Genomic DNA, 72,089 nt, shown 5'->3' with positions numbered 1-72,089 from the left:
ATGGGCGGTTGCTCAAGAAATTTTACAAAGATTTCACCACAATAAAATTAAAGGCTAGAAATTTTATTTCCCATGTGGTGCTTCGTGCGAAATCATTCAAATATTCATTCAACGCGTATATTTAGGAATCTGCAATTATACATGTTTAATACAATGTCCTTCACATGCATATGGATTCCAATGTCAAAAACTATATATGTTCTTGACCATCTTACTTTATAACAGGTTACCCTGTCTTCAATGGTAAGTGGAATACATGTACTTGTTATGGTCAATTTTACCAAAAAAAATGGTTCAGAACAAAACGATCATTCTTTGAGGTAAATGCAAAAGGTTTTAGTATTGGCTAAATACCAATGTACATGTTTCCGATATATCAATGGACTACTTTTTTTTCCAAAATATATTTTTTTTTATTTCAAGACGTCCTTCTCAAAGTCGATTATTTTAAATTTACTATCAATTAACCTAGAGATCCTACAACAGAAAAAAAATATATGATTGTTCACTCTATTTTCGATTGAAATCTTTAGTAAAGAGAAATACAAGCATAGACTATCGACAATTAATAATAAAGATGTTTCAATGAATTATAAAGAGTTTCTTAAAAGAACGACAATAGAGAAACGGTTTTATCTATTGCTATCCTCTGTTTGTCTGCACTTATTGTTGTCGGATTCTCCATTTATTTAAAATGTAAAATACGTTAGTGGAGAAAGTTAAGAGAAAGGAGAGACACATACAAAAAATTTAATTGGCATAAATAAACTTGATACCTCTTTAACGGTTTTTGACCATGAAGATGAGGATGATATACATTTCAAAGTAAACATGTTGCTAAGATAAAGGATGGCAATTGAATAAAGAATTAATATTCGGCTAACTGCAAGGCATTCTGACCTATTAACCGATTTACCGAATCATAATACTCATTTGACGTACACTTATGACATCATATCAGCCGTCGATTTTAATCCAAATGACAGGTACACTATGCATGTAACAAAAAGACGATTTTTAAGTGTTATTGTTTGCATGTTTCTTTTCAATTTTTGAGTTAAATTACATCTTTAAATATTAATATCACGAAAATCTGTGTTCTAATAATTGACGTCATCTTGTCTACTTTGACGTCATAATTTGTTACTGATTTAGTCTTGTTAGAATATTCTGAATGCTTCCTTACCACCCCTACGTTACTTTTTCCTAAGTAACCCTATTCATGATATATACAAGAAAATGTGTTGCTTTCATCATCATATTGTGATAAATGCCTTTAATTCCAGTGCAAGTGCGATAACTCTTGTAGCCTTATTCCCGATGAAACAATTTCAATTTTCGTAAGACCATGAATGTTTTATTTACATTGAAAAAATCAAATCAAGCCCTCAGCGATACTGATTTAGAATATTCTAGAAAAAGAGCATGGAAGCAGCTGGACATGTTCGAAATATTTCACGCACCCACCCTTCCAGAAGTATAAGAACATTTACTGGCAAGTTTTTTATTTAATTAAGACCATAAACTGAGAATATACTTTAGTCAAAATTTCAAACTATTGTAACTTTGGAAATAATTTTGATATTTGACCAAACTTTTCACCATATTTTTAAATTGAAATATTATACAACATTGCAAATTTTTATGCACGTACGTTAAATAAAACTCAAGATATAAAATTTCAAAAAAATGACTTAAGTCTGTTCTCTGTTTATGCTCTTGGGGCCTGTTTTCTTTTCAGTAATGTTGGTGTTTATAGCAATGTTTATAAAGTATTTGTGTTGATGACAATGTGTAACACAGTTTGTGAAAATTATAGTTTGCAAATGCATAATTTTTCTTTAATTTTGGGGGATCAGGGTAAAGTTGGAATGGTAACAATCTGGGACGGGGGCGGCGGAGTTCGGGGATTACTACGAATGAAGATTTCTACCATGTCTGTCTCAAAAATATGGGTAATATATCCTAAGTACTGGGGATGATTTGGGGGTTACCTCAGCGGCACCTGAGGGACCGACTTGACCCTTGTGGGACCAAGGGCAGGCTTTGGGGGATCAACCCCTGGGGGTGTTATACCCAGGTTGTTTTGTACCAGAGGAGACAATATAGAATGAGGACATGGTTCAGAACTTCAAGTCCCTGTTCATATGTGGCAGTCACTCCTCGGGTTCCAAGAGAACTGTTCCCACCACAGTTATTTTCCAAGTGGGGCGCTATCGCGCCAGGTTAATAGAGAGGGCATCCCGGTAGGCAGGTAGCGATTCCCTGGATACCCCCGGTTTTTTCATATATAATGTAAAAATGACAAACGCGTGCCACGAAATGTTACATGTTATGCTGTTTTATTATCAATAAATTGAGTTAATTTGATATGTTTTTAATAGTTTGTGTCTGGAATTATTTAAGTCTAAATGTTAATCATTTTCATTCATATTTCATTCATGTTCATGTTGCACTGTCATCATATTTTCAAACTAGGTTTGAAATGCAAAATACTTAATTCGATAGAGAGATATATAATATAAAACTGCCAAAAACATACCAATTCGCAGTTCTCAACAAGGCTTTACATGTAATTATTATCATTTTTAATAGCAATACTGGTCATTCAGGGTATAATGACAAGGTCTGTTATACAATAATTAAAACATCAAACACATCAATTACCCCCCCCCCCCCATCTCAATCAAGAGAACCATAAGTACATCACAGTCAGCTTGGATATGTAAAAACGCCGAACAAACCAACCATTATGCAAAGAGTTCTTTTTCAAAAATGAATTTTAACCAAATCAGATTGAAATTTTTACATTTATTTCATTTTTTCCGACTACAGATTTTTTAAAACTGATTGCCATCGTTCCGAAGGAATAACAGGTTTACCGGTTACAAATCACCATCACTAATTAATATGTCATCAAAATAGTAAAGAGACACAAGCAATCCTGATATGCTAGTATTGAATACACAACACTCAGTGATATCTTTTCGATATTTTTACTCTGGTATAATTGATTCAGTTTTTATTGAATGCAGCGCTAGCTGTACTGCAAACAAAGATGCATAAATTATTTCGTCGCAAAGCAACACTAAATGTGCGATCTTCTCTAATACATGTAAGAGGAAAGAAATTGGCACACAGACTCTGAAATTACTTAAGTTAATTATAATCTTTTAAGCCTATGGACACACCTACCCCACTCCCTCCACCGCCTTCTTAAAAAATCACTTCTACAGAAACAGGGACTTAGACGGGATAAAACAGTAGGGTTTTCGTTCTAATTTATCGGATTTAAAGTCAACAAAATATGCATGTAAAATACATGACTAAAAACAGCATAATTTGTTCCTCACTGTCAGGGATGGGGTAATTGAATAAAGTAATTGTAATTGAGTGTAATTAATTACATTTTTCAAAGTAATTGGAAGTAATTTGTATTTGAGAGAGCCTTCAATTACAAGTAATTGAATGTATTTAAATACATTTCAAAAAAGGTCAGGTATTTTCAATTACTTTTCAATTACATTTCAATTACTTTTTTTTTTTCAAAATGAAAGTTTATATTTAAAAAGGTGTCTTATACTGATACATAGTTTTATACTGGTGGATTTATTACTTTTTCCCATGTTTTATAAATCTCAGTTCTCCCTATTCTCACTTGCAAATAACAATGATTGTTTAGATAGTTAATTTGTTTTACAGCAATTAGACTAACTACATCCCCTTTTAGATTTACCTGTATTCTATTCATTTTAAGATAGAAAATAATGAATGGAATTGTGATAGATATTATTTATTTCCTTCAAAAATATGGATTTGAGAAGGTAACAAAAAAGATTTTGCCATACACCTTACTGGTGTAGCATGGGCTTGTGTTTGTACAATAATTAATTGTCTCATAATGTTTAATTTGTTTATACAGTGTGTCACACTCATTATAAGGTAAAGGTCTAATTTTGACCAGGTGTGAACCCCTATCATACCCAAGAACAAAAACACTGAATGAAAATTTGAATTCGATCGCTATAAAAAACATCTTATTTAAAAAAAATCTATTTTTTTTTAATAAAAATAAAACTCGAAGTAATTGAAATGTATTTAATTACATTTGTCAAAGTAATTGAAAGTAATTAATTACATTTGAAAAAATCAATGTAATTGTAATTGCAAGTAATTGACAAAATTATCAATGTATTTGAAAGTAATTAATTACATTTCAAAGTAATTGACCCCAAGCCTGCTCACTGTGAATATGAACTATTGCATTTTACTGGCAATTCATTCAAAACTATCTTCCTACAGCGACTGTAACCTGCTGTATAGAATGCGGTTTGCACATAAATATCCCTGTTTCTCAATCACAACCATTGGTTTTTAAATAAATTTTTCATACTTCTGTCAACCACAATATTCGACAAATCATTTGCTGAACGTACAACATCGTATAAGGGATAAAAGATTATACAAATTGTTCGGAAGACCTTGACGTTATCATTTGTCTCAATGATAAATCGTTTTTTGCTGACAAGGTTATTGTATCGATCATGAAACTTATAAAATGATGACTTTACACGGCACTGCTGATATTATTGTCTCAGCAACTTGTTTGTCAATGATTTACCTCGTTACTTTTTTCTATAATACTATGAAATTATACTTTAATTTATGCTATAAAGTTTTGCATGATTGATTGGGTTGTCTAAATCCAAACTGTTTTTCATTTTTAAGAAAAATAATGCTCAAAGTATTTCTGCAGACAATGGTGAACATATCTTTCTAATATATTGCTTATGATAAGGAAGATTGAAATTGGGCGTTAATTGCTTATCAATTTTTTTTCGATCGGTATAAGCCTAATGCATGGCATTTTTAAGAAAATAAAAGTTAACAGAGCTTAGTAATCCCCCAAATACCCTAGATCTCCGTTATTATGAGATATTTTCTTTTTTATTATGTGAGAACTCATGAAAATAGTGAAATTTGTAAATGAATATTGTCCGTTATCCCCATATTCCATTATATTATAGTACACATTTTAAATCAATTGTTAATTGTTATCAATCTACTAATAGGCATTTCCAGCTTAGAGCGCCACTCGTATTTCGATATACACGGGGCCGTATAAACCTTTTTTTTAAAAGGGTTTTAGAGCTATATACGTAGTATGGCATATCTGAACTAAAAAGTAAAACACGAGATTAAACAAAGATTAAGATAATATTTGCTATCTAATTCAAAATAAAATTACTGATTTTGAACCAAAATATCATCCCCATATTTCTATACATGTAGGTTAAATTGACTTTAAACTGATGATATTTTTATCCCGAGTCGGAAATAAATCGATAATTGTTTTAAATCTCGCCTTTCTTTGAACGCGATTGATTTAAATTGTATTATTCACAGGAAAGTCCTATCTTGATATAAAGTAACAAAACAAATTAAAGAAAGAGATCATTTTTATTTTAGTTAGTCTGAACTTATGACAAATACACCATATTATGAATTTAAATCCTGCACACTACGACTTTAAATGCTACATACTATGTTGCTTTATCTAGGAAACAGTGTTTTTTTTTTGTAAATAAATCAAATTTTGACACGACCCCTAAAATTTTTTAATTAACTGTCAGAGTCAGTGCACGAGTACTGTCTCGAGATCGCAAAATCTGGAAATGTCTAATAGGAATTTCCCATTATACATTTTATAGATTTTGTCGCAAAAGTGCACAAGATCAAGGTTGTGACAACTTCCGTTTTTTTAAAAACCGGGAAATTAATTATGGGATTATCATTGCTATAATATATTTCGAATGAAAATGGAGTTTTATAACTACTTTCGAGTATTTCTGTTACTGACTTTTATCCTTATAAAAGCAAGGGAAAGCTGTATAATTAAAACTGGGTAAATATAAGTAATCAAATATATTCTTACAGGATTTTGCTTTTTCTTTGTATCATATGTAATATATAGAATGCAAGTAAAATTGAATTGAAAAAGCCAAATGTTCATTTTTATTACTTTTAAATTAAATTTGCCTATGTAAACTTTTTTAAATTAATGTTCATTATATTCATGTAACGTTTGGCTTTAAACCTTAATTTTTTGAATTATTTTTTTAGACCTTATAAAGACAAATGCTGTGAACATTTTATGCTAAATACAACTACCAATGAATGCATTCGTAAGTAAAACCAATGTTATTTTTTGTTTCTATTTATTCAAATGAGATTAAGTACATTTGTTTTGCAAATTTATACTAAATTGTGTTATTTATTCTATGTACAGCCTGCCCTGTCGGATACACAGGACACAACTGCTCCTCACCATGTCCGTCACCTTCATATGGATTCCAATGTGAAAAAATATGTTTCTGTCCGGCTTATTTATGTCATTTTATAACAGGCTGTCCTGTCTCCAATGGTAAGTCAAAATTTGTAAAAATAAACTTAAGGTTACTTTGAAATTAGTATCTCTAGATTCGTTTATTAGAGAAAAAGATAAATTATATTCTCTCAACAAGTATTATACAGCGGACATGTAATTATAATCATTCTACACAAAGCGTTATCTGATTACAGGGAATTCATTATAAAACCTCAAAATTTCCTGCCATTGGCGTGCATTTCAACACATGCAACCTCTTCAGATACTTCGTGCATTTTCCCGCAATAGTAATAGTTTGTCGTAAAAAACCTTTCGAGAGAAGAAGACGTCAAAATAACTTTCTCACAGGTTCAACATGACTAACCATCTACAATACGGCTGAAAAATTTTATTTTTTGTTTTCATTTGCCCCTTTGCCCTACACGTTGAGTTAATTATCATTGACCTGATTACATTATGTACATATAAAATACTTTTTATATTAACGTAATCACTGGCGCCTTTCTTAAAATACAATTTAATACCATTTTAACATGTTTAAGTCTTAAATATTTTTATGCTTACAGATTTAAGTAAAGGGTATGCAAAAATGTAACTTGTTACAAATTGTTTTTAATATGTAGAGGTTTCTGGTGACGGAGTGAGGATTTCGTTCAACAAAACTTAAACTGGCGTTATACACGCTTTATTTACACTTGTAATATACATGTAACCCTTTTTTTCTAAATATAACTTTACCTATGTTCAAGTTTATAACCATACACACCAAAACATTTCGAAGTTTTGCAGAAGATGTTGGTGGAGATACAGATAGAAGCAATTCAAATTGCATATTAATATAACTGCGTTATTTGGTTTAGTAAGAATTTGGTAAGTTTTCAAAATTAAACATTTAAAATTTCATCTTCTGCCGATCATTTAACCGTTGTATTTTCTTCAACATTGTGCTGCTATTTAGTGGAAAGTTTGATAAAAGATTTTTTTGTAAATGCATTATGTTCTTTTAGATAATTATTGATTTTTTCCTTCACTTTTTTAGATCTAAATAGTCGGTACAGCGCTTAAGGTTTTTAAATGGTATCACACAATATTAAAGTTTCTATACAAGGGAAAAATTCTCAAAAGAAAGAATAACAAAATAATCAATCTAAATGCATTTATTGACATCTATGGCCTCAGGCAGACGGGTTGGTCCGAGGGTCGACAATTCGCTTTTTACCCAAGAACATAGTCAATAAATGTTTGGTTATACCTTTCATTTTAAATTGTACTGTCTTCCGTGATGTAATCTCAAGTTCGTCACTTTTAAACACAAACGAATGAAAATGAGATTAAGCTTTACCCATCGATTTTGTCATGCCCGATCAGCAAAACATTAGAACATTAGACTTTTTTAATTAGATTTGCATATGAACAAAATTTTTTAAAGGTATGACAATATTTATCTTTATAAGTTTATTAAAAGTACGAAAACTGTTACTTAAAATATATAAATATACTGACAATATAAGACAACTTATAATTTACAAAAATTTACTATTTGTATTAATCATATAGTGCGCAACATGTTACTGTGAAATCACAAATTTTCGTGGGGTTTAATTTTCGTGGTTTTCGTGGTGTGAAGAGACCCACGAATTCATGTCCACCACGAAATGTAAAATGTGACATACATTACTACTTAACAATTCTACATCCACGAAATCAAATCCCTACGAACCAAACAATTTTCCTCAAACCACGAAAATTTGACACCACGAAAATATGTGATTTTACAGTACATGCAGTCTTGAGATCATGATATACCTCTTTGCTGTAAGTCCCTGAGGACATTTGCTGTGAAGGAAGGTAAATGAGGGTATTATTTTCTTTAAACTGATTTCAATGTCTTGTAAAACGATATCCAATACATTTAGTGTATATACGTATCTCACTCTAAAAAATATGACCATGGATAATTGCACTTCATGTATTTTTTTTTTTAGGAAATAATAGAATATATTACACGCATTTAGGAAATAATAGAATATATTACACACATTTGGTAATTGTTGATAAATTTAAGGAACGTCGAGATTTACATACATATGTATAAGTAATAAGTGGATTTTTATCAATGGATTTACATGTACATGTTATGTACTGAATAAAGGGACATTTTGGCTTCCCTTTTTTTTCCACCTTTCGCCCTACTCTCAGCTGGCGATTTTATACGGGACAAATTCAATGGTACATTTCTTTTAAAGAAATGTGACTGTGCATAATGAAAACTGGACAAAAATTTTGGTAAGATGAAAAGCGAAGATAGCCATACATATGCATACATATACAAAGATATATACAGTATTTAGCTTGCCATATATTCTCGTGTACTTCCTTGTCATCACAGAGGCTACAAACTAATTTTGTGTGCTTATGGTTCTTGATTTTACCACTTTAATAATTTCTAGATAAAGCTCTCTCTAGTATCATAACATATTTAATGTCATATTATTTTGTAATTAATTGCTTTAGTTTTTTTTATAAATAACACGGAAATTGATAGTCATTAGAGTCATCGATGATATATCCGTGCTATATTTCTCAGACCTGAAATGTACAGTAATTTGGCAACTAGTCAATTAATATCTTCATAAAATTAAGAAAATATATTAAATCATTCATTTACTCCATAGTAAGAGCAGTTTTACTTGCATTGAACGAACAGCACATAATAACGGGAGGCACTGTATACACTGAGCTCACTTAATGATTGACCCCGCTTCACATATGATAAAATGGCAGAGTCAATGTTATTCTCTGGAAAACCCGAAATGATAGGAGTCAAAACAAAAAGGAAAATATGAGATGCACAATGGCATTTATCAATAAAGAATCTGTGAAAGTATCATTAGGAGTCTATCATTGGTACAAGAGGAGTGTCGGATCAGAGATCTGTGCCCCAGTGTATAATAGACATACGGACATACAGATGGACGAAAGGCGGAGGACTGATAGGCGGAGGACTGCATTTATATATTAATATATAACCTTTCTCTTTTCAAGCAGGGGGTATAAAAAGGCTCCAGACTGGGTATATCCATCTTTTTATTTATCGTTTAACTTAAAATACTCTCTTGAATCCAGAATTGTATATATTGTCATCAGCAGACAAAATAATGATAAACAAGATGTGTTTGTGAAACACTATGCGCCCGGCGGCAACAAAAATCGAAAAAGCTATTTTTACCATACAAGCAAAGGTAACAGTCAAGATCACAAGGTCATTGACCTTGGTGTCATTTGAAAGAACTTGATGAGTGAATTATGCACACCAAATATGAAGTCTCTATCTTTTATGGTTCAATGGTTATGGTGAAAGGTACGAAAAAGCTATTTTTAGCATATAGTTCACAGTCAAGGTCACCAGGTAATTGAACTTGGTGTCATTTGAAAGAATTTTATTAGTGTAGTATGCATACTAAATATGAAGTCTCTATCTTTCATGGTTCAAAAGTTATGGCGAAGGCTAAAGTTTGCAGACAGAAAGCTATTTTTAGCATATAGGTCACATTAAAGGTCACAAGGTCATTAATATTGGTGTCATTTGAAATCACCTAATTATTGAAGTATTCATACCAAATATGAAGTTTCTACCTTTCATGTTTCAAAAGTTATGGCGAAGGTTAAAGTTTGGAGACAATCAAGCAAACAAACAAACAAACAAACATACAAACAAACAAACAGACAGACAGACAGACAGACAGGACAAAAACAATATACGCCTCGGATCTATCGATCCGGGCGCATAAAAATACCTTCATTATTGCATGATCTTTGCCTATAGCTTATACATCTGCTTCATCACATGCGCCATGTTTGGTTTAAAACTGTTCTTTACAACATTTCATATACTTATAAGATATTCATGTCTTACGATTGACGAAGTTTCTAAAGTTTGACACCACTCGTGAATACAATGGATTTTCTGTTCATTGTACACATAATACAAAACGTTTTGGTTGTATGTCTTTAAAATCTAAAATATGTTACCATGACCTGCAGGCATGCATAATTATGAAGCTATCGTAGTACTAATGTATATCATAAGACAAAAACGTTTCTTAATCGTTACTGAAGCTATCAAAGCTATTCTGCTACAATAATGACTTTATTCAGACAACACTCAGCAGAAAGATAACCATATAAGGATATAGTAAAAAGGCTGCAATAACAAAAATAAAATAAAATTAATGTCATCTATGGCTTTCCGTAGAAAAACTTTCACAAACAGGTGTTCTTAATAGTAAAGCAAGCAGATTAACAATTTACACAATAATAAAATTTCCTAAATTGTATGAATAGTTAAGCGTATTACTTTAAAAAGATTAAACTATGTATTTACTCAAAAATATAGATGACAATACACGATTCAAAAAACTGATGTACATAATGGCGCACCATACTCCGAGCACGTGGAATTCAAAGATTTACAAATTTAAGAAAATGAAAAAGTTAGCATCTTTTAACACACAAGTTATACTTAATGATAATCGTTTTGTTAGAAGCTTTATTTCATTGCTATTTAAATATTTCATCATTTGGTAACTGTATACTGTTTAAACCCCACGTGTAATGGTAGTGTCACTCGAAATATTTATTTTAAAAATATATAAATGATACATGTACTTCTTTGTATCTTCTCAGTGAATGAGAAAGATCATGAAAAACGAGAAAGAAAGAGTTAGTTTTAATAATAATAATAACGGGACAGCTTCCTGTTTTTTTTCTCGTTTTTCCACTTTTTTGTCAATGGCGACGACCAGCAGTGGACGTTTTTATGATCCAGTAATGCACCGATTTAGCTAGACAACAGCAACAAAAGTTTTAATTTGATGCAACTGGTACTTCTACTGACAACATTATCAATTTAATCTGTAAATTTAATACTAAAATCTGTGAATCTTTTACTTTAATGTTGTAAAATTTACTCTTTTTTCTGTACAATTAAAAATTTTATCTGAAAATTTTGTTGAATTGTAGTAATTGGTAATTATCAAAGATTCCAAAGATAACCAAAGGGCAAATAAACGAAAATGTTTACCAGATAGTAATAGTAGGCGTAATATGATAAAAGAATTGACTGTCATCAGATTCATGATATATCTTCTCAAGCTTTGCTGTCAATGGAAAACGTATTAAGAGTAATGTGGATCTCGCTCTTGCTTACACAATTGTTGGATCTATTTCAAAATTATCAAATCAGAGTCTATAAATAAGCAATTCATTTTGTATAGCATGTGATTCTTTTCTTTTAAAAAAAATAGACAACCACTTTCAGTAAAAAAATTGGTTAAATTTGGTGTGAAATTAATATAATACATACAATTATTTAATGTATACGTTTTTTTCTTATTTTATTATATTTTTTATATGGTGATTTTGTTATATATTCATAAATAACCGTTACATAAGAATGTTCAACATAAACTACTTGTTACTCTACACATGTAACATAAACATTTACATGATAATACTTTCTCCTAACAAAGAAGTGTATCATTCATTTCAACTGCCTTTGAATTACCTGCATTGATTGCTGATACAGTGCGCAATCAAAATTAAGACTAAGCTCTGTCCATTAGATTCATTAATACTGCATACATGGGCTGTAATATATACGAGGGCTGTCCAAAAAGTTCGTGGACAAAGAAGTTTTTGTGAAAATAAATGGTTGTATATAAATCATTTGCATATCAAAATATTTCTTATGAAAAAAAAGATCAGTATGATTTAATTTTTATTGATGGAAAGTGATATTTTTGTAAAAATCGTTGTCTTTAAAGGTCGCGGATAGTGCGCATGGACCCGTCTGACGTTAAGCGAATTTCATTATAACGTCAAACATTTGGATTTTGACTTATATGTTCATGGACACACACTTCATTTCTTTTTTATGGCGCAACGCACTTCCAAGTGCTAGCAATAATCTCTAAGAGTAGATTATAATTTCTTTAATTTTCAAAATTCAAAACATTGCACAAAAATTTACCTTAATAAACAGTTTGTATATACAACTGCACAGCCCAGTCCGACGCTGCGCTAGATTTATAACAACGTCATGAATAGAAATCTCCATTTTCAGTAAATTACATGTGATTTTAAATTCTTGTAGTGTCTTCGAATTTGTACACACCGTTGAAAAATCGTATATACCAATCTGAAATTTATACACTTAATATATTTCAATAATTTTAAGCTGTTTTAACAAATATTTTGTCTCTTAAGTCGTTTCAACAGTATAAAAAACTTAAGTTTTGATTGGACGCTGCCCCGTGCGGACGGCCGACGTCGCTTTTTTTGTCGAGGTTTGACACATATTTGTTAGGGCTTTTGTTTAGTATTTGTACTGTCTATATAGTAAGCGAAACTTAAGATATCATAACATGATTACAGCCTTATTTTTTATGTTTCTATAAATTTTTGACTTGTCTTCTATAGAAAATAATCATTTTAATCGGAACACTTTATATCAGGGTTTATGTCATTTTAACCTTGGTCCGTGCGCACTATCCTCGACCTTTAAAGACACCGATTTTTCAAAAAATATTACTTTCCATCAATAAATATTACATCATTCTGATTTGTTTTTTCATAAAAAAATATTTTGACACAAAGGATTTATAAAGAACCATTTATCTTCACAAAAACGTCATTGTCCACGAACTTTTTGGACAACCCTCGTATAAGGATGCTTTCTGGGACTGCTTTATGGAACCGTTGGGACTGTTGGGACTCATCTGAGATTGTGCTGTGAGTAGACAATATTTGCTGTAAAATTGACTAACAGAACTAAAGACATCTAATGTAAAACACTGATTTTTTTGTAACATGCAAATTACTCTAAAAACTGTTTTATTATTGATAATATTTTGTTATATGCATTTATATGTAAATTTCAAAAAAAAAACTGTAGAGAGTTATAGGACCTCCCATATTCCATGTGTTTCATTTGTTTCATCTATAAATGATATATTCAAAACACTACTCATTTTTGGTTCATTCAAATTGAAAAATGACAGAGATGCAGAAACGAAAACTTTATTTTAAATTTTCATAAATATTGTAACGTAACGGGACTGTCTGGAGATTAATCCCGTACTTATTCCGAGTTTAGAAAGATAAAATAATTATAAGAATTTCAGTGTTTAAAATATTAGATTCTATATTCTCTCGCAATATTTACAATTTGAAATAAACGTAAAAGATGTGAAACATTATCCTACAAAATTCAAGAATGCGATAATTACCATGATTATTAAATTTTAGCCCTAGTCCCCAAAATACGTCTGATCAATAATAATAAAAATAATAATATAATAATAATAATGTAAACCGCTTTGATTACACGAAGGAACATAATGATACATGTATAATAAAAGTAAATCCCGGCCGTAAATAGTAAATATAAAAGATCTGGAGGCGCCTAACCCGGACGGGTTATTAACAAAGTGGAATACATGTAACTTTTAACAACAACTAATGACAAATTAAATAAAGGAAAAAAGGAATAAAATATGGCACAATTAGATTAATACACTGTAAATACATACACACACAACTAAATACACATAAAACCGCCACAATATCATATTGAAGGTAAAAAGTTTTTCTGACATAGAAAGAGAAAAAGTTTTGCATGATTCTATATTTTAAACAGGTCTTATTAATGTGACCATCTCCGACCTAATTTTGAAATAAAACAGTTGTTGATATTTAGAACAATAACAATGAAGAAAATCAGTAAAAGATGTAACAATATTGTAAAGATACGTCTTTTTCTTTAGTATATCGTCGGCTAGTTTTTGCAATTATTTTTATTACAATTTTCTTCTGATCAACATCTCCCAAAGAAAAAGATCAATGCCTTGCGAAATAGATCCAATCCATACAGGATCCCTATGATATTCAGAAAAAGGAGCATTTAAATTCGCGTGAGTACAATCATGGTACCACCATCCAGATTTACACTGATCAGCGCACCCATTCCATGTGTCATTGTCGAATGTGTGAAAGGGATAGCCAATGATCCAATACGATCTAAATGCATCACCTAAAAGAAAGAAAACATTTAAAAATTTAATTGATTTAATGTTATTGACGTAAACTTTTTAAATTTGACGTTTTATAATATAATGAAAAGACATAAAGCCATTAATTTTATAGTACTTATTTTTTAAATGGGGTTTTTATATAACAATTATATTAAGTTCGTTATTAGTATGAAAAATTACAAGTAAACAACAATAACAGCATAAAAAACACGAAGAAAAAGATATATACCAACGGTTCCAATTTTTCCCCCTAAGGACAGTCTGTAGCCGCCAGTTTCATCGGAGATGGAAAAATCAGAATATTGAACTTCAAATGAAATATTTTGTGTATTTCTCAATCTGATATACAGTGAGGTGTTGTATTTTGAGGTCAATATATGAATGACGTCGTTTCCTAAATTAGATAAAAACTATCTTAGTTAACGAGGCTAGGGGGTGGCAGCCATTTTTAGACTATTTCAATCTCCTTTAAAAGGAGAGCTCCATATAAAGATATACAAAATGATCAAATTTTAAAACTAAAATATATTAATTTTTTCTTTGTCAAATGATAGTTAACAGCTAAAGATACCGTATCTAAAAAAATAAGTTAAATCTGGTGGTTAATTTGGGATTAAATTGTTGACCCACCAGCCTCCTTAACGTTTTGTCGTTATTTTTAACACAAAAGGATTTTCTAATTAAGTAATTTTGCTCTGTTAGCTAAACGATAAATAAATATATATAAGAAATATTAGGCTGAATATCACAAACATTTAAATTTGCAAATATCTTTCTTAGATGAACATATTGTAGGGAAAATATGTTCAATTCTGTGCGCATGTTTTAGGGGGGTCAAAGGTCATAGCGCGACCGAATCACAGAGCGAGGTGATAGTTTGTCTACATATTTCTTTCACGGTGCAACTTGTTTTGGAATGTTTCTAAGTAAATAACGATAAAAAATAAGATAATAAATAATATGGATATTTTTCACAACAAATCTTCTTTCGATGCGAATAAGGTTTTTAATACTCTAATATAACAGAAAACCGCAATTACCTTTTTAACCCGAAATTCCTTTGGAATTATATAAACTAAAACAGGCAATACCACCTCTTTCGGCTTCAAATGTTTAAGAAATTATTAAGTAGTAAGATTATTCTCAACAGCGATCATTGTCCTTTCACCTTAAACAAATATTTTCTAAATTGAATTGCTAAACATTAATGTAAACATTCAAATGTTGGAGAGAAGCAAACTTTCTAGACCAAACAACTTCTAGTTCATTGCGCGTAATAATAAAGCTACGGCGGCCAGTTCGTTTAAAAATGCAGTTTTTCCCGAAATTTATTCTTCTCAAATGTAAATATAAGTAGTAAACAATAATGTTATATAAATGGAACTGAACATTTATTTGGTACGTGATCAAATTTACCGAAAAGCCCCTCGGGCTTCACGAGACGTGATTACGTGACCAACTTAAAGTTCATTTCCCAGAAAACTTTTTGAACATTTTTATTTATTTCTTAATTGGAAAAAAAGACTCTTTACAAATATGTCCAAATATCAGGTCCTTATGAGAAATGGCTTATCAGAATTCACTTTCCATTTAATAACAGAATGTCAAATCACGTGTAGATGGCATAAACATATGGAAAGACTGTCTATCATAAACGACTCTTTAATTGTTTTTCTTTCTAATATCATTCATTATTAACATTACCGGGGTATATATTTTCTAATTAACCTATAAGAAAACATATAAAACATAATTCACGGGTATTTTCCTATTCTTTAAACCGTAAATTATCCATAAAATATGCATTTACAGCCGCGGCGTTCGGAAAGGCTATCGTCTTTGGCATTTAAACTTTTAATATGAATATAATTTTGTATCTATCCAAATTGTATCCTTTTCTTGCGTGTTTAAACAGACTTCTTGTTACAAATACCCAAGTTTCTCAAAATAATTCAGGGCACACTTTTTATAATGAATAATAAAGGAATTTATATGGAATTTATTTTTTCAGAATAAATTATTTCTACATGTTATAATTAGCTTACCCAGCCAATAATTCCCTCCCATTTTCCCAAAACCTCGTTTGTATTCATTCCAAGTTGTTTTGAAATTTACCCCTGTGTATCCCCGATTCCTGCGCTGAATGACCTAAAAAAAATATATGCCTTTTTGTAAATAAAAAAAAATATTGTGTCAAAATTTTTATAATGAAAAAAGTAAAATTAATTTTAAAAAAGAGGGTATCTATCAAAATAACGCAGACTTCATCACATTTTTAATATGTAAAGAAGAAAAATACTTAAGTTAAAAAAGTTAAGTTTAAAATGTAAAATAGAAATAAATTACAGTCCAGCCCCCTCCATATGTATCCATGTCACACAGAACTTGAATTGGATCCGATTCTTGGCTTTTGTTTGCAGGACATATATAATAAAGGCCTGTCTTGTTTTGTCCATTATTGTGGATCTCGTAACAATCAAAAGGTGAGGTGCAACCTATTTTTTTTTTAGATATATATTATTTTTATAAGCATTTATATACTTGAATTTTTTGACATATTTACTTTCAACAGTACCATAAAAATGTTACAAATATGTTTATAAGATATTATTTCCACTTTCCAGTCAAAAAATATATTTTTTTATTTATTAAAAAAGTAATAAATATATTACATGTATCCATTATAAACGAAATACCGGAACAGTTATGAGTGTTGCAGAATAAAGTGTCGGAAGACTGTCCATTGCAGGGCTGACCTCCCAATCTCGGTGTAGGATTATCACAAGTGCGTGTTCGTGATCTAGTCCCACCCCCGCATGTCACTGAACAACCTCCCCAAAGGTTCCACGCACTCCATCCTCCATTAACTAGAGAAACAATACTATATAATTTACTTATGATACGATTTAAAAAAATAGAAATTATGAATACTTATATTGTTGATGAACAGAAAAGAATTGAAACTTTAAAAAAGATGAAATGTATTGTAAATACATGTATTACTTTTAAATGAATAGAGGAAATAATAATAAAGATCAGAAAAACACTTGAGTTATATATCTTGGAAGAGTTGTATTTTCTTTTCATTTTAAATACCTGCTACTTCGATGCAGACATATTTGTCTAATTTTGTGCGAACACATTTTGATAAGTGATTGCATGAACCTTTTCCACATTTCTTATCCCTGTAATCAACCTGAAACAACAATATATTAATCTTCAAACTGTGTTTTAAAAATTAAAATAATCGAAAAATAAATAATATAATGAAATATTAAATGTTCATGGATTATCACAGAGCCCTGATTATATATTGGTAGAATTTCGCTTACTGCTGGTAATGGTCCATAAGGTTAAATCGATTAAATAATTTAATGTTACATTTTGAAATATGAATTGGATAAATTAGATCAAAAATTGTCTTGTAGAATGTTAATTTTAGATTAATGTGAAAGCAATATATTTTAATCTTCCCATGCCCCGATTCAAAGTAGCCGATAAAGTCTCAAATTTCACAAAAACTATACATTAATAATGCTCTAGGGATGCAGGTTTCATTACAGTTGAATAGGCATATGTACTGAACAAATCCGTGATAACTTTTAGATTGTCACATGCTTTGTGTTGCACAAATACAGTTTATACTACAATATATGCATATCCACTGCTCTCTCCCTCTATAAACATGTAGTCATCAACAGCATTCATAGGACTTGAGACGCAACTGCTTCTGCTACATTGTTTAAGTGCAATTGCTCTTTTACTCTCGTGTAGTATAAGCTACTACACATATATGGCGTGTTGAGAAGTATATATATGAAATGTTTCGGAAAAGGAATTAAGTTTCTAATAATATTTTTTGGGGAAAAAAATTTAGAACAATTTTAAATTTCTGATTTATATCTTAAAAAATTTAATTCTGGTCAATGTATTTAATTGTATAATAAAAACTTTTTAAAAATTGAAAGAGAACTGCCATATTTCTTTTTCTTTTTTTTTTTTTTTTTTGTCATATTTTTGTATATTTCTACAAAGAACGATAAAACTTCACACTTGGGTGATAAACATTTAAAAAAAAAAGTAAATTGCTTTAACTAGTATTTCTATTTGAAGAACGATTTCAGCTCTTAAAATAATATAAACACATAAAAAATCATAGAAAAGCATTCTGTAGTTATAATCATTATTAAAGCATTTTCTTTTTTATCATAAGGTTAAATTATTGATTTTTGTCAGAGGGTTCTAATTACGTTGATCGATGACGTCACATCTGCATAAAAACAAAAATTAAGAGCATATGGCGACGGCGCAGCTTGTATCCAGATAAATGTGTTTAAGAGGTATGATTTATTCATGTTATTAGAGATAAGATGCAATGATCAGGTATATTGATTTTATAGCCGTGTGTTTTTCTTTACTGAAGACAACTAGCCACATTTAAGCCATGATTTCCTCTGATATTCTTGACAACATCGAAGAATGCAAATATAAATATTAAACAACGATTATTCAGTGAACTAGGCATTATGAATAGCAATAGTTCTGCTGGCATATTTTCCATGATGCGCTAGTGCGCATCGTGGAATATGCCAGCGGAGCAATCGCTATTTAAAACGCCTTGTTCACTAATTAACGTTGTTTACTTCTTTAATATAAAACAAACAAACAAAAAATATCAGAGTGTATTGGATGTCTCGTGATTTATGATTAGACATGATTCAGTTTTAAATTTGAAATTTCAAGCAAAGGATGACTGCACTTAGAGCTGTGTTTTGAGTCTTTTTCTGTTCATTTAAATTTTAATCTAATTTAAATTTTGTATATTAACTACAGATATCTGTCAATTTGGCACCAAATAGCGCAGGTATATGTACTTATGAATATGTATGACTGATTACTTACAATATCTGGTATTTCCTTGTAAACAAAGTCGCATTCATTTACTAAAGATAAACTCGCATTTTTTCTCTGGCTATTCAATTCACATATTAACATCTTTTGGTTAAAATTAATTGACAAACACATGGCATAGGCTTCACATTCTCTAAAACACAACTGGAAACCGATTTTTTTAAGCACGGCAAAAGGAAAAACAGGTAATTTTTTCCCAATCTCTTTTTCATTGTTGGGTATTGTACGTATTTCAATTGCCAAAAGGCATTGAAATAAAAGAAATACCGCCAAAAATCTCTCCAATTTAGATTCAACAGTCATGATTTAATCGTGCAGATCTGTGCCGCTGGAAAACTTGTTATGTGTTACACTCTATCTGACAATTTGTTTTTGAAAAGTTATTGGTTGTTAATTGATTTTCACTGATAAATTTATAAAATATTCACCTCCTGTCTTGATTTAAAAATACAAGTTTAATAATTTTCAACGAATGCAGAAAAACCGATGTAATATGATGATAACGAACAGTTGTTAATATCAAATTTTCATCGAACAATCCCTTAAAAAAGGAGCAGAGCAAAAATTGACCTCACAAATACACATAAGTTAATTAATATTTAAAATTAAAATATATGCATTTTGGACAACAGTTTATGGAAAAATCAATAAGACGAAGCTGAAATCGAGACATTTTAACTTTTAATAAGTAAAACTATACTTTTTATGTAAATACGAGGGGTGTTAGAAAAGTTCGCGGACAAAGTCTATTGTGAGCGCGCTATTTCCAGGAAACCGGTCAAACTTTCCAAATAAAATCTTTACCTTTTTTCCAATAAATGTACAAGAATTTGGTGCTCTCCGGTGATTATTGAAAAATATACAGCATTTTTATTTTGATAAAACTTGCTTCACGGAGCATGCTACATTTTGGCACGTTTACATCACAAAGACTCTTTATTAAAATCAAAAGTTGCACAATTGTATTGCAAAGAGATTTATGATATTTTACCTGCCGCTAAAGTATGCAGGAAACGTTACTGGAAGAAATTTTGAACTAAATTGCATAGTATATGACTGTTTTATAGCCATTTATAAATGATCAACGCGTAAAAAGACAGCCAAAAAATCTGAACGTCATTGGGCGTCATGGAGCACTGCACTACGTAAAAATTATGTGTGCAGACAGGCAAATGTCTAGAAAAGCGATTTTAACTGTTCAAGATGCTGCCGGAAATTTCCTACTTAAACAAAGAACAAATTTTGAAATGGTGATAGCTTCATAAGAATGGAAGGAGGGACATTTTGAATGATTAACTCCATCGATACTTCAATACCCCCTTCTCGCATGGACATTGTGTTACGCACATAGTATATGGTATTTCATATTTTCCATACCTGATCGATTATATGCATAGACTTTTTTTATCTTTTAAGATCTCAATCATATACGAATCAGTACAAAAGACATTATAGTAGAAAAGTAACATGTCTTGATGTTCATTTTTAAAGTAGAAAATAGATAAGAAAAATCTAAGAAATGAAAAATTGATAAATATAACTGCGACAAAGCTTAACGGGTTGAAATCTGGCTGTCGCGTCAAGTGATTGCTGCGTGAATCCCATGACCCCATAGGAAAAATAGTTGTAAAATTTCAAGATTTTATTACATGTATATGGACCTGATTTTTTACATACCAATAAACAAAATGTAGGAATTCATTCAGACATAGGTCATACTTCAAAATACACAATAGATGTTCCGTAATTCAATGTGTCCGCGAACTTTTCTAACAACCCTCGTAAGTGTATAAAGTAAATAATTAAAGCATTATGTTGCACAGAATTTTATCTTACCTAAAATCATCTTTGACAAATAGTAAACACATACATTTTTCATGTTGTTGTCATGTAAACTATATGCGGTATATTGCATATATTTGCCCCCACAAAAGTCAAATTCTGAAAACTTCCTGAAATGTGCTGAATTCAATAAATTGTTTGAGAAATGTAAATTAACAGAAAATATTATAGTGTCAAAGCAGTTTATTCACAATATTTGTTTTTATGACGTCACAAACTAGTCCGGTTTTATATCCTTTTCAGATAGAGGGCAAAATGGACAAAATTTCAACAATTTTAGCTTTAAAATTTATAGAGCGCAAGTTTATTCAGGAACAATATTGACATATTTCATTGATATTATCATTCTACACATTATATCAAAATTTTGATCCTGAACACACATGCGCTCGGTGACTTTTACTCAAAATATCGACGAAATATGTACATTTTTCTGTAAAATTCATAAAAAGATGAAATTTACGTCATGTTTGTGACGTCATTACGTACATATGGCGTCATCACTTATGAAAATATTCAGTGCTTTCAAGTCAGCATATACTCCCCTGTTCAAGAACTTAATTAAATATATCTCCATCAAAGTTTAATTTTGGGGCCAAATATTGGTTACTACCGAATAAACTTCTTTAACGTGCCATGTAAGATCAATTAAAAAACCCTTTCTGTGTTTTCAAACTTTCGAAGTAAAACCTACATGTACTTTCAACAAATAAATGCAAATCACTTCAAAGCTACTAAAGAAAGCTAATTAATTTTAATTTATTTTATAATTTCTCACGGTATGTTTTTTATAAAATTTGAAATTTAACAAATCTCCTTTAAGTACAAAAAAAAAATTAATTTCCCATTCTTTCAAAGTATTGTTTCAAAACAGCTGTTAAGTCTACTAATTCCTTTGTAAATTGATCACCCAAACTGTCTTTTCTAAAAGAAACATAACCTTTTCATTCTAGTCATAAAAGTAATTTAGAGCATTATTTAACTTGTTATATGAATTATATATTACTCAAACTGACATAAAAAAGATATTTTTACCTGTGACATCACCACTTTTTATTATTATTATTATTTTTTTTTTTTTTATTTATATCAAAATACTGAAAGATCTTTTTTATTTTCATGTTTTGAATTTTAGTGTCTTTATTCCTGATATATGTACAGGTACAAAAGTATTTCCCTTTTATTTTTACACAAAATATTGATCTTTTATTGCCATCCAAAAGCATTTTCTTTTTTTTATCATGATTTTTTTTCTTTATACCTTTGTTTGTTAAACACAGGGAAATTAATTATGTGATTTGCAATGATTATGATGTATATTTGAAATGAAATTGATTTTTACAAGTATTCTCTCGTAGTTTTACCATTGTGTGTTATGTTAATAAAAGCTGAGGAAAATTGCATACAAACTTGGTAATTATGTCATAATTTATATTCTTATTTACAGTTTGTGTAAGCAAAACCCGCGAATGCACTGAGATTAGAGTCAACTTTTACATTAAAATCATAATTGCCTAGGTAATTATTTTAAAAAATGCTAATGATAATTTCCTTTAAGCCTTAATTTTGGAATTTCTCATTTCAAGACCTTATAAACAGGAATGCTGTAAAATGAAACGACCAATAAATGCATTTGTAAGTAAATCGATATCATTTTTGTTTCTTTTATTCAAAGGGGGTTTAGTACAGTTATTTTGCAAATTTATACTAAATTGTGTTATTTATTCTGCGTATAGTCTACCCTGTCGGATACAAAGATGAAAGAATTACTGTAGATTCCTTTTTTTCGCAAGTTCTTATTATCGCAAGTGGGCCCTTCGTTGTCAAATCGCGAGAAATATTAATTAGCAAATGGACGGTTGGTCAAGAGATTTAAAATAGATTTCAGCACCATACAATCAAAGGCTAGTAATTTCATTTCGCGTGTGGTGCTTCGTGCGAAATTACGCAATAATTAATTCCAGGCGTATATTTAGGAATCAACAATACGGTCATGTTAAATTCAATCTCCTTCGCATTCATATAGATTCCAATGTCAAAAACTAATATATTCTTGTCCATCTTACTTATACATGTACCACTTTATAACAGGCTACCCTGTCTCTAATGGTAAATGGAATGTTTATCATAGTCAATCTTACTATAAAATCATATAAACAAAACGATTATTTTTTGAGTTAAATGCAAGATGTTTTAGTATTGGCTAAATATCAAAGTACATTTTTCCGATATTTCAATGAACTACTTTTTTTCAAATGTCATTTCTTTATTTCACGACGTCCTACTCAAAGTCTACGTTTTATTTGAATTTTACAATCAATTAATCTAAAGATCCTACTATTAGAAAAATATATGTTTACTCAATAAAATTACTTCGAATAAATTCTTTAGTAAAAGAGAAATACAAGCATAGACTATCGACAATTGAAACAAAGATTTCAATAAATATAAAATATCTCAAAAGAACGACGCAAAGAGAAACCGTTTTTTTGTCTATTGCTATCCCTTGTTTGTCTGCACATATTGTTATAAGATTCACCAATTATTTTAAATGTTGTAAAATATGTTGGTGGAGAAAGGAGATACTCGTAGAAACAATTCAAGTGGCAAAAATAAACTTGATAACTCTTTTAACGGTTTTTGACCATGATGATTATGATACACATTTCAAAACAAACATGTCGCAAATATTAGGGATGACAATTGAATACAGAATTGCTAATCGGTTAACTACAAGACATTCAGACTGATTAACCAATTTACCGTATCATAATGCTCATTTTATTTAAATACATTCGCGGGAATGTAAAAAAAAGCATCTATATCGTTTCAAGGGAAATTAAGGCTTTTTTTTAACATGTTAAAGAAAATTAAGTTTAGTAATTTAACAAAGTCACAGATCATGATAAAAAGTAAACTATTATTAACTATTGCATGAAGAGTAAAGGGTTTCTATGGCAAAGACATGCAACGCCACCACGTCATCACGAGACTTCTATAACAAGGGAAATGTTCCTTTATAAAATGCTAACAGAACAAATTACGGTACCCCTGGGATTAATAACTTCTTTGAGTAAATAATATAATTGAAAACTATCTGTTTTGCATAAAAAGTGCTGCTAGAATACCACTGTCTGGTAAATAAAATAATTTTTCCACATAATTGCACGAAATCTCCCCCGATGTTCTGCATTTTTTACCTATGACCAGATATTTTTCATGAAACCATGCTTACCTCGGTATTGTAGCAGGATTCTCCAATTTTTTTAAAAGTCATTCGTTTGATCTGGAGAATCTTATTGTTTAGAAAAATCGATTAAAATAAAATCACCACACCTGCTTCATAAACCCGAACTCTGTATGAATTCTACGAAGTATTTTCGATATTTGCTTCTAAAAACCCTTTTTAAATGTACATGCCTCTGGAAATGTCATCTTAGCCAAATTCTCTTTACACAACGTGATCAAATCCCAAGTTGCTTGATGTGCACTTCTGACGTTTAATCCAAATGATAGATACAGCATTACAAAATTAAGACAAAATTTATAATTGTTAATGTTTACATGTTTTTATTAATTTTCTGAAGTTGAATTAAATTACATTACAGTAAAATCCACCTGTGACGTCATTCTTTTGTTTGAGCACTCCATTACTTTTAAGATATGGAGAGTTGCAAATTACATTGAAAACGGAATTTGTTTTGGACTTATCTCCTTTCTGCGCCTCTACCAAGGACAAACCTTAGAAAATTTTAGAGAAGAGGTTTAGAAAATTGGAAAGGTTAGTTTCACATTAGGAAAATTAGAGCACCCATGATGCGAATCGAACCCGATACCCTCTCCATAGCGATCCGATGCTTATTCCACTGAGCTAACGAGGCTGTTGAGAGACATGGGTTTAAATTAACTTCGAATTCAGTACACTTTTTTTAGTTTTTCTTTCTATATTATATATTAATAATACTACTAATATGTACAACATATTTACAATGTATCATATATATATTCTTTATTATGTATTAACAAACAATAACAGCAAGCATTCAGAAAGGTGGATTTTACGCAGGTTAATATACTCGTAGCGCTGCATTCCTTAAAAGTAATACATGTATGCCTCAGCTCCATTACTTTTAAGGAATGGAGCGCTACTCGTACATTAACCTTACTTACATTACCAATGTCTAATTACCAATATCACGAAAATCTATGTTCTAAAAGTAATCTGATGTTGTGTACTATGGTGTCAAAATGTATTACTGATTTAGTCATCATATTTTAAAACTAAGTTTGAAATGCAACTTTTTTTTAAAATCATTACTTAATTCAATAGATACATATAATTGCCAAAAAAAAAAAACAACAAAAAATTAATTCGCAATTCTGAACGGTGCTTTACATATAATAATCATTATTAAACCCAAGGGTAATGACCTAATCTTTTTGAACAATAATTAAAAATGCAAACACAAAATGATCAATTGCCCAAATTGATCTCAATCAAGGAAACCATATTTACATTAAAGTCAGCTCGGATATGTAAAAACGCCGAACAAATCAACATTTGTGCAAAAATTTCTTTTTCAAAGATGAATTTTAACATAATTAGATTCAAAATTTAACTTTAATTTATTTTCCGAGAGATTTTCTAACTGATTGCCATCGTTCAAACCAAGTAATTGGGTTTTTCGCCAAATCGGTCCCTAATTAATATTTCATCAAGAAAGTAAAGGGAGACAAACAATCTGGATATGCTAGTTTTGAATACACCACTTTTATGTTCAATGATATATTTGCAACATTTTCACTCTAGTATATTGATCGATTTTTTTATTGAATGCAGCTGTTCAGCAAACGAAAAATTATTTTCTTCGCAAAGCAACAATTAATGTGCGATCTTTTCTAATAAGAGGGAAAGAGATATGCACACAGACTCCAAAATTACTAAAGATAATTAAAATCTATAAAACCTAACGATATTCCGACCCCCCCCCTCCCCCACCCTTCTTAAAAACTCATTGCAAAAGAAACAGAGACCTGGACTAAATAAAATAGTAAGTGTTTCATTCTAAGTAATCGGGCTTAAAATCGACAAAGCATGCATGGAAAATACTTGACCAAAAATTGTATAACGATTCCCTCACTGCGAATATGAACGGTTGAATTTTGTTGCCAATTTAAAAATCCTTTCTAAAACGACTGTTACCTGCTGTACTGAATGCAATATGCGCATGAATATGCCTGTTTCAGCATAAATATCAATCACAACTTTGGTATTTAACTTAATTGTTCATAAATCTGGGAACCACGATTATGGACAAATTTTTTGCTGAAGTAGCAACATTGTATAAGAGATAATAGTTTATATACTGACATGCAAAAGAAACGCAACACCCTATTTTAGGGGGGAAATAATTATGAAAAGTAAAGAATTATGTATCTTAAAATTATGAATATCTCAATTTGGTGAACATCAGTAAATTAACGGTTGAACGATTTCCATACCATAACCGGAAGTCAAGTTTTAGTCTGCTTAACAGAAATCAAAATTGCATGTTTAACAAAACATTTGGCAATATTATGGAGTTTTAAGGGTTTTTTCTGTTAATCATAAGTAATGCGGCAATATTTCAAAAAATAAACTCTACTTTTGTTTCCCGAAACAATGCTAAGGCTACTTGAAAATGGCTTGTGTACGCATTTCCATTGCTCTAGCTGGAAAATTTCATTGTAAAAGTGATGGAGAGTTGCTGATGCGAAATTTTACTACATTTCGCCCCAACAGGGTCTTACGTATCATATGCATTAATACAGTCCTTGTACCGGAACTCCAAGGGTGACTACACGGCTCTAAGTTAGAGATAATTCGACCTAATTATATGAAAAACGGGCATTTAAAAATGTCAAAGAATAATTCCTTCCCTGAGATCTCGATATTAATGAACCTATTGTATCGTAGAAATTAAGCTGCAATTGTTGTTTAGGGCAGTCTTGCACGTTTTACTTAAATGGCTGGGAGGGGGGTGTTTTAACAGTCATATTTTAGTTAGTAAAGTAAACAGATCAACATTTAAAATTTTTATCAAATCTCTGATGTTCTGAAAAGTGAATTTAGCCTTACTTTATTCGCTTTTGAAAATCATAAGATAAAAATTCAAACATTTGTAAATTACTGCTTGTTGTGTTTCTTTTGCATGTCAGTATATAAAATCGTTCGGGAGACCTTGACATTAGCTATCACTTGTCTCAATGATAAATTGTATTTGCTGAAAAGGTCATTGTATCGATCATGGAACTTAAGAAGTTGTCTCAGCAACTTGTTTGTTAATGATTTACCTCGTAACCTTTTTCTATTATACGCTCGTACATGTACTTTGAAGTATATTATTATATTCGCATGAATTGAAATTGGGCAATAATTGTCAGTATTTTTTCTTGGGGCTGTAAATAAGCTTAATGCATGGCATTTTTAAGAAAATAAAAGTTTGCAAAACTGTTCTATCCCAGGAATCCCTAAATCTCCGTTATTATGATTTTTTTTATTTTGGGAGAACTCATGAAAATAATAAACATTGCAATGAATATTTTCCTTTATCCCCATATTTCATTATATAATAGCACATGGTTTAAATTAATTGTAAATTGTAATCAATCTACTAAATAAATAGGAATTTCCCATTATTTTCATTAATAATACATTTATCAGATTTTTGTCGCAAAAGTGCACAAGATCAAGGTTGTGACAACTTCCGTTTGTTTAAAAAGCGGGAAATTAATTGTGATTAGCAATTACTATAATATATTTCGAATGGAATGGAGTTTTATAAGTACCTTCGAGTATTTCTGTTACTGTCTTTTATGCTCATAAAAGCCAGGGAAAACTGTATAGAGACTGGGTAAATATAAGTAATCAAATATATTCTTAAAAGTTTGTGTTTGTTCTTATAAAATATATAAAAGTACAAAAAGTATATAGAGTATATACAATGCAAGAAAAATTGAATTGAAAAAGCCAAATGCTCATTTTTATTGATTTTGATTAAATTTACCAAGGTAGACTTTTTATTAATGTTCATTACAGATATGTAACATTTACTGTAGCTTTAAACCTTGATTTCGTGAAATCATTTTTTAGACCTAATAAAGAACAATGCTGTGAACATTTTATGCTAAATGAAACGACAGATGAATGCATTCGTAAGTAAAATTAATATTATTCACTGTTTCATTTTATTCAAATAAAGTTTGTAGTGTATTTGTTTTGCAGGTTAAACTGATTACTTTTTTGTAATTTATTCTTCGTACAGCTTGTCCCGTCGGATACACGGGAAATAGAACATGTTCAACGCCATGTCCGCCACCTTCATATGGATTTCAATGTCAAAAACTATGTTCCTGTTCGGCTCACTTATGTCACTTTATAACAGGCTGCCCTGTCTCCAATGGTAAGTCTAATATTTATCATTTTCAACCTTACTATAAAACGATTACATTTTGTGAAATGACACAGATTTTAGTACTGGCTTATTGTCAATATACATATTTCTCATTTAGCGTTGATCTACTTTTATCAAAAATGTAATTCTACTATATTACAAGAAGTCTTTCTCAAAGTCTAAATTCCATTTGAATTTTACTGTCAATTGATCTACAGATTCTACTACTGAAAAAGAAGATATGTTCACTCTGCAAGTATCAATGGCTTCTGTTCAAATACTCAGTAAAGAGAACTATAAGCATAGTCTATCAACAATTGATAATAAAGACATTTCAATTAATGTGACAAAGTATCCACAAGGAACAAAAGAGAAACGGTATTTATCTGTTGCTATCTTTTGTCTATCGGCACTTATTGTTGTCGGATTCTCCATTTATTTTAAATTTTGCCTGCCAAAAAGATTTCGGCGGTATTGCAAAAAATGTTGTTGGAGAAAGGACAGACATACAGAAACACTTCAATCGGCATAAAAGATAACTCTTGTAATGTTTTTTTCCCAATGATTTTCATGATATTCATAGCAATGGTAACGACAAAAATAAATAAATAAATTTGTTTTAAGAAAAAAGAACATTTGTCTTTATATATAATTATGTGAAATTAAAATTCGTTTAGTAAACACAGTCTGCCTGTTAAAAGCACTAGTGCAGAAAGGAAAAATGAAATCAGTGCCTTGCAATGGCAATGTGTAGGACACTTTGGATAAAACACGGTTAAGTGGTCGAACGGACCTTAAAAAACAGGCTTTGTTACTTTTTCTATATCTCCAAATTATGATGTAATAAAAAAGTACAACTATCATTTCTATATGGTGTTTATGTTTTCCAAATTAAGTAGGCACTGTGCCAATGCACTTTGAAAAAAATGCAATTTTAACAGAATTGAAATTGTGTTAAAATTGGGACAAAATCAAAGGACCTTTAACTTTTTTCAAAGTGTATAAATTGAGACAAAATCAAGAGATTTGATATTTTAAGTACGTTAAAAGTGTTCACTCCAGGAAAAATATGGATAAAGCAAATATCCTTGACTTAGATTTTAGTAAAATTCAGCATTATCTTGTACCAGAATTCTGTCAAAAACTTATTTATTGATCTACCCTTTTAACGAGTAGAAAACAAGTAAAAGGCCCCTCAACCCCTTTCTTTTATCATTCCTACACAAAATCTATTATATATCCTACTTAATACTTTCTCTTATTAAATTTGACTCACGTAAAATTAATTAATGATTGAAATAAGCTTTCTTGAAAAAAAAAATTCACCCTAAAATATTGAAGTAGAGATACTCTTGGCCAAAGGAACTTTACAAAATGAAATAAGTAAGGCACTAAATAGAGTCTTTAAAGATATGTAAATGCATATTGTTTTCTTATAACTCAATTCTGACCAAAGAAATTGACCATCATTGTATGCGGGATGAATGTGTTTGATACTTCTAAATAACCCTGAAAATAAATAATAAAAAAACCCTTCATTTTGTGTGGGAACCTAATATTCAATGAGCATACAAGCCCATTTTGTCACAATTCTTGTACCCTTAAGATCCTTACTTTAAACGTCTATATCCTAGATCCAAAAGTGACGTCGTCACCAAAAAGTATCCAAAGAGTCAAATTATATTTCAAAATTTCAAAGAGCATTGACAAGCATTGCACCTTTTTTTCAAAGAGCGTCAACATTTACGCACTTTGAAATGTAATGTAACACAAAGAATATCCATAGCCGTGTTTAATTACTTTGATATCCACACTCGAGTATTAGTCCTTTAATTAAAAAAGACAAGAATGTATTTAAAGGACATAATAATCCCTACGCTTGTCTTAAGAAATGTGTATTATATATTAAAGATGAATTACACATGCAAGTGTTTATAGGGCTTAGTAATTCCTAGGCTTGTCTAAGAAATCTGTAGATTCCTTATGATAAATAACATTTATGTTGTATACGTTTAGATGTAATTATAAATATTGTGTGTTTCTCTTGAATCAGTTTATAGGTCAGTACTGTACACGGTAAAGTAACATATTAGCTAATAATCTAGTTGGTCAAATCGTGGACTATTGACTTTCTTGCATAATTCTTGGAGGATTTTAAACGCTTACCAAGGAAACAGGAGAAGAAAGATGGGTATCCCGTTTATGGATAATAAAAAAAACTAGTAAGAGACAACCCGAAGGTATTCAGTACAAACATTGGAGTGGACATGGAAATTGACTCTCCACCTGCTGCAAAGGGAAATGGCAAATATACAAAACTATTTTTGGCTTTTTCGGACAAAGGGCCAGAATGGTGAACAAACATCTCCGGTATAAAAATGAGGAATCGAGAGAGCTCAGAAAGACGGCTACAGAGATACCACGAGAGTCACTGGACCCCATGATTTCTTCCCTGAACTGGACTGGACTCTTGGGCTAAGTTTTGGCAATGCCGAACTGTTAACTTTGAAAAGACTTTAATTTTTATTCTTCGAACTTTATTTAAAAACTATATTTTCACTGTTGTTTTTGATTACTTGTATGTAACGTAATAAATTTGGTAGAGAGTTTAATCATCTAGTCTTGATTCTAACTTTGCACCGTTACAGTAATATTTTTTTTCAAAGTGCGTTAACTTTATCCAAACTTTAACTCCATTTGAAATATTTCTTCTCAAAGTGAGTATGATTTCGCAAAGTGTGTTGTAACAAAGTACACTTAGAATGCTCTAAATATGTGCATTTATACATGTTGGAAGCTTTAAACACTCGAAAATCAAGAATCTTGATAACTTAATAAATTTAAAAGTAAGTTCATTTCTTTTTAAATATGGTTTTCATGCAAATTTGAAGCCCATGTAAGATATACATTTCTTGAGATTTCTTCAAGATTGATTTTTAATATAAAACATTTCTTATTCCATTTTGTATATCACCGTGTAACGTTGAATTCTTTGCAACATAACTTGTATATCAATTTGTAAATGCATTGTACATGTACTTACTGAGATAATTTTCTTTCCTTTCCTTGCATTTTAATTGACATTAGAGTGCTTAAAACACTTTACCGGTATAAAATGACTCCTCTCAGTGAGTAAAAATTATCCGAAATGGATGTTAAACAAAAGGTATACAATCAATTATATATATATATATATATATATATATATATATATATATATATATATATATATATATATATATATATATAGTTAATTAGCAATTGCAAATCATGAAACTTTGAATATTCTAATATATGACACAATATGTGAAATTAATTTATCTTATATACATGTATACATCATATAAGGTGAAACATGTTAGTCTTGATATTATATATAATTATTTTGTAAATCTGCAAAATTAAACCAAAGTTTAAGATTAAAAATAAACTTCATTTATTTTTAAATATTCTTCACAAAATTAATACAAGAAAGTTAAGAACGTACTTTCGTTCATTTTGAAATTCAATAATTGATTAAGCAAATTAAACGTCCTGTTACGGATATTCCTATTACTTGAATTGGCGGAAATACATTCAAAATACAATACACTTTATCATTTCCTGGTCTCCTATGACTTCCCTAAGTACTTATTTACTTCAAAGCTAAGCAATGCATGAAGAGCTTAAAATATATAATTATCATTGTTTTCATCGAAATTATTAAATGCGGATTGTATCAGTTGCATAATATCATATAATTATACATTATATAATAAAATTATATAAGCACATAAGCTTTCCACACCATGGGTGCACTGACTATGGCGAACGATCAGGGTAAAGGGGCCTTAATATGCATGTCAATCTCGTGTGTCTGTCTTTGTGTCTGACGTCAGTGGGCGGGGAGTATTTAAATTGAGGTAGGATATCTCGCTTAATTAAAAGCTATAAGACAACAATTAACAATTTTATTTTACAATGAAATCGAAATATACATCCTTAAATACATCGTGCAAATTCAAAGTTACCTTTTTTACTATTAAGGTAAAGTAAAAATAAAGGGAGAAAACCAAAACACTTCGTTCATTCATATCCAAAAAGTGTCGAATCGTGCAACTTTGAATTCTCTCTAGCTCTGCTAAAAATTGGTGTGGATGCTGAAATGGAACAACTGTTAAAGAAATTGTGAATGTGCGGCGATTTTTGGGAAAAAAATTGACTTGATCCATGTTAAATTTTTGAAAATTAATAAAAAAAAAAAAAAGCTGAAACTGTTTATAAATAGGCGATTTGTTGTCTATTTAGTTTTCTAAAACTGAGTAGTTCTTATTTTTCAGAAAATCATAGGGCCAAAAAATGGACTAATGTGAACTTTCTTCTTTCCAGCAATTCTTATATTTATCAACCACAAATAATATGTTACCTAATTTTCCTTAATTTATTTTGGAAAGATGTATATTATGATGACACATTGAGCAAAAATTGCCTAGAACAGGTCTGCTAGGTCCAACTAAACGTTATGATTTTGATTAGCCTAATGTAAGCCTAATGTAAGGAATTGATACATCTATGAATGTTATGAATAATGACTGATTGAGTAATCGGTGTTTTTGAACATATTTTATTAACAATATGTTAAAGTGGTTTTACACAAGTTCCAAAAAGTTAAAAATGAATATTTATAGAGGCATTGTGTTCATGTTTTGATTTAAAAATTCTAATGTATATTCCTTCCCCAAAAGCATCATAATCATTTTCATTACCGAATCGAAAATATCTATGACTGCTTTCTTGATAAATAATAATCAATTATTTGAGCTGTGCTTGATACTTGTATGTTTGTGCTCTAATCACGTAGTACTGACATGTTAAGGGGTTTTTCTAGAGTAAATTATTTAAAACATGTATCCATGTTGTACACAGAGCATTAAAAGCCGTTTACTGCAGAGGAAGAAAGCTTTACTCAGTATTTTACTCTTAATTGAAAGAGTTGAAATATAGGCTCCGGACCAGGTGAGCCTTTACAAATTTAGAAAAAATATAGCATGCTTCGATTATTGTAAATTTTGATCAGTAAAACAATAAACAACTAGAATGTCTAATTTTGTTAATGCATGAACTGTCCTTATACATGAAGCTTGTCTTCATCGCATGTACCACGATTTTTTAAATAAAGAATGTTCTTGAGAACCAATCTAATGGCTATTTCATACCATTTAAGGAAGTGTTAAAGTTTGCAATTCATGATCGCTTTGCATTTTCTGTTTTAGTATGAAGTGTCCCCTAAAGAAAAAGAAATTGTCTGTTTCATCTGTCCTTAAGTTTCTATATTTTTTTGTATGTAAGAAATATCGTTTCCATGATATTTGGTCAAAATGTCCAATAACTGTTTGTACTTGGACTAAAACAGAAAATGCAAAGCGATCATGAATTGCAAACTTTAACACTTCCTTAAATCACCTCTTTCAGAAATGAAAAGGAGGACCATAATTCAGATAATTGTTTGTTTAATAACTCTTTAAATGGATCTTTTTATTTATTGTTACCAGACTAAATATGAAATTTGAAAGCATTTAATTTTGTCTGTTACAAAGTTACTTTTCTTCAATTTTTCATAATGAAATATCTATAGATCAATACAATATATTACCATTAAATATAGTTTACAAATTATCTTTATATAGGATTCATGTTTGTTGAACTCATTCATTTGAATTACTTTAATGAAACCCCTGGTTTTTCCCTTGGTGGGGTGTTTCAGCAAAAGAACGAAAATATAAACAGAATGTATCTATAAAAATTCAGCATAAGAATGTTTCATGAATACGTGTCTCACAATAATTCAGGAATGAAGCTTATTTCAACTTATATCATATGATATAATATAACTTGGGGCAGTTTACGTTAAGTTTTGTTATATCATATAAGTTGAAATAAGCTTCTATGGTCGATACAATGACCTTGTCAGCAAATACAATTTATCATTGAATAAAATGCTGACTGACGTTTTTTATACCAATTGTTAGTCCATTATTATGTTCCCCAAACGAAGTTGGGGAACATATTGTTTTTACTCTGTTTTTTTTATTATTATTATGTCGCCCCGAACGAAGTCGGGGACGACATATTGTTATTGTACGCATGTTTTTTTTATCCAGGCTGTTTCTCGGAGATGGCTGGGACAATCTTCCTGAAACTTTCCTTCAAGGACGATCACTGGTTTTAGTTGTGCAGTGAGGTCGTTCAGTTCCAATATGTCTACCGTTGCCATGGAAACCTGTAAAAAGCGACAAATTTTGTCCGAGAGTGTTCTCTCTGGTCCCTTAAACGTTCGTCATGAAACTTTTCTTATTTTAATGATTAGTATCTGCAGTTCTGCAACTCGTATTTAAAATTTTCATATAATCGATTATTGCCATGGAAACCAGGTGAAAGTTAAAATTCTTTAATTTCGATTTTCTCAATAACTACTCAGGCAATCGTTTTGAAACTTTCAATGTTTATTCCTTGCAATGTGTCAAAGTGATTTCTACTTTCAAAATAATTGTAATGAGTCGCTCACGGTTGCCATAGAAACGAAACAGAAAAAAAGATTCAGATGTACACATGTGTTCTCCAAGGTCTAGGTCAAAGGGTCAAAGTTCGTCGTATCCAATAAAAGTTCTTTTCACAAGGATTACATATTTGAAATACGAAAGCCCTAGTACTTACCGTTCAAACGTTATGGCTATTTACTATGTTCAAGACCCCCCCCCCTCTTTTTATGAAGCACACAGCCAAGTAGAATACACAGATATAACATATACAACTTACAAGTAACTTTTTAAAATCTTCATTCATAAAATTCAGTTCCCGTCATGTGATATTTTGCCATCATTCATTCTCCTTCTGTTTTGTCTCTTGAATTTATAAATATTTTATTTTATCTATATAAAAAAAAATAACGATTGTCAGCTGCATTTATTATCATTTCGCGTTTTCTTGTATATCTATCACTTGTATATTATTCATTTCATTAGATAGTGCAAGTATAAATTAAAAAATTGGTACGTCATTTCCATAGTTTTTATTCATTCATAAATTCTTTGATCCGCTCCTGATGGTTCGCAAAGCCTTGATCACCACTGTATACAAAACATTCATCTCGCCGAAAATGTTCATGATTCCGCTAAACTGAGAAAGTTCACACATGATTTATTATCTCATAACACACATCAGCTCTCTGCAATGCAGAAATGCTCGAATTGATGGTGGCATGTCAGATTCGTTTTTCGGTAGAACCTCTAAAATGAAAGTGAAAGAGGGAAATTTCAGAGTTCTCACTGGCGTTACAATACACAAAATAATTCGGCTGATCTTCTTCATAAATTACATTTCCCAAGCTTTTATCATAGGAAAGATACTGCCAATTAACAAGTATGAGGCTCAGTTCAGTACATCTGCCAGATTTCTTTTATGCAAGTCTGCAAATTGAGGAACTTGTAATTTTCCTGCACTACTTTCTTCTCCTACCGATTCTAAAAATAATGAGTGGGATGTACCGAATTAAGGTCTTCCGTTTCCAATGGAAAGGACTGATATAACTCAATGGTTGTTCAAACTTAGCTTATGGACTTTTGTTTTAGTGATGATAAAAATGAAAGTCTTGTCTAATACGGGGCGACATATGCTATTGCTTGCAATAGCAGACTTTCTAGTTATTTTTCTTCTTCTTCCTGGGTACTTATTTGTCCGCGAGTGATCTTGTAAACTGTTTATCCGAAGTAGGTAAAACCTTTTTAGGGTTAGTAGACATGTTATGTAGATTTGCGGAATCAAGGTCATTTTCCGCGCACGTGCTTGCAAGAGCGTGCACGTGCAACACGTGAAATGACCAGTATAATAGATATAACCGTAACTTTTCTATTTTTTGACTATATGCTTTGAAACTCATAATATAAGTATATATTAGTTGTATATGCATAATGACATGTTCCTCGCGCACGTGCTTGCAAGAGCGCGCACGTGCAACACGTGAAATGACTAATATAATAGATATAGCCGCAACTTTTCTATTTCTTGATGAAATGCTTTGAAACTCATAATATAAGGATATATTAGTAGTATAGACATGACGACATGGTCAAAATAGCAAGATCTCACGCGCATGCACGTGCGCTTCGCTCTGATTGGCTGAAACTAAAGTCTCAATATTTTTCATGTTTCTTGTCATAATCTTTTGAAATTTTTAACAAAGTCTTAAATTATGAAGATCTACAGCATGATATATAAATATTTTCATGGAAGCATGCGCATGCGTGCGTGCTGCAATCTGATTGGCTGACACTTTAAATGGCTATATCTCCTTTGTTTTTTGACGAAATGCTTTGAAATTTAAAACATAGTCATGCAGTAGGATATCCTACAATACGATATAGAAAGAAAATCATTAAATCACGCGCATGCACGTGTGCTGCAATTTGATTGGCTGAAACTTTAAATGGCTATATTTATTTTGTTTTTTGACGAAATGTTTGGAATTTTAAATATAGTCATTCATTATGATATCCTTCAATACGATTAAGATAAAAAATTCATGAAATCACGCGCATGCATGTGTGCTGCAATCTGATTGGCTGAAACTTCAAATGGCTATAACTCCCTTGTTTTTTAACCAAACAGGATGGGATTTAGAACATAGATAAATATAAGGGACTCCTACAAGAAGGTGTATTCATCATGCACTTGCTAGCACGTGAGTGCACGTGAAATGAGTAAAATTAAAAATACACTCGAATGAGTGTATTTTTTAATACTTTTGGATAACATCTTTGATATCAAGTATATTAAAATATATAGATAGTGTAGACAAGATAATATGGCCGTTACGCACATGAACACGCGTACAATGCTTAGATTTAAATATATTTTGTATTCTTCTGGGAAGACCTTGATAAGTTTAAATTCCATTAAGTATTTCTTATTTAATAGAGATTATTTTTTACAGGGAATATGGCACCAAAAGGGAGTTGGGGAGCGTTTGGGGAACATCTGTAACGTTCCCCGTTACAATTAGCACTAGTTTATACACTGAATTGACGACGGATTTTTTCCGTTATTTCCTGATTATGACAACGAGCACACGGCGGGTGTGATCGGTCGACAGGGGATGCTCACTCCTCCATGGCACCTGATCCCACCTCTAATGTTTCGGAGGTCCGTGTTTGTTCTGCTCTTGTTTTGTATATTGTTTAATGGACGTTGAGATTGAATACTGATCGTTATTTCCATATCCTTCTTCATTCCTTATAATTTAATATTCAGTGCAGACAATGAGACAAATTTCCCCCAAGAATAAGGCTTCAAATTGATTAGATTTTAAAAGTAACATCAAGCAGAGTAATACGTTTTTTTTACGTAACTCATTGTGACGTAGGCAAGCTATGTTATACAAAATGGATAAAATCTTTTATCCAATCAAATGACGTGTTTCAAGTAAAATTAAATTATTCCATTTTACAAGTTCACTGATTTTTTCCTGATTGAAAATTGGTAGGTTTAACGGCATTTAGTTAACTGACATATAATTTTTGAGCGTTTGGGATGAGGGTGGGGGAGATAATGATTTTAATAAAGAATATTCTACAGCTGCATAGAAAATAGGAACTGATTTCATTTGTATCAAAATTCTGAATTTCAAAACAATCAGAAATTTGGCTAGGGTAACTTAACATAAAGAACGTGTGGCAATGAAGTTATTGACACTGACAATAAAAATATACATTTAAAAAAAGCTATAAAACGACAATTAATTTTTTGACATTCATACTGTGCACTTATTTTCTTGGTTTACATTGCAGTGGAGAAACCTCGTTATATCCATATTTCATGAACATGTTTGTTTTCAGATACAATTATTATTAAAGTGTTAATGAACTATAACGTTAATGACCAAAAAGACAATAAAGGGGTAAAAAGACAAAGAAATTAGCAATTTCTGTCATGAATCAAAACCTGTACATTGAAAAAAGCTTACATCTGTAACATCGTCTTTAGCCCTTAAGGAAAGGATTGGTAGGTTTTACATTTTAACATAGTTCGATAATCATTATAATTACGAGTAAAATGATATAGAGCACAGCTACTACCTCTCTTGCTGATTAGAGATATTGCTTAAAATAGCTTAGTTTACACCTGTGAGCTTGCACAGAAATTAGCTGTTTACCGGAAGTGACGTGTGTGACGTCACAAGTGTGACATGCAGAGTATTGTTAAGTCTAAAATGAAGAGCGAACTAGCATTAGGTCATGTAAAATTTTTAAATCAAACGCATGCAGGCAGTACGTAAGTTTTATTTTCTGATTTCTAGGTCTAAAATTTAGTTAATTTCTGGCAAAAACAATATAGTTCCCGACTACATGTATAAATATTGTAATTAAATGATTTGATTACCCCCCCCCCCCACCCAACCGCCCCCCCCCCCCCCCGTTTTTTTGGATGCACAAGCTTTTTTATCACTACGGAAAGGGCATCGTCTCAAGCCACGGTCCGAAGTCCGCACATATAGCTCTCCAGATGGGAGAGGAGCGTACATTTTGGCCGTGGTTTGCGACAATGCGGAAAGGGAAGCCTTTCAAAGATTAATTCCGATTTTTTTCTTTATTCTCTGTCAATATTTTTTAATTAATTTATTTATTTTTCGTTTCGATTTTGCTTCTCCATTTTTGTTTTTACACATGTAATTTGCTAAAAATTTCTTTTTTAGTTCGACCATAGCTTTGAAAACGCTGGTACAAGCAGCACATTCTCCCTTATAAAAAACATCGTTCATATATTTGATCATTTGACATTGTAATGAAGTGCCGGATCATTGTTTTGAAGTTCACATCATCAGTAAAGTGCAGGGTGCATGTAGTTTTTTTTTCAAACCTCATTACGTCCGTATTCTTTCTCAATCATAGATGGCATCTGGAGAGGATCATGATAATTTGATATTTGGAAGCTGTGCACCTCGTTTCTTAGTGTTGACGTAGACCTACAGTGTATCTCAATTTACACTGCGATTGTATTTAATCACTGCTTATATGTATATCTACGCTTGTGAGCTCTTAATATTGTCTGTTGACTTCCTTTTTTATCTCTGTAAAATAACCTTTAAAAAGCCATTTCCCACAAATTAATGAAGTTCCTTTCTAAACCTGCCTGTTTACTGCATATATGATTTAATTTTTTTTCAATCAGGAATGGAAGAAATTTCAACATTTTTATTTTAAGATTTACCCACCCTGTCATAACCTGACTATAAGAATGAAAAATTAAATAGATTTTTAAAAAAATTTAACTAGTACGTTTTTTCATAAAATCCTAAAACTATCATTAATTTGTGACTTTATTAATTTTATTTAGGGGGGGGGGGGTACACATCACTCGGAGCTCCTTGGATGGTTCGTATACCTGTGTTTGAATAGAGTGTAGCGAAGTAAGCCCAGGATTGCCGATTGTGCACATTATGCTTAATGATCTGTCTATCACAAATAATTTAAATTTTTGCTTACAGTCACAAACTACATTGAACAGCGTGTATATTGTACATTGTATATTGTTTGGATTTTCAGGAGTAAGACCCATTTCACACCATCTTTACTTAAATTGTCTTGTTCTCCTTGACACTGAATATTAATTCAATTGATTATTTAATTTACATGTATGTAACTGTGTATCAACTTCTATATTACAGTAATGTTTAGATTGGACATCTGTAAGGTACCGGTAGAATGTCATCCGGGACTCAGGACTTGTTCAATATTGAATAATATATTGCATGAAACAACGTACAATGTACAAACACGTGAATAAGGTGGCACATAAAAACTGATTATACATGCCAATTATATTTTAACAATTTTCGTATACTCTGAAAGTCGAATTTAACATATGACTTCTGATTGATTGTGTTGCATCAAGCCTGGATATATACGTAACCTTTTTATTTTTTTTTTTATTTTTTTATTTTTTTTTTTAGATTAACAAATTTAATTCCTAATCGCAAAGTAACGCGACTTTGTTCTAAATTAATTTTAACAAGCTAATTCAGAGAATTTGTGTCCCCCGCTTAGGGAAAAAGTAAACCATGTGCAGTTCGGGGAGGGGGTTGTCGGATCCCCCTGACTTAAGTTGAAAATTTATTAAATGTATACATGTTCACATACTGAAGCAAATAAAATATGCCAATATATATAAAGATATAAAGATTTGATTGCTTATTCTATATTATGAGTATAGAAGATTCTTTTTTATATGGAATATTTATCACTCTGTGATGATGATTTTATGAGTTTGTAGAAGCCACACCTTATAAATTTTTCATTTCACATGCTGAATACTATCATTTAGTTAAAATAAAAATTTCAGAAAAAAAAGAAAATACATCGTCCCGGAATCGAACCGGGATCTCCCGCACATGAAGCGAGAGACTTACCACTACGCCACGAAGCCTCTCTATACCCTCTTGTTTATTTAAACTACTAGTATATACAAAGATGAAGTCACATACATGTATATATTTTCAATTTAATACAATGCATTGTGTCTAATTTAACCTTTATTAAACAGATCTAATAGATGTAATAAGAATATAGAGTCCGCCGAGAACCTGTTTTATACGTAATAACTCTCCTCATGTCCCTGTGCTAAAAATAGCGACATGTAATACAATAAATACTTCTAAAACAAACAGGGCGGGACACTTTTAGAGGGTTGAGAGAGGTCTTAGGGACTTTTGGTATAAAATTCAATTGCAAAAGCTCAAAATCTTCTTGAAATATCGCCCGGAAAAGAAAGTGTTACACACAGTCAGATTGTATATATTTACGACCTTGAACTTTGACCTTTTGACCTCAAAATCAATAGGGGTCTTCCTTAGGCCATAGGAAGTTGTTATGTAAAATTTCATGACAAAAGCTCAAAGGGTTCTCGAGATATCGTGTGGAAACGAAAGTGTTACAACAGACAGAATTTGCGAATTTATGACCTTGAACTTTGACCCTTTGACCTCAAAATCAATAGGGGTCTTCTTTAGTCCATAGGGAGTTGATATGCAAAATTTATTGCGAAAGCTCAAAGGGTTCTCGAGATATCGTGTGGAAACGAAAGCGTTACAGACAGACAGAAAGACGGACAGACGGACGGACGGACGGACGGACAGACGGACGGACGGACAAACCCAAATTAATATCCCCCACTTTTCAAGCGGGGGACAAAAAGTCATGCATTCAGTTGTACTGGAGGGGGTGCGGTCACTTGTTTAAAAAACATTGCAAATCATAAAAAAATGACAATGAAAAAATATTTATTAAACTTATTACACCACAACAAATGAAAAAATGAACGCAAAATTTAACATTATTCGCGTTGTCAGTTGTTTAGGCATTTATAGTTAAAGTTTTAAAGGGGGGGGTGTGAATAGGTAATGTGTCGTATTGCGTTTTTATTTAATATGATTTTTAAAATAATGATTTAAAATGCTACTTGTGAATATTTTCTATCCGTTTTACTCACATTCCAATCAATAGTATAAACGTAAATAGTATGCAAACGATTTGCTTCCTGGTCGATTCTTCTTCGTTAGATCTAGTGTGGGGCTCAAAACGAAAGGGTTCTACTCCCAAATTTTTTTTTGTACTATTGCACAGCAATGAATCTTCATCAAAACTTGACGATCCACAAGAAATTTCTAGCGATTCCTTCTCTAACGGCCTATCAGAATTATCTGAAACAGAGTTTTCTGTCATTTTTGTCCCCCGCTTGAAAAGTGGGGGATATTAATTTGGGTTTGTCCGTCCGTCCGTCCGTCCGTCTTTCTGTCTGTCTGTAACGCTTTCGTTTCCACACGATATCTCGAGAACCCTTTGAGCTTTTGCAATGAAATTTAGCATAGGAACTCCCTATGGACTAAAGAAGACTCCTATTGATTTTGAGGTCAAAAGGTCAAAGATCAAGGTCATAAATAAGCAAATTCTGTCTGTTAAAAGACTTTCGTTTCCACACGATATCTCTAGAACCATTTGAGCTATTGCAATGAAATTTTATATAACAACTCCCTGTGGCCTAATGAAGACCCCTATTGGTTTTGAGGTCAAAAGGTCAAAGTTCAAGGTCGTAATTTTATACATTCTGTCTGTGTGTAATACTATTATTTCCGGGCGATATTTCAAGAAGATTTTGAGCTTATGCAATGTAATTTTTTATCAAAGCTCCCTAGGACGTCTCTCACCCCTCTCAATGTGCCCCGCCCCGTTTGTTTTATTATTATTTATAGTATTACATGTCGCTATTTTTAGCGTAGGGGCATGCGGAGAGTTATTGCGTATAAAACAGGTTCTCGGCGGACTTTGTGTTCTTATTACATCTATTAGAACTGTTTAATAAAGGCTAAATAAATCAAACACCATGGATTGTGTAAAATTATGAGAATACCGAACATAAAAACATGAATATATACATGTGTGTGACTTCATTTCTGCATATACTTCACATCGAGTATAGCGATTCCGTGGTCTAGTGGTTATGTCTCTCGCTTCAAATGTGAGAGGTCTCGGGCTCGAATCTCGGGCGAACCTTTTTTTTTTTTTTTTTTTTAAATACCCCCTTTTTTTTTTTACTAAATGATAGTATTCAGCATGTGAATTGAAAAATTTATGAGGTTATAAAATCATCATTACAGTGTGATAAAAATTCCATATAAAAAAATCTTCTATACACATAATGAAGAATAAGCAATGAAATCTTTATATGCATATTGACATACATGTATTTTATTTGCTTCAGTATACATGTATACATTTAATAATTCTACAAATTCAGTCAGGAGGAGCCGACTTTTTCCCTAAGCGGGGGACACGAATTCTCTGAATTAGCTTGTTCACCTCTCACTTGAGGGAAGCGAGACACGCTTGTGACGTCATTGAACTTCCAGGGATGCATTTAAGGTAGGATTCTTATCATGTTTCTAATATTTAAAAATTAATGAAATTTTCACAGAATCAAGAAGACAATATCAGTAAGTGATAGTATCAGTGAAATAAAATTTGACCATTTTATACTAGCGGCAAGGTCAGGTCAAGGTCATTATCTTTTTCCTTGACATTAAGAATAAAAAAATACTGTTGCCAATCATGTTATACCTACTTCTATTTCAAAAGTTTAAAGATTGTTCTTTTTGCATAGAAACATATTACTATATCGGGTCTATAGCACGATATTACCAAATTTACATAAATGATTTAACTAAACTGGAAATAGGCTAATCCGAATTTTCTCTGTTTTTCTTAATTTTTTAGGATATATTAGTTATTTTCATATGCTTTCTATATTTAACTTTTTCTTATTTTCACATATAATAAAGTAGTCTTATAAATGTACAAAATGATACAAAAACAAGAGGTTTCGATCGTTTAATTAGAGAGAAAAAATACTTTTTATGGATTTTGGGCTCAAATCTGCACTTTGATGGGAAGCATTTAAATGCTAACATAGTTCTAGTTTGTTTGAAAATATATATTATTTGATTTATTTTGAAAGTTTAGTCCCTTATTATTAATTTAAGTCACATTTGAAAATTTCTCAAAGTCTTCGATTGTGTAAAACTTTCTATTTAAAGTTGTACAATTGTGATGAGGAAAGAAAAACATGGTCTTTTAAATTCCTTAAACCTCAATATATAAAACATATTAGCAAATATACTTAGAATGTTTCATCTAGTCAGAAACCAGAGAAGAATCCTACCTTAAAACGAAAGTGACATTGTCAAGGATTATCGATCGTTTTCACAGGTGCAAATGCAGACGTTCAATATTGATTATCTTTGAAACGGCAGTACCGATTTTAGTCGGGTTTTCGCCAAAATGTTTTATAAAGCAGGTTTAGTAAAAGTAACTTGGCCTGTCTTTAATGTAAATTGCCTTTTTGTCCCCCGCTTTCGCGAAAGCGTGGGGACATTAAATCTTATTTGTCTGTCTGTCTGTCAGTCTGTCTGTCTGTCCGTCCGTCCGTCACAAAAACTTTAACCTTGCCCATAACTTTTGATTGAGTGGACCTATGACTTTCATATTTCACACGTGTATTCCTTGTGACAAGACTTTTCTTTGGGTACCACCAAATTTGACCTTTTGACCTTGGAGTTTGACTCACTTTTACACTAAAATTTTATTTTTATTTTTTTTATTTTGGGCATCACTTTTGAATGGTAGATACTAGGACTTTTATAGTTCACATATATATTGTTTGTGGCAAGACCTTTCATTGGATATCAAGAACTTTGACGTTTTGACCTTGACCTTGGAGATTTCTGTTCTTATGAAAAAACATTAACTTTGGCCATAACTTTAAAACGGTAAGGACTAGGGCTTTCATACTTCATATATATAATTCGTGAGAGAAGTCCTTTCATGGGATAACAAGAACTTTGACCTTCTGACCTTGACCTTGGAGTTTGGCCCACTTTTTGAAAAAATTAACCTTGGCCATAACTTTTGTGAAGGGTAAGGGCTAGGGTTTTCATACCTCATATATTTAATCCTTGTGACAAAACCTTTCATTTGATATCAAGCACTTGCACCCTTTGACATTGATCTTGGAGTTTGACCTACTTTTTAAAAGATATAACCTTGGCCATAACTTTTGAATGGTAAGGGCTAGGGCCTTCATTCTTCACCTAAGTAATCCTTGTGAAAAGACCTTTCACTGGATACCAAGAACTTTGACCCTTTTACCTTGACCTTGCAGTTTGATCTACTTTTTAAATTTGAGTACCAATATATTTAATTTACATTTAAAAAAAGTTTAATCTTCGCTTTGTTGCCATATACAGGTCATCAACATATAAATCAACTTTGATAATTTATTAATGACATATGATAGGGCGTTTATATTTGACATCTCACCCACAAAGACCCCGAAAGCGGGGGACCACAATTCTTTGAATTCTTGTTACAACTTAATTTAAAAAGATTGTGTTTTATTTAGATAAAACATTGACCAAGAAAAAAAATCGACCAGTGGGATTTGTCTTTTTATCTTAAAGGAACACGCTTAAACATCAGATATTTTAAAATATCCACGATAACGATTAGTACAGTAGCACAGATTTATGTTTAGATATGTAAAACTGTATATAATTCTTTTATTTACACGTTTATTAAAATAATGATAAACATGTATACTGCTTTAAAATTTATGTTTTTATTGAATGCAATTACAGTGTTGAACATACAAAAGAAACTTAAAAATTTCCTTTTAAACATACATAAACTTATCAAATGCACGGACAGATATATCCTTGATATAGTAGTATATTTCCTTGTTGTAAAGGCTTTTAACGGTTTGGAAATGGGGTATCTTATCGTGTTGTTCCTTTTAAATATATTATCAATACACGGATATGGTAAGTCCTTTTTATTTTGTGTAAATTAGATCTGAACAAGCTAATTCAGAGAATTCGTGTCCCCCGCTTAGGGAAAAAGTCGGATCCCCCTGACTGAATTTGTAGAATTATTAAAAGTATATATATACATGTATACTGAAGCAAATAAAATACATGTATGTCAATGGGGAGGAATGGCTGTGGAAGTATGAATGAGAACGGTGAATACTTCACAGAATTCTGTGGAAACAACAACTTAGTCATTGGTGGAACACTGTTCCAACATAAAGAGATACACAAACTTACATGAGTGTCACCTGGAGGGAGAGATAAAAACCAAATTGACCATATTGCCATCAATGGAAAAGATCTTTACAGGATGTAAGAGTGAAGCGTGGGGTTGATGTTGGAAGTGATCACCACCTTGTTACTGCCAGCATAAAGCTTAAGCTGATGAAGGTAGCGCCAAAAAGCAACATCAGGCGAATAGATACAAGCAAGCTGAGAGAAAATAAAGTGAGGCAAGATTTTAGATTAGAGCTAAAGAACAGATTTCAAGCCTTTCAATGTGGTGATGTTGATACTGAAGCGGTTGACGAACACTGGAGTGAAATCTGCAACCTGTTCAGTGAATCAAGCAAGAAGTGTCTAGGGTTTAAGAGGCAAGTGCATAAGGAGTAGATTACACCAGATACTTGGAATATCATTGACAGAAGGAAAGACCTTAAAACTAAGCTATGTAACACCCACTCTGAAAGAATAAAAGAGAGCAATATTCCAACTGCAATAGAGATGTGAAGAAAGCAACAAAGAAAGATCGTAACAGTTTTATAGCAGGCATAGCAAGAGAAGCTGAGAAAGCTGCTTCTGAACAAAGAATGGGAGATCTATATCAAATAACAAAAAAGTTGAGTGGAAAGAAAAGAAAAACAAACATGCCTGTGAAAGACAAGCAAGGCAACCTCATTACATCCGAAAGGGAACAAGATGAAAGATGGAGAGAACATTTTGAAGAAGTGTTGAATCGCCCGGAGCCTAACGAACTGGCACACATACCGGAAGCTGACACTGACTTAGAAATTGAAACAGAGGTACCATCTAAAGCTGAAATACTCAAAGCAATAACAGCCCTTAAGAACAACAAAGCATCTGGAAATGACCAATTGCCAGCAGAGCTATTCAAAGCAGACCCATACCTTGCAGCAGACATCTTACACTCATTATTCACAAAGATCTGGAATAGTAATACAATACCAACGACAAAGGAAATATCATTAAAGTGCCAAAGAAGGGAGATCTTACTAACTGCGATAACTGGAGGGGCATCACATTACTATCAATACAGAGTAAGATTTTCAGCAGAATAATTATTGACAGGATTAAAACTGCAATAGATGCCAAACTAAGACAAGAACAAACAGGTTTTAGGAAAGGGAAAAGTTGTTGCGACCAGGTGTTTACCCTGCGAAATATTATAGAGCAATGTACAGAGTGGCAAAGGCAGCTTATAATAAACTTTATAGATTTCAAAAAAGCCTTTGACAGTATCCACAGGGAAAGTCTATGGAAGATCTTAAGACATTATGGAATACCATCAAAGATAGTAGAACTGATAAAAGCTTTTTACGTGGAGTTTAATTGCTCTGTAGGCAGCTCATCAGATGCATGCTTCATAGTAAAATCTGGCGTGAGGCAGGGATGTGTGATGTCAGCTTTCCTTTTTATAATAGCAATTGACTGGGTAATGAAATCAACCCTAGATGGAAATAACACAGGAATAAGATGGACACTCTTTACCAATCTTGAAGACCTAGACTACGCAGATGACTTGGCCCTACTATCACATCTGGAAAAGCATATGCAAAGTAAAACATCAAAATTACAGAGAAATGCAGAAAAAATTGGACTAAAAATCAATACCAGGAAAACTGAAGTTATGTCATTAAACATCATACAACCAGCAAGAATACAGGTTGATGGAAACGACTTGGGCAACACAACAACATTTACCTATCTTGGCTGCATAGTAACATCCGATGGGGGTGCAGACAAAGATATAAAGGCCAGATTAAGTAAAGCCAGAGGTGCCTTCATCAGCCTCAAGAACATCTGGAAAACAAGCGACATAAGTAGAAGGACAGAAATGAGAATATATAACAGCTGCGTACTGTCTGTCCTACTCTATGGGTCAGAATGCTGGAGAATGACAGAAGGAGACATATGCAAACTATCTAGTTTCCACAATGGTTGCCTCAGAAAGATCATGAGGATTTTCTGGCCAAACAAAATTACAAATGTGGAACTACATGAGAAGGCCAACACAGACAATATGCGAACTTTGTTGACAAAAAGGAGATGGCGATGGATAGGGCATGTGTTGAGGAAACCAGCCGAATGCATCACCAAAGTAGCCCTTAGATGGACACCGGAAGGGAAGAGGAAACCTGGTCGGCCAAAGAACACCTGGCGAAGGACCGTTGAAAAAGAAATGAGAGACCACAAGCTAACGTGGGGAGAGTTAGAAAGTAATGCTAAAGATAGAGAGAAGTGGAGAAATCTAGTGCTTGCCCTATGTGCCCACGGGCATAATAAGGACTAGGTAGGTAGGTAGGTATGTCAATATGCATATAAAGATTTGATTGCTTATTCTTTATCATGTGTGTAGAAGATTCTTTTTATATGGAATATTTATCACACTGTAATGATGATTGTATAACCTCATAAATTTTTCATTTCACATGCTGAATACTATCATTTTGTAAAAAAAAAGAAAGAAAAGTATTTTTAATAAAAAAAAAGGATCGATCGAGATTCGATCCCGCGACCTCTCACATGTGAAGCGAGAGACATACCTCTAGACCACGGAATCGCTTTCACATGCAGTCAAGTATAAATTATGCAGAACTGAAGTCACATACCTGTATATATTCATGTTCGGTATTCTCAAAATTTTACACAATCCATGGTGTTTGATTTATTTAGCCTTTATTAAACAGTTCTAATATATGTAATAAGAACATAAAGTCCGCCGAGAACCTGTTTTATACGCAATAACTCTCCTCATGTCCCTGTGCTAAAAATAGCGACATGTAATACTATAAATACTAATAAAACAAACGGGGCGGGCACTTTGAGAGGGGTGAGAGAGGTCCTAGGGAGTTTTGATATAAAATTATATTGCATAAGCTCAAAATCTTCTTGAAATGTCGCCCGGAAATGATAGTGTTACACACAGACAGATTGTATAAATTTACGACCTTGAACTTTAACCTTTTGACCTCAAAATCAATAGGGGTCTTCTTTTGTCCATAGGGAGTTGCTATGCTAAATTTCATTGCAAAAGCTCAAAGGGTTCTCGAGATATCGTGTGGAAACGAAAGCGTTACAGACAGACAGAAAGACGGACGGACGGACGGACGGACAAACCCAAATTAATATCCCCCACTTTTCAAGCGGGGGACAAAAATAGGGTTAACCAGTATTTAGCTCTAAAAGATTCAAATACTTGTTTAAGTATTTTAATATAATGAATGATAAATTTATAAAAAGGAGGCTCGTGGCCACATTGCACACTCGAGCATTGTGGCTAGGAAAAGGCATAAAACCACATAAATAACGGAAAGACTTTTCTTAATTACAAACACTTTTTTCTATTATAGATATATTTAACTGCATTGGATTGAATATTTCTGCATCTTATAGATAATTTATCAGAGGGAAAGCATTCTATACAGAGTTCAACGTGGATATGTCCTCCACAAAATTGCTACTTTTATGCAGCAAACAACGCAGTTGATGGAGACATCAGTACCTGTATGAGAACTGACACGTTCGGTACGACCTCTTCACACAAAACGGTGTGGTGGAGAGTAGACCTCGGAGACATTAAGAGTATCTACAGTATCAGGATACAGTTTAGAGATTTCGGACAAGAATACTGTATGTAGTGATTACATATGATGAATATTAAAAAGGATGTTTTTGGATTTTTCGATCATTTTTTAAAGTTTCTTAGGAAGATAATAGTCATATTAATGTAATTCGCAATCAATTTGCTCAGCTTCAAGGTTAAAGGATGAATTAATTTGTTGAATTAGTTTTGGCCTCTAATACAATCGAAACCCTCATTCATTACATATACTTGATGTTGAATATAAATACCAATTCAATGATTACCTAGTACCAAATCAACAAATACAAGGTGACAATTTCAAATTATAATGAAACTAGTCATAATTTGTTTGCCTAAAATCTAAAGGGAAGGTTATTTTTTTCTATTTGCATTTATTCTCAAAATTCTATTTTGCCTGTCTTGTTTTGATAATATCGTTAAAAGACGTTTCCAAACTTTAAATCTGGGCTTTCTTTCAATAGGATCTAGACTGACGTAATGTATCGAAGAACTGATTTTTGCAAATGGCCCATTTTAAAACAAAAATATATTTTATTAAATTCTATTTAAAAATATAGGCTTGATACGCTGTAGTAAACAATTTTTCCACAAAGGTCAAATTTAAGATTCTAAGTACTCAATTTAATTTGAAAACTTAGTCTAGTTTTTGAGTATTTAGTTTCTCCTATTTTTAGATGTCTCAGTAAACTCGAAATAAAAAACATGTTAAAAATATATTATGATTTACTGATGAAAAACGTGTAAATGTACGTGTAACACATTTAGACATATTTAAAGATAAATTTTTAGATGATCGTCAAAGAGGACGATTGGCGGGGTTTTCTCTATATGTGTCTAATACAACAGACATACAGAACAGCTACTTGTGTTACAAAGACGGACCAGAATTACCTCCGTTGGATTTTATCAATATCTGTTCCATTCATGGACGTTATGTTACATTTTACAATGAAAGAAATAAGATTTCATATCCCACCGGTTACCAGACAACAACTGTTATAACAGAGTTATGTGAAGTCAGTGTGAATGGTAATATTTTACAACTAAATCTATCTATTAGAACAAACTACACTAATTAAGCCCTTTGTATTTTTTATATTTTTCATACAAACATTTTTTCTGTATTACAAGGTTGTCAAAAAGATGGACTTTATGGTCAAAACTGTGATTTTGCATGCCCTTCACAATGCCAGGACAAACGATGTCATATAAGAAACGGAACCTGTCTTGGTTGTAAAGCGGGCTGGATGGGGGATTTCTGTAACAAAAGTAATATTCCATATTTTCTGCGCATGGATTAGGAAATAAACTGAGACATAATTTTAAAAAGGCCATTTACAAATTAAATATTAAATCAAACTGCCATCTGAAATATAAATGAATATACAATGTATAAGTGAAGAAATTTGAAAAACTTTACCAACCCTACGGTATTTGTTCGCCTTGGTAAATTTTAACAAATATATAAAGATTCTGTCTTTTTAAAGTTTTTAATAATTTCTGGAGTCTTCGGCTAATCTAGTTTTAAATATACCGGGGAACAACTTAATGAAGTTTTTTTTATATTCAATAAGCTTGTATGTTTGGATACTATGGTATGGAGTGTAAATCTAGGTGTACAGGTCATTGTCTTGGTGGTGCTTCATGTAATCATATAAGTGGAAAATGCGAACATGGATGCGAGGAAGGAGGGATGATACCCAATTGTGATCAACGTAAGTCTATCGTTTCATATTGAGCTGAAAATTAAAATACCAATATTAAGAAAGCTATTTCACTTGCATCCGATTTCCACTCAAGTGAACTTAGGATTCGGGCAGATTAAATCTGAGGTTCAGGAATTTGTTTAGTACGAGTGCAAGGAGCCTTACAACTCAAACCTTTTCCAAAATGGTTTTATTTATAAAGTTTAAAACGCTAATGGAGGTCACTCATATACTGGTTTGTAACCTTCCTTAACCACAACTTAAGAAACTGCTTTAGAAATTTGTTTCATTTAATCAATAAATCATAGAACAGTTATTGTTTAAAAACCTTGCAAAAAGAAAGAATGTTTTCCATTTTAAAGATTATTGGTAATGGACTGCATTATGTATCTGAAAATGTGTGATGATGAACGGTATATAATGTTTTATTTGGTCTATTCTTCTGGCAAAAACATGATTAAAATGTTAATTTACCTTTACATTTTAAGCAAAGGTTATTTTGCTAGACCTATAAATGTTTTCTTTTTTTGCAATTTAATGCACACACATACAAATCATGTATATCAGCGTTAAGTCCGAATGCATTGCTAGACTTTGTAATCAGGGTGGAATTTATATGAGCAAGGTATGGAGGTCAAAGTGTTTAGAAGAAGGAGAAAAAATCCAAAACACCACGAAATATTAAATTTCTCGAATTTAGATATTTTGTTTTCCAGAGACATAAAAGTAACTAAGGTTAACAATTTATCATTGAATTTGGGAGAATTTTGAAACTGGATCTGTTTTCTTTGCAAAGCCTTGATACGTTCATATTTATTTTTTCTTCTGCTGTGTCCTAGAATTGGTAATGGTCATTGTTAACTTAAATGTCTCAAAATTCAAGGCCATGCTTAAAGTTTCTTATTATGACAAAGTTATCAATTCAAAAATAAATTTAAAATAACTGTGAATGTAATTTGATTCACAAACTAATATTTTTTGTCTTTTTGTTTTATTTTAAGCATGTCGGGACGGATGGTATGGACCTAATTGTGTATATAAATGCAGCAGTCATTGCAAAAACAACTTACCATGTGACCAGGCAAGTGGGAAATGTGAAAGTTGTGCACCTGGATACGTTGGAACACTTTGCAATAATTGTAAGTATGATTCGCATTTTTATAACATCAAAGTGAATTATTTACAAACTTTCAAATGATTCCTGTAAGAAAAGCGTTTTTATCAAAATATATCAGAAAGGATATTTTTTTTTTTGCATAATTGTACTTATATTCTTTCATTTAAAAATGTATAAAACGTATATATTAACTTGTTTCTTTCAGCGTGTTCAGAAGGTACTCATGGCCAAAATTGTTCTGAGAATTGTAATACCAAATGCCGAGGTCAAAGCTGCTCTCCTGTAAATGGATTTTGCAATGAAGGATGTGAAGACGGATACCAGGGAAACACCTGTTCGGAAAGTATGTCAATCAATCAACTGCAATCAGACAGAATAATACTGTATTAAAATATTTTTTGGGAGATTGCTTACACATGCATGCAATTATTAAAGGTTTATCATGAAGTTAATATCAAATATATACCTAGTCATGAACATCAAAATAAAACTCGCATGCATATTTTTCAAAAAAAAAAAAAAAAAAGAGCTTGAGTCAGAAAGTACACAAATTCGCCTGTTTTCAAAATAGGACAATTTTGCCTCTAGACATATCTACAGACTGTATATTTTTTCGAACCAACTTTCTTTTTTCAATATCTCTTTCATATTTTCCGTAAGAGGTCTTCAAAATAGCAAATGTATATGACCGAATTTCGTACATTTTAAGGAACGTCATAATGACGTGAATTTTAACACTTCTGAGTTCTCATAAATAAAGTGGTAAATATTTATTAATTGATTAGAATTTCACAAAAATTGATTTTACAGATAGTACTTTCATATTTTGTTAATAAAAGATAACTTAATTTGAAATTATAACGTCGAGGGTAAACAAGCATAGGTACATGTACAAGTGAAAATGACAGCGTGTCCGTTCAGCACCCGTGTGTTTACCGCGGTACACGTAAATAATTAAATACATTGTAATTAACGTTTCATTATATATTGACATTGATAATGTTTAAGAATAATAAATTCATTAATAAATTACATAAACTTGATGCATTTGATATTTTAATCAACCTGTATGTATTGTAAAGCGCTTTGAGTAGCATTTATGCTAGAAAAGCGCTATATAAATCCAATCATTATTATTATATAAAGCCAAGTCCAGGAACGAAGCAACCCGGGGGATGTTAAATGTTAAAATGAAAATAGTACTGGTCACACAATTGATTGCTCCCATGGGAAAAGGGACCTTTTTAGCAGTTTTTATGCATTTTGAGTTTTTCACGGATTTTGATAGAGTAAGGTTAAAAGTTGTCAAATATGAATTTTTTTGGTCCTACGTCTACCCTAAGTAGGTTTTTTTTCTTCATTTTAATCAAAGATACTTTAACAAGTTCATAATGACGTCATGTTTTTTCAACAACGTCAAACGTTTTCAGAGTGAATTAATGTAAAATGATTTTCTTTTGCAAATTTATTACGCAGTACAGTTAAGGCTGTTTAAAATTAAAACTACGTTTAACGTCACCCGCGCGCGTAGGTTTATGAGAAATTCGTCTTTGAAAAAAACAAACAATTCGGAATTCCGTATGTCTGTTCCGGTTTGGTTCTACAATTAGCGACTGAATTCTGCTTCCCGTAGTGACAGAAAATGTGCTTTGATAAAGGCAGTTGGTGTCTTATTAAAGAAAACTAGTGAATTAAAGAGTTTGGGACCATAAATGTAAGTAAAAAAAGGTGATTTTATGATTGAAGTTAATGACAAAGTCTAGTTTGTTGATTTTTTTGTCAGTCTTCGAATCACATGTTCAAACTGACAGTGACAGACTCTCAGTTCGTGATTCTACTGGCTGAACTTTTCATTGTATTTTGGAGAGAATCGAAAAACTTTTTTACCGAGTGGAAAGTGTGTCAAAAAACCAAGATCTATATACAGTGAAAAGCATCATTCAAATCTTATTTGATATGTTTCATATTAAAAATATTTCTGTAAAAATCGAAAGGAACAGTAATGAGTAAAGTAATTGATTTCTTCATAATTCATATACCTACAAATAGCTACAATTTTTGGAAAAGATAGTACTTGTCTTAACCATTTGAGCAGGGAGAAGCTAACCGAAGATAGGGCCTTTCAAGTGAAGGAGAGTAAGGAAAGAAGTAGGGGTATTCCAAGACGTGAAGAATCCTGTCCTTAGTGTGGAATTCAAGGTATTAAAAATAATCTAACAGCTATCATTATGGTCCAGATATTAGTATTCACACTTTCAAAACTTAATGCTTATAGATGTAGTACTAAGAAAAAATACAACATAATTCAATTTGAGATATTTCAACATGATCAGTTTTAAATATTGTCATCAATAATTTTAATTGAAGATATTGATCAACTATTCCCATAAGAAGAAGCATTTGCCTCCAGAGTACCATGGACGTGTGGCAGTATAAATCCAAAGGACAATTGAAGCCTAGATAAAAGTCACTTTCCTGCACATTCAGTCTTAGAATACATTGTTTGCTAACAATAGGACTCAAACTGATTTACATACTTAGAAAAATATCTGCTTTGGAAATTTATCTTAGGTGTCTTATCAATTAAATGCTCTTCATTACTTAATTGTAATGTTTTTAATGTAGTGAATAGGTTAGTTTGAATAAATTCACAATTGTTTGAAAATTTTGTTTGTTTATTTTTTTCCTCCCTCCCTCGTAGGTTTTGAAATTTAGATGTGACGTTAAACGTAGAATTAAATTTAAACAGCCTAAGGCAACACATGAAAAAAATATGGTAATGAAGTCATAATGAGGTCTGACGTCATGACAGTTGCTCCGCCCTGATTGATCCATATAAGGAAATGGTGCTCAAAATATCAATTTACCGATATTTGCAAGAATTTGTAATAAACAGCAATATCTTCATGTTGAAATAGAAAATAATTAGTGATTTTCTCTTATATATAATAGCATGTCTTTAAAATAATTCTCTTTTAATTGTGTCGTTTGTCTGCATTCGGCTTCAGCCAAGCGCTTGCACTCGGTGACACGGAATGTTGTTTACATCTAAAAACGTGGCGACATCAGCTGAGATTTGCAGTGGATTTAAATGCAATAACCACACAATCTTCAAAGAAAATAGGGATAAAATTAGAGACACGGCATTGTTTCTTCCTTTTACGAGAATATGAGGACATTATTTCGGAAAATAGCAGAAAACTGAGACGATATGCACCAGCTCCGTAGATCCATCACTGCACTGAAATTCCAGGCCAGGTAGGCTCCTATGTATACGCATATGTAGGTACATGTGTAGATCTACAATATGTAGACATGCTTTTGTTAACATAAAAAACCCGAGTGTGCTCATGTTCATTTCACATCATATCACAGTCAGTGAAAAACTGTAATGCAGTGCCTTGTGTGTAACCACCCCCCCCCCCCATACTAAGTTGCACACTTTTTAGAATTATTAAAAATTAATTGCACTAAATATGTACTGAGTTCCTGTCAATTAGCTCATTTTCTTTGAGACAATATGTGTAATAATGGAGGTCATCAGTAACAAAAATTTAAACTAAAATAAATTAAATGAGATGTTTTCATTGTTTCAGTCAATGATTCACTAGTGACTAGGCCTATACAAGCTATGGTGTCTTTTGACATATTACAAATACAGTATACACAATTTAAAAAAAATCAGTATCATTGTGTTGAAAACATAGAAGCCCCACTTCAGATCTATGGTTGTGATTTTCTAGAATTTCTAAAGTAATGAAAAAAATATTCATTTTTTGTTTAGATTACATGTACATTAAATTATTTATATAATATTTTTATCATTGTAGCTGTCAAGAGTATCAGGCTTAAAGAATGAATATATAAAAAATGCATCATTTCTCCACAGGGTATGTATACTTCTAAAGCATTTCACATTTTTAAAGTTTGCATGTACTTTACATTTATTTTCACTTTGGTAAAGGAGAAACTCCGATAACTATTGTACTAAATGTCAGAAGTTTCACTTTCCCAGAGAAGTTTTGTGACACATTTTTTTTTCCATTTATATGAATTACATAAATTCACTACAGTATACAATGTAGCATAGTTTTTTGTAAAATATAATTCCATTTTATTCTACAATGTATATTTAGTAATTTCATAGCATATAACTGCATATTATATTGTATGGAACGCCGTCACTGCCTTATAGCAGAACACAACAATTGCATTGCGTCATCCTTCCATTACATTATGTCACCACTTTATGACATTTACTCACACTGCTATTGCATTGTGTCAACCTTCCATTACATTATGTCAACTCTTTATGATATTTACTCACACTACTGTTGTATTGTGTCAACCTTTCATTACATTATGTCAACTCTTTATGATATAAACCCACAATACTATTGCATTATCTCAACCTTTCATTACATTATGTCAATTCTTTATGACATTAACCCACAATACTATTACATTATGTCAACCTTCCATTATATTATGTCAACTCTTTATGACATTAGTTCACACTACTATTGCATTGTGTCAATCTTTCATTACATCATGTCAACTCTTTATGACATTAACCCACAATACTATTGCATTATGTCAACCTTCCATTATATTATGTCAACTCTTTATGACATTAGTCCACACTACTATTGCATTGTGTCAATCTTTCATTACATTATGTCAACTCTTTATGACATTTACACACACTACTATTGCGTTATGTCAACTTTCCATTACATTATGTTTAGTCTTTATGGCATTAATTCGCACTTTAATTACATTGCGCCAATCTTCCATTGCATTATATCAGCTCTTTATGACATTAAGTCAAAACAATTTTACGTGGTGTAAAGATGTTTGTATATAATTTCAACTCATTATTACATTATGTGCATTCTCTACTATTTGGTCTAAGTAGTTCATTACATGATGTGAATTTTCCTTTAATTCAATATCAAGTCGATATAACACGATGTCAGAATTTCATTACATGATCTGAACAAATTGTCACATGTGGCCAATTCTTTACTACATTGTGTCATCAATATGCTACAGGACGACGGGAAGCTATTACATGATGTCAATTTTCCCTAATTTTCTGACAAATCATTATTACGTTATACCATTGTATCTTTACATTGTGTCTAAAATGGTTAGCCTCTTGTCAGTATATTTTAGAATATTTCAACTCTTTATTGTGTGACGTAAGGTTTAGGTTATGCCTAAAAGTTCGTTTTGTGTTTTCAATATTACATGCAAATATGTTAAACATGCAAATAATTTAAATTAAATATATCAAATATTAAATTATACACAAGACTTAGTAATTCCTTAATTAAATATCAGGTTAAAATTTATAAATAGGATCATGTTCCCGTGGAATCTTTATTGACGATTGTTTTTTTTTAACGTCGAAATTCAATGGCCGTTTAATCTCATAATTATCGCAAATCAATTAGTATGTGTAATGCAGCAATTTTTTTCATTTTATTTTGAAAAGTCCGAAACTTCTGATCGAACTACAAAACACTGTCCTAAGCTTTTTATCAGTCTTCAACCCTCCTTTAAAAAAAAAAGTGTAAACGCATCGCATTTCATACGTGCACCGATGTGTGGGTGGGGAGAGAGGGGATCCCTCCCTCTCATCTATAGTGACCAAAATATGCATGAAATTAATCAACTGGTTTTACTTTGTAGGACATTGCATTAGTTTTACATAAAGTTTAACTGAAACAAGTTGAAACGTTTTATATATAAAAAAAAAAACAAACGCTAAAGCCTGAGAGCTTCCAGGCTTTCACCCCCTGGTCCCCAACTTAGACACCATACCGTCCCTCTATAGCTACTCTTTTCAAGAACCAGTGAGGGACTGGTAGAATTTTGTAACAGAATTCTGGACCTGGAATGGTTGAAAAATGACTAGTTCCAGTGACGTTGCATCGTTTTTGAAAGTTGGGGGAGGTTTGTCAGCCAGGAAAAAAATAACGTCCAAACTCAAAAATCCTATTTGGGTGAAAGGGGGGGGGGGTCCAACTTCGATAGTCCTAAAAAAAATTCTCATACTTCAGCAAAAAGGTGGGGCGGAATTTCAATCCGCTTCAATGAACATTTTCTATGATAAAGTTATGTCGGAAAAAAAGAGGAAGCCAGACCCACCCACCCCCCTTATATAATGTGTCTCTAATTCGTCCTAATTAATCAGAACCCCCCCCCCCCCCTTCCCCGTCATGAAAACACGGTTATCAATTTTTACATAATGTAAATGTATTTTACAGCACGTAATGAACATTTGAATCAACATGATAAAGAGTTAACACAATATAAAGATATTCTTAAATCATATAAGAAAGATTTGACATAACGTAATTATATATCCACATCACGGAATGGAGTTTTGACATAATGTAATAAAGTGTTGATATAATATGGGACGCCGGGACTGTCTCCATAATATATGTTCACATTATGTTATAAACCTTTTTACATCACGTAATAAAGCACTGACATAAAGGTAAGATGTTTTCACCTAACATTGTGATGACCTCGGCGTAAAATAAAGATACATTTACATCACGTAATAATGCTTTGTTATTATAGAAATATACACTCACAAAAGGGAATGAACTTTGACTTAACGTAATGATAAATTTAATCATAGAACACAAGTAAAATGAAATTAACTTGACGTAATGCAATTTTGACCTCGCATATTAAAGAAATGAAATAATATAATGATACATTCATTTCACGTAATAAAGTATTAACACAATGTAAACATATTTTCACTTCACATAATGAACTTTGGACTTCAAGTTATAAAGTGCTGACATAATGGAAAAATGCGTTCACTCCATGTAATGCAGCATTGACATGATGTAAAGATATTTTTACAACACCCCATAAAAAATTGACATAACGTAAATATATGTTAACATCACGTAATGATAGATTGACATAATGAATGCATAGTTTTATGCTATAAGGCAGTGATGGCGTTCCATAATATTGTGTTGTAGGCATAGCTATTCCTGTGGACTAATGGATTTATTCAGACAGGAAGTTAATCTATCATTTAAGGAAAATGGTATACTCAATATTAGCTATAAACCATACAAAGTTTTGATAATAAAACTAACAGAAGAATTGAAAATATGTACATGTATATGCATTCTATGTTAAATGTTTCAATGCATTTTTTAATTTCATTTTTTAAAACACAAATTACTTTCAATAATGGTATTTCCTGATTTTCTCATATTTTCAGAATTCATTTTATCCACAAGAACATGAAGTGATGGAAATAATTTGCACCTGCCCAGCATTCCTAGGCCTACAGTCTATCATTGGATTTGAAAAGAAATGTTTATTTAATAAATTTTCTAGATAAACAAAATAATTTGACTTTTTAATTTATTTACTGTTCATGTGTTGAAAAGGCCATTAAGATTTGAAAATCTTAACTTGCATACTATTTTGTGTGGATGGTACTAATGTCCATAAAGATCTTATTTCCAGCATGTGCATTGTGTTCATTTATTTTTTAATAATATTTTTTTGAAAAAAACCCAGAAGACTAGCTATCCCCCTAATTGATTCAAAATAGGATAGGGGACCACCATTTGATTCTGAGGGAAAGGGGGGGGGGGCAGGCGAGTTTTTCCAGATTTTTTTTTATTTTCATGTCAATGAAGGACAGATTAATATTTATTTCCGATTAATAAAATGAAGGACAGATTATTTATTTATTTTCCCCTTAATTGAAAAGTCTAACATGAAAAAAAAAATGTTTAAAACTCGGAGATCACTGATCTGCAAGTATTTATTTCTAAAATCTGCCAGCCCCTCCCCTCGGAATAAAATGGCTGTCCCCTTGACAAATACAGGAGTATAACCCAATCCTTTCTCATTAGTTCCTCAAACTTAAAACTTAGTTTATATCCCTTAATTACCAGTAAGCGGTCTGAATAACCGTCTGATTGAAAGCGATCGTAGATCTGAACATGATCTCGTATGCAGAAAGAAAAAAAAATATGAACACAAGTTTGTGTACGATAGGCGTCGGAAGCAAATGAAAGGGGGCTAATTGAAAGGGGGAGTGGGCTTAACCAAAAGAAAAAAGGTAAATTCAAATGCCTACATTACGTATATAATTTGCAAATAAGTATAGAGGCTAATCCCCACCCCACCCCCCACCCCACCCCCGTTCCGACGCCTATGCGTACAGTAGTGTGAGAGGGGAATAGATATATAATTAATTATTAATGAAGGCTATATTTTAATTAACCATTTGTGTTCTCCTAAATATATCGGCAATATTTAGACCTGTTTGTATGTAATATACTACATGTATAAACACATCATTGAGGAAATGCGGGAGGTTTGAAAGACGTTTAATGTACACAATATATGGAGAACGAATACACAGAAAAGAAAGAAATGTCAACGATTTTTATGCATACCGTTTGATAAAGTTAAAAAAAGGAGTCCAGCCCTGTCCGCATGTATATTTATTTAAAATTTACGAGGTAAACAAACTATATCAAGTTCTCAAGAGTTATCTCCCATGCTGGGTCAATGATGCGTTTGAAAACTAAAATTAGATTGACTCTTCCAAGATTTCAATTTTTAATCAAAAAGTGCAAGGGCAAGGCGACAATCTAAAAAGTAGGTTTTTATTTTAAATTATTTATTTTACTGTATATTTTTTTAAAAATGATGCTCATTTCTTTGTAATCCTTCAGTTAATTTATAATTCGCGATGAAATTAGGAAAATATCCTGTTTTTCATACATTACTGTCTGTTTTAGCTGAATAACTTAATTATATCGAAAAACTAACTGAATGAGCATCACTTTTGAGAAAGTATAGATACATAGTGACAACATAAAACATTTTGCAGTTAATTTTTTGTTTGTCTTGCCCTTGCACTTTTTGGTTAAATTTGACATCTCATTTCTTCACCTAAAATCGGAGCCCACATGACTTCAGGGGGTCACATGATGTCAAAAATACCGATGTGAAAAGCGATGGACATACTCTTCAAGATAAGAAATAGCTATTTTAACTAGAGTGTCTTTATTCAAAAATAAAACTGTTAAACATTATATATGTATCGAATTCCGTTAGTTTTTATAGAAAATGTTGCCTTAACTGTACTGCGTACAGTAATTAATAGTTACATAATATTTAATATTTGCCCATGCACATTATTTTTTTTATCTCATTGTCTCTTTTAATTATTAATAATTATTTAATAGATACATGTATATACGTTATGGATTCAGCAGTGGTGTTTAGTATTATTACTTTTTTATGACATCAGGGGAAAACCCGAACAGCTAGCGAGCGACATCCATTCAGTCTTTTTGGAAAAAATTATGTTCCGCAACAAAATATTTACTAATTTAAACATTGCTCTCAATAGGTCAAGATGGTTTTTTTCTTTTGCTTGAATTCAGCATAAAACGATATATCTTTGGTTAACATATATGTGAAAATAAATTTAAACAAGCAAATTCAAAGAATTGTGGTCCCCCGCTTTCGGTGTCTTTGTGGGCGAGATATTATTTATAAGGGTCAAGGTCAAAAGGTCAAAGTTATTGGTATCCCATGAAAGGTCTTGCCACAAAGAATACATATATTTGAAATATGAAAGTCCTAGTTTCTACCATTCAAAAGTTGTGACCAAGGTTAAAGTTCTTAAAAAGTAGTTAAAACTTCAAGGTCAAGGTCAAAGGGTCAAAGTTCTTGGTATGCAATGAAAGGACTTCTCACAAGGATTACATACGTGAAGTACGAAAGCCCTAGCCCTTACTGTTTAAAAGTTATGGTGAAGGTTAAAGTTTTTTCAGAAGTACGTAAATCTCCAAGGTCAAGGTCAAAATGTCAAAGAAAGGTCTTGCCACAAAAAATACATATGTAAAATATAAAAGTCCTTGTATCTACCGTTCAAAAGTTGTGACCAAGGTTGTAATTTTTAAAAAGCATTTAAAACTCTAAGGTCAAGGTTTAAAAGGTCAAAGTTCTTGGTATCCAATGAAAGGTCTTCTTACAGGAATAAAATATGTGAAGTATAAAAGCCATAGCCCTTACCGTTCAAAATTTATGGTCAAGGTTATAGTTTTTTCATAAGTACGAAAATTTCCAAGGTCAAGGTCCAAAGGTCAAAGTTTTTTGGTATCAAATGAAAGGTCTTGTCCCAAAAAATAGATATGTGAAATATGAAAGTCCTAGTACCTACCATTCAAAAGGTATGGCCAAAGTAAAAGTTTGGAATTTTTTAGTAAAAGTTGGTCATACTCCAAGGTCAAGGTCAAAAGGTCAAATTTGGTGGTACCCAAAGAAAGGTCTTATCACAAAAAATACACATATGAAATATGAAAATCATAGCTCCACTAAATCAAAAGTTATGGGCAAGGTTAAAGTTTTTGTGACGGACGGACAGACGGACGGACATACGAATGAGATTTAATGTCCCCTCGCTTTCGCGAAAGCGGGGGACAAAAAACAATATTTGGAACAATAATACGCTACCTCAATGCTACTGCGAAGTGAAAATTTATTTGATCGTTCTTTTTCTTCTAAATTTCATTTAAAGACAGAAAAATTGCGAAGAATGGTAACATGTTATTACGCTATATAGTGGAGTGACAATCCTAGAAAAAGATGCTTAGTTTTCGAGTTTAATGGACCGGCATACCCTACGGCTGAAAGTTATATTTTATAAAAGAGACGTCCCTCCTCATGCGTTTTCGCCCGGTCGTAGAGTTTTCTCAAGTCAAAATTTTTTTTTAACTTGTGATGAAAGTGAAAAAGGGGGGGGGGTGTATTTAAGTCATTAATTTTACTTGAAGATTATATTCTTTTTCAAAGATTAATTATTAATTTTAAAAAAGGACTTATTTGTGTGTGATAAGATAGCTACAGGTATCTAAATTAACAATGCAACATAAATCAGGAATATTATTTGCCCCCCCCCCCTTTTTTAAAAAAAACTTATGTTTTGTTATAGAAACTGCGTTAATTTCAACAAAATATATTCAATACAATTATTTCATCCAATATTAATAGCGAATGTTTACTTGAGCGTTAGAAAGATTTATAAGACAATGATTTCTAAACAAATAAACCGCACTTTTTTAAAGACATCCTCACACTAAGTCGTGTATTCTTCTTGATTTAAAATGTTTTGTGTAACTGGGAACGGATTTTAGAATCCCATTATGTCTATGACAGTGACTCCATCGATCAAAATATTGTTAAATATATTAAATTGGCTTCTATTATTAATAAGATAACGGTAATATTCAGTTTGAATTTAAAGTAATGAGCATTTGAAAGTAATTTTCCTTTTTCGATTTAAAAAAAAAAACGTAAAGGACAAACATGTCACTTTTCCTTCACATTCTTGTTTGAACAAGGTATCTTGCATGATTGGATATTGCCTTTCTACTTCATAAGCAATACAGATTAACGCAAGTATGAAACAGAGAGAAAAATGATTTTAGTATTTCATCTTAAGGACTGTCCATCACTTTACAGAAACTATCTGATGTTTCCTTCGGAAATATATTTAGTGTTCTCTACAGCAAAAACATGGTATTTGTCATTATTCAAACTAAGAGATACATATAATTTTGTTTACGCATTTCCTCATTTACATGTTCATACTGACAAAAATTCAACTCTGTTACTATAATCCTTTATGAGCGGGGGTATCGTATTTTGCTTATTTGTCTTTTGAAAAGACGTACCAGAAAGGAAGATATGAATCAAAGTGAACCGTAAACGCAATCCACTGAAGTTTTTGCTTGGAAAACTCCTGGTTTGTTCTGTCATAAGAAAGCTTTTTCGATATTTTCCTTTTGAGAAAGAATTATCAGTTTTGCCTCAAGAATTAATTGTCTAATATTAATTTTACAAATTTCAATGGAGACAGAAGACACATATATCACATTTTAATGTGATAGCTACATGTATGTGCTAGAACTTTTAAGCGATCCCTAATTAATTTTGGAATGTAATTTGTGTTATGATTTGTAATGAATTTGACTCTTTGCCTGAATAAACATAATAATAATAATAATAATAATAATAATAATAATATATACGGTAACTTTATAACCAACCACAGAAACAACAAGGGGTTATTAACATTCTTTTCAGGACTTCTGATGAAATGACAAAGATTAGTGAGTATTTAGGCAATCAGCCTTTTTTCAAAATTCAAAGATATTTCCAGTCAGCAGATGAAAAAAAGCCACGCACGACATATTTAATGTGAATATTGCCACTTGATCAACATTTTGCCCTGTTCTAATTATTATGTACCCACCTAAGTATCTTTTTATGGATCGGCTATCATTACTTTTACAGTGTAGCTCTTTTACAAATTTTCTACTTTTATAGTTTTCAAATGAAACATATTCTTGAAGTTAACAATAAAGATATACATGTACGTGCATGTTCATGAAAACCAATGAATAGAAATTACAGCTCTAGCAAACGTATTACGTCATTAATTTAACTCCACCCCTTTTCAAAGAACTGCAACTTTAACACCAATACGTGTTTAAAATCTTTAAAAACTCCAAATCTCTATGATATAACCTGCTTAATTTATGAGTAAACGCTTTTTCAAAATTTCACCAAATTCAACGTAAATTTTCAAATCATACACAACATTCATTGATAAAAAAAATTGCCTTTGTAGACAGAGAAATGAATAATATTAAGACTTTAAGTTTTCTGTTGTCTGTCCTTTGGATGAGACCGGAGTACCGAAATTCAGTGTGAGAGCAAGGATGACCTATAGAAGAATTTTTATTAAAAAAGCTTTTCAAAAAGCATTGAACAATATCTTTAAAAAATAATGAATCAGATGAAAAAGGATAAATAAAAATATTACATCTAAAAAAGTGCGAAATTTATGGTCATATTTCGTTTTTTTTTAGGGGTGGTGGGGGTGGTTAGGGGTGATGGGTGTCGTTGTTCTTCTTGTTTTAAGTTTTCTTTATTTTGTGTACTAAAAATTACGTGATTGTACGTAAAGAATAAGGTACACTAGCATTAAACCTTTTAGTTTGAATAAAATACAATAAGAGAAACCTTTCATTTTACAGACAGACAAACGGGCATTCTTATTCATTTTTTTCGTTCCTTTTCCATGAAATCAATATATTCATCGAATAAATAAAATTCCTATATACAAATACACATTATTTTCATGAATTACTTGAACTTTTCTTTATATATACAATATTATGGTCAGATTTCATTCATTGATCTTTGATCTCCCTTTATTTTAAATTTTGACCATAGAATTTTCTACGACCGGGCAAAAATTATTGCCTGATAATATATCTGACCAAAAAAGTACAAATCAGCCGTAGGGTAGGGTGGTACATTAAATTTAATTTTTTGATGGTCTTGTCACTCCACTAATACAAAAGACAGTGAATGAAAAGGAAATTCGATTGATTCACTGCATCTATAAGATTGTCTGTGTGCATGGGGTGAATGATGACACTGCTTTTTGGAAAATATAAAGGATACACGAAATATTTTTCAGTATGGCAGTTAAAATATTTTAATATATTTCAATATTTACAAATCAAAAAGGTGGAAATTTCATAAACAAATGAATGAGTTATATAATCCGCACACAGTTAAATAATAGATCTATAGATCAAGAATTAATGTGTGCGTTGGTAAGGAAGGGGGGTGGTAAAAATCTAAATGACAGAAACTTACAATTCCTCTGAACACGACTTAAAATAAATAAATACATTTACATTTTTTACCTCCCAAGTTTTAGATGCACAGGCGTAGGGAACACTGTGTTTAATGTTTATTCCTCATATGTAAGCGGTGTTCCATACACATTCTCCAACAAAGAACACCTCTAAAGAGGGTACCACGTGATATTTTACGCACGGACTTGTGAAAATATTCTTTTTCTCAAAGTAATCATCCTCATGTTTTAGCAAAATGTTATCACGATCATCGGCTTTGCAAAGTTTTTAGAAGAAATAATAAATGTATTTATTTTCAATAATCTATACAGCGTGTTTATTGACAATCACTAGACAAGGTTGAATTTTCATTTTTCCCTGTCATCTTTCTGCTTTTCAACATTTTCAACTATTTTCGACACTGTGTATTTTTTAGCAATACCTATACTTTGTTGAACGAATACTTCCAAGAGCAGCATATTAGCAAACTTCTAATGCAAGAACGCCGCTAAATCAAAGGCAGATCAAGGGATGGTGCCTCTAAAAACTTTGACGTCATTTTCTGTACATTGTGACGTCACGAGAAAATATTGACGACTTGTCAAATGTTGAGAAAAAAAAAAAACAAAGCAAATAAACCTTATGGCTATAACCTGGTCACTTTGGAGGGCTTCTGTAAACATGTAAACAGTGGTCCACAAAAGACATGCAGATGTGGAAAGCATACACTAACGAGAAAACATCTTCATTTTTTATGTTTTTAATGGATTGAACTGAGAACTAGGCTGTATTAGAATCTGTTTAGCCTACCCTATTTACCACGCATAAATAATGCATTTATGCTAAAAAAAAGGGATTTATGGTTGTGTTTACATAATTTACAGTAACCTTTCTTATGAAAGATTTAATCCTTGCCGTGCTAGGTTTTATTAACATGGAATTATATAAAGGTAAATTGCTTTCTGCATGCGCAGCTGAGCAAACGACATTCATAAATATTAAATTTACACATGGGGCGCATTCCTCTCGGAGAAAAAAACTTGTTGAAAAATACGCGTAAGATACCAATATTTGATTTTAAACTTGAATTTTTTTTCCGAGAGGAATGCGCCCCACTTGAAATTTTAAAGTGAATCTGTAAAATCGGTGAAAAATTCCGGAAAAGTCAAAACCCTTATAGGTTTTAGCCGTTACGATGAAGAAACCATTATCCGGTTTGACTAAAACTACCCACCCCTGCATTGACGAAGTCGAGTAGATATGGAAACCACAAATAGTTTTCAAGAAAACGATGATTTATTTTTTAAGAAATTCACAGGCCATATTGTACTTTCTGACTTTTGTTCTTTAAACGGCGACCTTTAAATGTTCAAATTTTACTTATGTACCATTATAAAGCTACAAAAAAACTTGAACTGCTTTTTATTACTTCACAATGCTTGTTTTTCTTTTTTTTTTTTTACATTTAATTTCAAAAGATTGCAACGAGGGATGGTATGGGGAAAACTGCTCCAGACGTTGCAGCTTTCATTGCCAAATGAAATCCTGTCATAATGTACATGGAGAGTGTCACTATGGATGTAAACCGGGATGGACAGGTTCACATTGTAGTCAAGGTATGTATATGTACGGAGGTCTAGAAATTGAAAAGTATTCACAAAAACAAAGGTGAATGTTTTTAATTTACAAATGTATTCAAATTCAATATTAATATCATAAGAATTGGCAGACAGGGAAAAGGGGGTTTTTGAAGCTATCGCTTTCTTTTGTTTCATCTGATTGGTCGGCAAAAATTTCAAAAAGCAGATTCGCCTACATCAGAAACCTGATTATTGCTGCAAATATCTTCTAATAGCTAGCTATGTTTAAGACATGCAGAAATTGAGTTCTGTCGGTACAAGGATTTTTCTTTTTGAGACAATTTTCTAATAGGTCGAGAAGCTGTTAAGAATGAGGGGTTACGAATATTAATTTTATATGAGCTTTATTCCTTGTTTTGGAATACAAACATCAATTTTCAATATTTTCCAAATAGTGCCCTTCTTTTTAACTATGATAAATAAATTTTTCTATATAACATCGATTTTTTTTTTAAATTGTTGTTACAAGTCTTTCTTAATAACGCCTTAAATAATATGTGATTTCTTCGAAGACTTTGCTTAAAATAATGCTACTTTTAAAGTTAAATCACAAAAAATTGAGGAACCTTATCACGCATTTCTACAAGATACCAGAGGATGGTATTGTCTATATAATACTTTTGTAAATAACTTTGATTGCCAAAATCAATAATTTTACTGGCAATAAGAAACCTGTCACAAGAAATCAATCACAAGGTAAATTATTATAGTTTTAAATATTTTTTGATATATTACGATATACATAACAGATTTCTTAGGAACGCATTGCCTGACCTTAATTTAAGCTAATCGCAGTTCGGGAAATTATATATTACGTGCTGTAATATTACGATCTGATCGTCACAACCTCTCAGATGTTTGAGCAGCATCAAAACAATCTTGAGGATAAAAGAATTTTGTCGGCATTACCAAGCATTCAGGGAAAGCCCCTGATTCATCAGATTACAATGTGAACATTTATGCACTCTCCAACGATAAAGTACTTTAGGCCAACACGAATTGTTTGCAACACCTAATCAAGATAGTGTGATTGGGGCTTTTTGGAAATGCATCATACGTTTAGTTTGTTGATTTTAATTGCTTGAAAATTCATTCTGTACATGATCGTAATTAACGTGCATGTAGTGAAATGTTACTGCAAAGCTAACATGAAATTGAAGGTTCATACATTGTAATTATATATATATATAATTGCAAGTGACTGTGTAGCGTAATTTCTTAAATATTAGTCATAACTATATTTATTTGTATTTTTTTAACACAAGGTAATTTTTCTTTAAGCTTGCAGTATGGGATTTTACGGAGAAAACTGTTCAAAAACATGCAGTACATTTTGCCGTACCAGCCTTTATTGTAATAGCACTGATGGACACTGTGTAAAAGGCTGTATGAATGGATATTTGGAACCAAAATGCGATAAAAGTGGGTTTAATACATTTGTCTTGGCTAACATCATCAATTTCTAAGTTAAATTTTTTAACTTTAAGTTACTGTGATACACAGTTGACATTGTATTTGGCGATTTAAAATTGTTCTCTGTTTTCATAATGCACAACCGGTGTTGAGGTAACTGTTTGTACAATTATATTGTAAGGTTGCACTAGAGACTGGTATGGCAAAAACTGCTCCCAACGTTGTAGCGAAAACTGCATCAACTGGGCATGTGATCCCAGAGACGGTAAATGTGTGTTTGGATGTAAACCAGGTTGGCGTTCGCTGAACTGTTCTAATGGTATTATCACTTTCTATCCTAAATAGTAGTTAGGGTTGCAGTTTTTCTACGGACATATCATCTCCGCACAAAAAGGCGCTTCGACCTCTCATATTTCCGAATATTCCACTCACGTAAGAACAGCACCTCCTCTTTTTTCCTGCGCACACAGATAGGTGCCATCACGTGTATATAAGGGGTCATTTTTCATATGCTATTTAATGTTATGGACAGAACTTATAAATGTAATACATTCAGTTTCAAGGCTCTGGATTTATGTATAATTTCACCATTACTGCGTGTGATTTATTTTCCAGATAAATCAATACAAAAGCTTTCACTTGTTTGCAACCGGTACATACCATAAAAATCTTTTTTTTGTCTTTTGTCTTTTGTTGAAAGATATTTTACATTTTAGAATGTAAAGTCGTCTTTTCTTTATCTAGTATGCAATGTATTTCATATCATGGGATCTTTCCATTTAGCAGGAACATAAGCTTTCATTTGATTTATTCTTGTTCTTGTCTACATTTTTCCAGCAAATCTCAGACATGCTTATTCCAATTTTATACACATTATATAGTTATACAGTAAAGGAGTGAGTATGATGGAATACCAAATTATGCTTCTTTGAGGGAGAAAACGTTTTCCCGCGGCCGCGAATAGTTTCCTTCCCAGGCGAACTATCAACTGATCTTTCCGACGACATAATATAACGCCACAGACTCGAGATTTCTTGACCGCACTGCACTGTTCATATTATACAGAATATATACGAGAGAAATAGCAAATTTATGGTTCCCCGAGGGAAATGGTTTCCTGACGAGGGGAATCATAAATTAGTTTCGGCGGCAAATAGTTTCCTGTCGATGGGAACCATAAATTAGCTTTTTCTCGAGTTCCCATTTCATAATTGTTTTATTATACCGACACAATCCGGTTTACACTATGCATCTTGACACATGCATCTAAACTCATGCTTCAATTTTGCCTCATGCATCTTCTTATTTACACTATGTGTCTTGATGCATGCATCTTTAGAATACTTTGTAAAGATGAAATTTCTCTCCTTAAAAAAATAACAGTACCTTCAAATTTCATTTCCATATTTATTTTAGCAAAACAAATTATTCTTAATTTAAATTATTCTTAATTTCCTTTTTATGACAATTCTTGGAAGATATAATTCATATTTATTCCAAAACAAAAATTCCTCTATATTATAATAATCAAATAAGTTTTTCTAATTGTAGTTTTAATCAGTATTTTCTGTTTTTGTGTATCTTGGGAAGCTATTTTTGAAACTAAATGAAAAAAATAAGGTTTATGATTCAATATCAACTCTGACCTTTCTTTTCATTGGTCAGTTCCATGCATCTTGAAGCACGGAATAGAACAAGTTCTATTCCATCGTTCAAGATGCAACACCCATTTAATTTGACACAAGGGGCTTTTACACTGTGAATCTTGACACATGCATCCAAGATGCATGCTTCAAGATGCATAGTGTAAACCGGCCTATAGGCGATTTAATTTTTTTTAACCAGATATTCCGAAATTTAAAAAAAAACAATGTAGAGGCATAATTACACTGACATTTCGAAGAATTATCGTTGTCTTCTTCTTTCTAGCCTAGAATTCAAATAAAATTTGGATGTTTCTCGGGGACGGGTGAGATTCATTCCGGAAATAAAAAAGCGCATGCGTCAAATTTTCAATCTAAAGAAATGTTCCTGAGTAACTCTATTCTTTCCGAAATATTTATTCACATGTTTTATTTCCTCTAAAGTTAACAATTTTGCTGTACAGCCCTCTCAAAAAGTGTTTTATGATCCAAAATAATGCTTACTCCTAACAAAATCGATTCTGTCATCTTCAGGGGATGATAATCGTGTACTCGGCGGGCGGGGGGGGGGGGGGGGTGCACGCTAATAAAGAACAAATTATTCTATTCCAAGATAATTTAGGAAAAATTCTTTATGCTTCAATAAAGTTAAAGAATAAAAAATAAATAGTATAATAAAAAAAAAACACCTCGCTGTACATCTACTCCACAACTCTATTGAAAAGGGGGGGGGGGGTTGTTGTCACTAACAGGTAATGAAAAAAAAATCATATATATCATGTACATACATTTCATGAAAGGCAGTCTGATTAAAACCAGCCCCTTCTCCTTTCACTCGTCAGGGAGGAGAGGGGGGCTGGTTTTAATCAGACTGATT

General features: G+C 31.7%; 2 protein-coding genes and 1 long non-coding RNA gene across 3 annotated transcripts; all 3 read left to right on the top strand.

Moving 5' to 3' along the window:
* Nucleotides 1–5,665: 5,665 nt before the first annotated feature.
* Nucleotides 5,666–6,822, top strand: LOC134277251 (platelet endothelial aggregation receptor 1-like). Its single transcript, XM_062759568.1, has 4 exons — nt 5,666–5,905; nt 6,124–6,185; nt 6,290–6,424; nt 6,583–6,822. The coding sequence occupies exons 1-4, from the start codon at nt 5,814–5,816 to the stop codon at nt 6,594–6,596; spliced, it is 303 nt and encodes a 100-aa protein (XP_062615552.1). The 5' UTR covers nt 5,666–5,813; the 3' UTR covers nt 6,597–6,822.
* A 39,152-nt stretch (nt 6,823–45,974) lies between these two features.
* LOC134277255 (multiple epidermal growth factor-like domains protein 10) lies at nt 45,975–70,216 on the top strand. Its single transcript, XM_062759573.1, has 10 exons — nt 45,975–46,068; nt 49,750–49,986; nt 50,750–50,989; nt 51,092–51,229; nt 51,535–51,675; nt 52,668–52,805; nt 52,989–53,126; nt 67,995–68,132; nt 69,438–69,578; nt 69,751–70,216. The coding sequence occupies exons 1-10, from the start codon at nt 46,014–46,016 to the stop codon at nt 69,912–69,914; spliced, it is 1,530 nt and encodes a 509-aa protein (XP_062615557.1). The 5' UTR covers nt 45,975–46,013; the 3' UTR covers nt 69,915–70,216.
* LOC134277256 (uncharacterized) lies at nt 55,787–60,493 on the top strand. Its single transcript, XR_009994219.1, has 4 exons — nt 55,787–56,041; nt 56,614–56,673; nt 59,800–59,867; nt 60,048–60,493. It is a non-coding gene; the product is annotated as an uncharacterized LOC134277256 (long non-coding RNA).
* Nucleotides 70,217–72,089: the final 1,873 nt, after the last annotated feature.

Source organism: Saccostrea cucullata, unplaced genomic scaffold (genome assembly GCF_032062105.1).
Source record: "Saccostrea cucullata isolate Sc308-1 unplaced genomic scaffold, CSIRO_AGI_Scuc_v1 ctg338, whole genome shotgun sequence".
NCBI classification, from domain to species: Eukaryota; Metazoa; Mollusca; class Bivalvia; order Ostreida; family Ostreidae; genus Saccostrea; species Saccostrea cuccullata.
This window is presented reverse-complemented; position numbering and strand designations above follow the sequence as displayed.

Bases quoted from the DNA above. Each gene is read 5' to 3' on its own strand.
- LOC134277251 (XM_062759568.1), top strand. From the start codon at position 5,814: ATGAAAATGGAGTTTTATAACTACTTTCGAGTATTTCTGTTACTGACT. The intron at 5,906-6,123 runs GTAAATATAAGT...TTATTTTTTTAG, and splicing joins AGCTGTATAATTAAAACTGG to ACCTTATAAAGACAAATGCT. The intron at 6,186-6,289 runs GTAAGTAAAACC...TTCTATGTACAG, and splicing joins AACTACCAATGAATGCATTC to CCTGCCCTGTCGGATACACA.
- LOC134277255 (XM_062759573.1), top strand. From the start codon at position 46,014: ATGGGGTATCTTATCGTGTTGTTCCTTTTAAATATATTATCAATACAC. The intron at 51,230-51,534 runs GTAATATTCCAT...ATATTCAATAAG, and splicing joins GGGGGATTTCTGTAACAAAA to CTTGTATGTTTGGATACTAT. The intron at 53,127-67,994 runs GTATGTCAATCA...TAATTTCAAAAG, and splicing joins GGGAAACACCTGTTCGGAAA to ATTGCAACGAGGGATGGTAT.